This window comes from Marmota flaviventris, chromosome 1, assembly GCF_047511675.1.
Source record: "Marmota flaviventris isolate mMarFla1 chromosome 1, mMarFla1.hap1, whole genome shotgun sequence".
Taxonomy (NCBI): Eukaryota; Metazoa; Chordata; class Mammalia; order Rodentia; family Sciuridae; genus Marmota; species Marmota flaviventris.
Genome location: NC_092498.1, coordinates 32118360 through 32190448, shown reverse-complemented (window position 1 = coordinate 32190448; position 72089 = coordinate 32118360). Strand labels below are relative to the sequence as shown.

The 72089-nt window shown below is 37.3% G+C and overlaps 1 protein-coding gene across 1 annotated transcript; it reads right to left on the bottom strand.

Moving 5' to 3' along the window:
* Window positions 1-25458: 25458 nt before the first annotated feature.
* Window positions 25459-61079, bottom strand: Col1a2 (collagen type I alpha 2 chain). Its single transcript, XM_027955440.2, has 52 exons — window positions 60790-61079; window positions 58209-58219; window positions 57616-57630; window positions 56945-56980; window positions 55713-55805; window positions 54391-54444; window positions 51338-51382; window positions 51191-51244; window positions 51053-51106; window positions 50705-50758; window positions 50249-50302; window positions 49892-49945; window positions 48298-48342; window positions 47964-48017; window positions 47817-47861; window positions 47381-47434; window positions 46768-46866; window positions 46589-46633; window positions 46376-46474; window positions 45892-45945; window positions 45662-45769; window positions 45232-45285; window positions 45029-45127; window positions 44059-44112; window positions 43494-43592; window positions 43026-43079; window positions 42484-42537; window positions 42276-42329; window positions 41945-41998; window positions 40935-40979; window positions 39722-39820; window positions 38422-38529; window positions 37695-37748; window positions 36776-36829; window positions 36017-36070; window positions 35859-35912; window positions 35655-35762; window positions 35228-35281; window positions 34243-34296; window positions 33087-33248; window positions 31975-32082; window positions 31212-31319; window positions 30788-30841; window positions 30598-30705; window positions 30408-30461; window positions 29880-29987; window positions 29339-29392; window positions 29108-29215; window positions 28535-28793; window positions 27922-28106; window positions 27038-27280; window positions 25459-26249 (listed from the first exon to the last, which is right to left on the bottom strand). The coding sequence occupies exons 1-52, from the start codon at window positions 60857-60859 to the stop codon at window positions 26103-26105; spliced, it is 4101 nt and encodes a 1366-aa protein (XP_027811241.2). The 5' UTR covers window positions 60860-61079; the 3' UTR covers window positions 25459-26102.
* Between the last annotated feature and the right edge of the window lie 11010 nt (window positions 61080-72089).

Genomic DNA, 72089 nt, shown 5'->3' with positions numbered 1-72089 from the left:
TCTCTCCGCAAAAGATAAGAACTAGGCTTGTTTTGTCCTTTTGTCCTTTTCTTTCCTACTTACCTGAACTCCTACCACCTCACTGATGAAATTTTTATATCATCTGGGATTAGTGTTCAAGTTTGTCCTTAAAGACAGGTTTTTAAAAAATGATCAGTACTTACATGGATGTAGCAGTAATGGTTCACTTACTAAGTCTGTTGCTTCTTGCATACCATTAATTTCTATTAGTCTATTTGGTATTTTGTTATTAGCAATATTTCAAAGAGAGTTGAAGAATGTAAATTTTCTGAGTTCAATGTATGAAAGTATGTTGATTTCAGTTTTTGGACATATTTGGCTACATATAGATTTTTATTTTCAAAGTTATATACCTTAAATATATAAAGAACCACATTATTCCCTTTATCCCAATTCCACAATGTTCATGCTGTGTCTTCTCTATGTCTTCAAATATCCATTACTATTATTTTTTCTAAATAGTTTAATAGCCTATTGCAAACATGATACTTTATTACACCTAAATATTTGAATAAATATTTCCCTAAAACAAAGACACTCTATTTCATAATGAAAGTACAGGAATTCAAGGTAGAAATGGGCATTAGGCAACATAGTCCAATTTGCAGATCTAGTTTGTCAAATATTCCAATAGTGTGTGTGGTCTTTTTTTCTTTTACTGGATCAGATGTGTGTAGTTGTCATTTAAAGTGACTTTGGTCTCTCTCAATTTGGAGTAGTTCCTCAGTCTTCCCATCTTTTGTTATCTTTACCCTTTCTTCCTGTATAACTGTTTAAATATTTTGGAAGATGATATTAGATTATACTGACATACTGTTGCTCATCAAACTTCTACACAGAAGACTTAGCAGCAGTTGATGACTCCAGTCTGAATCAATTACCACTCGGATGGTTGCCATATGGTAATTTTCTATTTCTATCTTACTTTCTGCTTTTATCAACAGAATTTTACTAAGAAAGAGCTTTCCTTTATACATGTGCCTATATATCTATCACAACTCAGAAAATTTTATTTCATTCATTGGGTTGTAATCAATTCCTATCATTATTTTAACACTTTGATTTGACCAACATGACTCTCTTCAAGGCTGGCTCCTGGGTCCTTTTGACACACCCAATTATTCCTTAAGCACCTTCTTACTTTCTGGTACTTTGAGATATTCCAATCTTATTCTGTACTTTTCTCATTCCCAACTTGGAGTTAGCTAATTCCCCCCAAATCTTGAATTCCTTTTAGTGGACAAAGAAATTTTGAAACTAAAACCTGAGCACTCACTTGTGTTCGTTGTTAGCTACTAGAATGTCTCTGTTTCTAGATCTTCTCAGTGGATGGTCCTAGAAAATCTGTATGTGTGTATAAACACATATGCATATTATCTGGGCACATAATCCTTATGCCTACTTATGGCTACACCCATATGAATGTATAAAAACAAACATGAGTTCACATTGGCATCTCCAATGTTCATTTAACAACTCGGCACTCTTTCTAGGCTTTCCCTTTTTCATATTTGTAGCTCATTTTTTCAACCTTGAGAAATCTGGCTCCCACTTTCATTACTATATTTACCTCTTTACTCAATCTCCTGTGGGTACCTCATCTGTTTCACCATTAGCTCCACCCTCACCTCTTCGAGGCCTCTTTTTCAGACCCCAGGGCTACTTTGCACCATCTCTGTGGTCATGTCCTTGAATGCACTGGTAGTCCCTTAGTCCCACAATCTCTTCATTCCCAATCCCACTGCTCCCTCCAGTGCCTCTGGCCGTGATGCCACCTCCAAGAGAAAGACGGGGAAGGAAGAAAATCAATTTGCAGAGGAGAAAGAGAGGAATATAAAACTTTTTTTCTTTTTTATGTTTGGAAATTTTACTCCAATTGTTTAGATTTTTTTTTTTTTTTGTGTACTAAATGTAGCTTCTAGAAGCACTTGGTAAAACATTATGACAAAGGAATTCCAACTCTTTCTGTTCTCAAAAGTTCTTTGCTTCTGTTTCTGCCACATAGCTATTTCTCTTTGCCCCTTTCCCCTCTTATGGAAATTCTTTAAGTCGAATATTCAAACTCTTGAATCTACTTGCTATGTCTCTTAAAAATTTCTCCACAATTTACATCTCATTACCTCTGCTTTATGTTCTGGAAGAATTCATCAGCAATATATATCACCAATTTACTCTGCAGTAGATTTAATATGTTATTCAGTCTATTTATTAAGTTGTATATTTTTAATGAGTATATTTTAAATTTTTAAAACTTTTTGCTGGTTACTTCTATTACCACTTATTTCATAAACATTTGTTCTTATTTTTTTAATTTGACTAAATTCTCTGTTTTATTTCTTCTACAGTATTCAATATTCTTTGAAATTCTTTCTATTAATTTGTTTCCTCAGGTGTAAGTTCTTTCTGGTGCAGTGAGGGGCTGAGTTTATTGACAATGTTTCATGGTGTTGCCAGGGGTTTGTAAATCTTATTTGGACTTTTATCTCCATGACAGAATTCTCCTGCATATAGGCTGGGCTGTGGCAGTCTCCTGCATGGAATCAAATTTGACTCCCTGTGGGAATGATGTAATTCTTATACAATAAGACACGGCTATAGTAAGGGTAGTATTTTCTTTCAGGATGTCTGTCTTGACTCCTTAGCCTAGTAGCTGTGACATACTCCAGATGTAAAGGGCCCAAAGATTTCCTGCCCCAAAGGTCACAAAGATTTCCTGCCCCAAAGGCCCAAATTGTAATGACTTCCAATTACAATGCCTTCCCACACAGTGGATGCCTCCTAAGTTTATGGCTGTAATTTTGACTCATTGCAATGGCTGCCAGTCTTTCTTTTAAGAATCTTATGAAGTTTCCTGTCCTGTTAACAATCTTCTCTCTTTTCTCCCTCCCTTCCTCCCTTCTTTCTTTCTTTTATTCTCTGGTTTGGTATGGGAAGAGACATATGTTAGAATCAGAAATAAAATTTAGTACCTGTATGTCAATAAATTTATGAAAGCAATGGCATTTTACGTCTATAACTTCATAAGGATTGGTTTTAACTCTTCTTCATATTTTGGGTCTAAATGCTCCACTGAATCATTCTCATATACAGATAATCATATATAGCACCATACAGAAAATATACTTCCTAGAATACTAAGTTTTTTAACATGTCTGGGATCAATACTTTGATACCACAACATGGGAGAGCACTGGGAATTTTGTCTGCGTTTCCTATTTGATGAAACTCATCCTTTCTTTTTATTTTTAATTGAATTAAGGATTTCTGGAAGTTGAATAGCTTCTCTTGAAAGTCTGCCAAAGATTTTTTTTGACAGATATCTATTTGGGGGCCTAACTGTGTTCTTTCTAAGCATGTATCATTTTCACAAATCTCTTCTAGCTTTGAAAATGTGATGATCTGTTTAAAAGATTTGGCAATTTCTGTTGCCTCTAATTGCATTGCCTGACTTCTGCCAGGTAATCTTTAGTTCCTGTTATCACAATAGCCTTTCAATTCAGTGCTGCATCACAATTCGGTCCTTTTCAAAGCATATTTAGTGAAAATTTGGAATCTGAATTTAAGTCAATGTGCAGCTAAATAGTGTGTAATGGCAATGCATGTACTAGGGTCACGGGCCAAAGACAAAGAGTCCTTTTTAACTCAGATATATGCAGGGGATGCCAGTTAGGTCACGAATTACTACTGAAAAATTTGGAGGGCAGAATGAAGTGAGAAAAAATATGTTTTAGAGCCAAGGAAGTATGGCATCTTTGTTAAATATTTAATATGCCGAGTGAAGGAATAGTTCAGGGTAAGCAGAGGCAATCAAATTGGTTTCTATATCTGATAGGGCTCCTTTGGCTACATGGGAAAGGAAACCTAATTACAAATAGCTTAAGAAAAGAATATATTAGCTAACATGACAGAAAATTCTAAAGGTTTAATACAGGACTCAGTATCACTGGGGACCTCATCTTTCCACAACTCTCTAGTCTGCTGTTCCTTTGTTGGCTTCAGTCTCAGGCTCGCTCTTGGCCTGACTTCCCCAGGTTCAATTCCAACAGACAAGGGAGAAAATATCTCCTCAGCAGTTTCCACACTGATCCTGGGCACCAACTTGGGTCATGTGGCCTCTGGCCCAGTCTCTGGGTGACTTTTTGCTTCTACTGGACAGGGACAAGAATGGTGTGCCTCACAAAACACATAGATCGAGAGTTGCAGGGTTAAGAAATAATTCTCCAAGTAAATTTGTGTAATTTGACTTATAAAAGCAACAGAGGGGTATTAGGAACTAAGAATAACAAAATGTCTTATAGATATTATTGGGAATGGAAGACACAGAAACAATAGGATTTTTGTTGTTTAGTTCCTGTTGAAGCCTTCAAAGGTGGCTATGGGTTTCTGTTTTATTACAGAAGCAATTGAATTATGAAGTTGTTTAAAAGTCTCTAATTAGTTTTCTGTCATCAATCTTACCTAATTCTTCTGTTAACTTCTAAATAGACTAAATAGTACTTATTTAGGATAAAGTGGTGGGAGGAGGAAGAAAAGAAACATATAGTATAAAATAGAAAAAGTAATTGCTTCCTTAGTTGATTCAAACGTACTTGAGACTCTGATTTTGTTTATTTTGATTACCTGGAAAACTTTGGTTACATTGCTCCATTGGCCTCTGGTAAGTAGGTAAATAATAGTAAAAAAAAATAAAACTTCTAGCAAACTAGGAATAAACCAAACTATATTGTTTATTTTTCCTGTAAGTCTGATTAGAGTGTACTGCTTTTAATCAGATCTCAATTATTCTTGTTTACTGACCCACCCGGTGGCAAATATGTAAAACATGATTGTAATATAATATTCTAGCTTGAAAATTAATCTATAACATTTTTCCTCTGAGGTCTTAACATAGGTACAAATAGAAAGTTTGAAAAACTATAAGAATATAAGCAATTCACGGCTTCCTTAAGTAAAAGAACTCTGCTTTTCTCTAATCACTCTTCTGCCCACACCCAGGCCCCCCAGGACAAATAAACCCACAGGCCCTGTTGCTCTCTCTTTGGAGTGCAAGATCTTAACTCTGCTGTTACCTGGCTCTCAGCTTCTCTGAGACTTTTGCAATAATAAATGTTAAGATATGGTCTGTCCTAAGGGTATTTGCATTGTAAAAGAAAATTCCTGAGTTCTAAGCCCTGGGGGTCATAAATAGGATTCTGTGTGAGGAGCTTTTTCGGGGAGGGCATCCTAGCCAATTTTTTTTTTTTTTTATGGAGCAGCAAACTTGACCCAGGAATCTGTTGCTGTGTTTATACTTGTAGAGGTAACCTAGCTGCCTCAAAGTCATCCACTTCTGGGCAAGAGTGTGCGAGTGACCTAAAGAGACTAGTGTCCTCTCCTCTTCCAGTTGGTGAGAGTAGGAATAAATAGAGACTTGGCAGCCATCTCACGGAGACCGCTGACACCTGCTCTGGACGAATCCCAGGGCAGTGTGCTTTCTATCTTCATTGCATGTTCTGCACGAAGGACTAAACTTTGTTTATCCTCCATCCAGCTAAAGGGATTATATTTCATGGCCAGCTGGTTCCCTTTGCAGCTTTTGGCTCCTTAAATATAGTCCTTGTCTAGAGAAATGTTTAAGTCATTTAACAAAGGACATAAAATCACAGTTTCTTTGGTAGTTTTCTTCACTTTCCATTAGCCTCGTAGTAATTATTTGCAAGTTTGTTGGCGAGTTTTTTGTTTTGTTCACCTGGCCCTAAGAACAGTGTCAAAAGGATCCCATATTTTATTTCTGGAGAAGAGATTCCTTTTACTTTGTCATTTTTCTTGACTCTTCCTTCTTGACATTATGAGCATTATCATAATAAGTCTAAGGTTATTGGTTTTCAATTGATATGAATATTCTTAACTAATTGGGGAGAAAGCCCCCTTCTTTTTTGGTGTATTTCCTCCTGCTGCTATATAGAATTTTCCATACTCCTCTTTCTCATGATTACCTTGTATGCTTCCAATAAAAATCCCCAAAGAGAATATCTACTTCTACAGAGCCCCAAACATCTCCTCAAGCCCTGTGGTAAATACTCACTCATAGCATCTAGTGCAATATGCTTGTACACAATATGCAATCTGTCTTGCTTGTTATTTGAACGAAAAATATGTAAATAGTTTTGAATTATGTGTGTTATTATCCTCAAATAAAAAGTGAATGGTAATAACAACTCTTTTTCATAAAACTGCTATCATGGGCCTTTTTGACACTTAGGCTGCTCATTTTCACGGAGCCCTAATCTGCCACTCTGGGTGGATCCTCATAAATGCAATGGACTTAGATGTGACAGAGCTTCAGACTATTTCATTACGATCAGTTTGCCTGGTTTCACATAAAAAGGGAGCTGGGAAGTGCCAGTCCCTGCAGATCAGAAAGCAGCCACCATGAACCAGGCTAAATGAGACACCTCTGATTTTTCGGGCATGACTGAGACGGATGGTGCCACAGCTGTGCAGGGAGAATGCAGAGTAGAGTGTTTCTGAGAATCTCTGGAGTCAGGCTGTCTAGGTTCAGGACACAGATATTTCCAGTTACTTGCTGTGTACTTTTGGACAAGTTATTTAATATCTCTAAGCCTCAGTTTCCTTGCTTGTAAACGGAAGATAATAATAGCATCTAACTCACAGGGTTGATGTGAGGATTAAATGAGCTCATGCTACTGGAACAAGGTCTGGCACCAAAGAAGCACTCCGTGAATGTTAGCTGTTAAGTCCTCTTGTCTGCTGCAGCTACTCCTCGACTCTGAACTAGTAAAGCTCTTGGCATCTTGACTTGCTCGGTTTGGCACTTGATCATGCATTATTTCATTCATCACCATCTACTGAGGCCATTTTAATCCCTCTTAGATTGCTGAATATGGTTGAAATATCAAGATAGCGGACTGCCTATTTTAGTGCTGTTCACAATTATACTGACCTCTAATAAATATGCACTCAAAACTATAGGTCAATTCTAAAAAAGCTGAAGGAATACTTTATCCTACTAATGAAGAAAAAGTATCCAACTTACAGAAATGCTGTTTTATTCCTCATTGCTAGAGGCACTGGATTTGATCCTCAGCACCACATGAAGACAAATAAATAAAATAAAGGTCTTGTGTCCAAGTACAACTGTTTTATTCCTCATTGGTTTAATAATGGGAATCTACACCTTAAAGACATATTGATACAAGAGGCAAGGAGAGGAAGGTAATTGTAATTATTTTAAAAAATATTTTAATTGTATATAGACACAGTACCTTTATTTGATTTATTTGATTTTATGTGGTGCTGAGGATCAAATCCAGTGCCTCTACGTGCTAGGCAAGTGCTATACCACTGAGCCACAAACTCAGCCTGAGTAGGGTAATTCTGATGAGATAGTCTAGAAACCCAATTACTTTATGCAAACATTTATTTATTTATTTATTTATTTTTAATCACAAGATGGTGATTTCTTGGGATTAATAAACTTAAGCAAGCAAACAAGCATGTTGTGAATTTTCAGCAAGAAACAATTTATTCAGATGTTAGAGCAGGAAGAACTGGATGGTGACGGGGGAATCAGATTTTCTCTTTCTTTGATGTTAGGTGCTGTTGGAGAGATCTGAAGTTTTTAGATTTCGGCTTATGATTGAATTTTAAAATCTCTGTGACTGGGATGAGGGTAGCTCCCACCCCATTCCAGTAGTCCTTCCTTTTGCAGGTACAACAGCTCTATTTCTAGGTTGGTTCTATCACTATTACCATTTTTCTTTGCTTAAGTAGTTCTCCCCAGAGGCTCCTTAATCTTGATTCCACTGAGCTTCCTGAAGGAGTGCCTACCATTTTGCCAGAGAGTCTAAGCACTGCTGATTCTGAGTCAAACACACTTTCTGCTCTGCTCTCCCAGACCCAATAAGCTCTAGATCAATAGAACAGAAATAACCGAAATTAACAAACTGTAGATAGCCAAGGGACTGGGACTCATGGTCAGTAAGAGACTACTGGCTAGGCCAGAGTGGATGCAAAGTCCTGAGCTGTCTGGAAGCATGCTCTTGGTTTGAAGATGAACTCTCTAACTTTATTGCTGATGTATCATATTTTTTTTAAATATTTATTTATTTAATAGTTATAGTTGGACACAATATCTTTATTTTATTTTTATGTGGTGCTGAGGATTGAACCCAGGGCCTTGCACATGCTAGGCCAGCGCTCCACCGCTGAGTCACAATCCCAGCCCTTGATGTATCATATTTTTAAGACCTTCCGTTCTTCAAGGATTTTCTCTCTTGAGTAATTTTTTTCCATTTAGTTTCTTTTACATTAATAGTACATGAAAGAGTATGCTTTAATCTACAATTTTTTTTTTAAATTTGTGTTTGTACTATATTTGGTTTGGGGACAGATATCTAAATCAAAACTATCTGGGGCTGGAGTTGCGGCTCAGCGGTAGAGTGCTTGCCTAGCATGTAGAGGCACTGGATTTGATCCTCAGCACAACATGAAGACAAATAAATAAAGTAAAGATCTTGTGTCCAACTACAACTAAGAATATATATTTATTTAAAAAAAAAAAAAAAAACTATCTGGGAAAATATCCCAAGCTGCTGTCTTTCAAAATCTGATTGGGGCTACTTAACTGTGCACTTAAAAAAATTAATTTTACATTCATTTTCATTTCTAAAATCAGAGATAAGTATTATTTTAGAGACTCCACTCCTCTAAAGTTGGTTTAGCTCTGTGTTTTGATAGCAATTCAAATTTGCTGTTTTCTCATGATTGTATTCACCACAATTTTTTTAATGCAACAGTTAAAATTCACACAACTATGGAAAATTTGATGTAAATTTCAATCTCAATTCTAGCTGGAAATATACAAAAAACTATTTTTGTTTTTTTATGAACACATGAGAAATAGTATTTGAACACAGCTTTTATTTTCACCAAGCCAGCATTAAACCAAGGTAATTTTGTTTCCTGTTGGGTAATGTGTTCACTTGTGATTATTCCTGCAGGTTTTTCTTTTTTTTTTTTCCTTTTAATCACAACAACTAAAGAGTAACAACAGCTGCTGGAGTTATGGTTGTCAGACATTTTAGGTGGTTTTCCTTTTTGCAAAAAGCTGTTTTGTAGAAAATGTCAAGCTGTGTATATGTTGAGATTGCCACCCGCTGGTGAAAACAGAGAATTTCCATTTTAATGAGTAATTAAAAAACAAAAAACAAACAACAAGAAAACTGTTTTCTATTTTCAGAGTATGAATTTGTAAGTTGAGACTTAAAAAAAAAACTTTCAAAACCCACTCAAATAATAAAGAATTTCATTATTAGTAGCCAATTTAAGACCCTGCTGGAAGAATAAAATGGTCATCATTATGAAACCATTAAAGAACCTTTGTTTACATCTCTTGCAGTGTCTACAAGGAGAAAACTGAAAAAAAAAAAAAAAAGATCACAGAATTAAATATGTCAAAGTGTTCTCAGTAGTTGCTGTTGAATATCATGATGAAAAGGGATTAAGCTGATTTTTGTTGCTTTTTTACAATTTATTATTGTTTCATGTTTTTTGTGTATGTGCACTACAGAAAGTTTGTATTGCTTTAAAAGAAAATGTAAATCTGAAGAGGAAAAGCATCTATTTATGTGCATGTAAGCTGAAATGTAAGTCTTTAATAACCATGCCTTACGGAATGGATGGAACAAAGCATGACTTTAAATTGATGCCACATTTAGCTAAGCAGGTACAGAAGGAACTGTAGCCCAGAGATTGAACTGCAACTTTCATCACTCCACTAGCACAAATTTAAATTCAAATGCATGTGTAAGAATTTATAGCGTGATGAAGATGACTTTTCAAACCCATGCGCGAGGATACTTGGTTACGTCACATTATATACCAAACAAATTCCAAATGTGAAAAATTAAAAATTAAACACCTAAAAACATACAATTGCAAATTTTGGTTAAGCAAAAATGTCAACAATTATAAAGAAGATTATAAGGAAAAACTCTGGTCCACCAAAATCAACATGAAACAAATGAAAAAATTGGAAAAATTCTTGTAACATACAGAACTCACAAGATAAATGATATGTCTTTTAAAAGGCTTATGACCATTTGAAAACCTTATTTAACCTCATGACTGATCAAAGAAGTGCACATTCTTAAAAAAATGAAAAATTTAGCTATAAAACTAAGAGTTTAAATATTTTATTATACCCAGAATTATAAAAACACTCTATATTATAGGGTGATTATACCATTTAAAATTATTCCTTAAAATATATGATAACATAGAAAATGCTCATACCAAATTTAGACTTAAGGTAATGTTAAAGTAGTATGTAGTTCTGTCTATAGCTATCTGTTCAAAAGAACATTATTCCAAAGTTTAAGTAGTGATTACCTGTGTAACTAGGTTTTGCTTTCTCGTCACTTATGTAATTTTTAACTTTTGTGTATAAAAAATTACAAACATACAAACTGCTTATTAAAATTTCTTTAAAATTAGGGTATACAATAGTACATGTAATTTGATTATTATTTTAATAAAAAATATACACACATATACACCTATGATTGTGTGTCAATTTATAGTGCTGTTCAATAAAATATAAAAATACCTTTTATCTATCCTGTCTAAAAATAATACTAATAGTTAAAAATGCAGAGCATTTACTTTTTACTAGCTCACTGTTCCTTTTATCCCATTTTTTGTATACTCAAGACATTTAAAAATATTTCTTTGTTGGCATTTTAGCACAATAATGAATAAACATGTTAGTTTATATGAATTTGGATCAGCACATTCTCTGCAAGTGTGGCATAGAATGTCTACTTATCAAAAAATATATACAAGTCCCTAAAAAGAAATTAATACCATGTGGAAGAGCCAATTACTTTATGCAAACATTCATTTACTTATTTTTTTAATCACAAGATGGTGATTTCTTGGGATTAATAAACTTAAGCAAGCAAACAAGCATGTTGTGAATTTTCAGCAAGAAACAATTTATTCAGATGTTAGAGTCTCTCATTAATACACCCTGTGCATTAGCAGTAATTTTATTGATTATGTGAACTGTTAAATAGTCCATCTGCAATGCAAATGTAACTGTAAAATTAAAAACATCAATTTATTTTCCTCAAACAACTTCAGAACTAAATTAAATAAAAGCTTTCATTTGAGGCAGCCAGCCTTTTCTGATAAAGCTTTCAAATATCCGGCATGGTTAAAGTGTGCTGCTAGATACATGAAAGATGACACTAGACAAAGAATGACACTGTCTCAATCATTTTTTAATAAAGGAAAATATACGGCTCTCTTGTGCAGCTGCACACTGCTTGACTGGTGGGAAATACTAATACGTGTTCAGAGATACGATGATATAGCCTCTTGTCTTGCTGAGCTGTGGCGGAGACCTCTCGCACAGATGCTCCTGTGTGACAGCTGGTGGCATGGTCTGTTCTGCTGCTTCTGCAAGGCTCACAGCCTAAAAGCCAAGCAGCTAATTTTTCAATACTAAAAAACAGACCTCAAGAACGAATAAAAATATTCATCCCTGAAGCATGTCATGAGTTGATTATAATAAGAATTGTTTAATTATTTATTAGTAGTTGCTTTATAAATTACTCACTGTGGTTTTGCTGGAGGGCATAAGCTATGAGAAGGGAGAGGGGAGCTTGAGAGGTGAACAGGCAGGGGACAACTGTGGTTACGGGGCTTTCCATACCACACAGATGCCTTTTGGCTTTATCCTGTGAGTGTTGTGGAAACAGAAATCTTTTAACAGGGGATTGAATGGTCAGATTTGTGTTTTCTCTGTGTAATGAATGACTAATTAGAAGAGGACTAGAAAAGAGGCAGGTTGTAGTCCAGACTGGGTAAGGCTGGACCTGAGAAGTTGCACGACAGTTGAAAAAGAAGGGAGGAAGCCCCCAAATATCCACAGAGTAAAACAAGTAGGAAAAACAGTTAGAATTTGAAAACTGATGGGATATGAGGACCAGAGATAAAGGAAAGAACTGAGTTTTCTGCTTTGTAAATCTGGGCAGATAATGAAATCACAGGTGCTGATGCAGATTAGAGGGGGAACCTAAGTGGCTGATTGACCTACTTTCCTAATGGATACATGCAGTCACCCAGAAATTTTACAAGAGCAAATTGTATGGACAAACATACAATAAACAATGACAGTGAAATTACAGACAAAGCCCTTCAACTAAACCACAAAAGGCCAGGAAAACCTAAGAACCTTTTTATGAAGCTGATGTGAGGGACATGGACAAAGACAGAACAATTATATTGTATTAATTGTGTTTGTTATGTGGCGATGGGAATGATTTTCACTTGCTACACTAATGAGCTCTGCTATAATGGCCATTCTCCTTGTAGCTCACCTATTCATTCATTAGAATGAGGTTTTAGTTTTTTTTTTTGCAAAGTAAATATGCAATAAGATCAAATAAATTTTGATGATTGCCAACAGATGGTGAGGGGCTCAACTTTAGGACCATCTGATCTTTAGCTTTTCAGTCCTTTCCGGCTGTTCTTTCTACTTAATTACCTTCCCCTCACTTCCTAATCCCCTCCATGTAATTCTACACCAAGATTGGGTCTAGCACTCTATTAATTTTCCACAGCCTACACTGCTTTCTGATAAGATATTCTTTCTTTGTAGCTGTGTTGCTAATGGATCTAAACAGTCTGGATTTAGCAGAACTTTTCAATCCTACTTGAACTGTGTCTTTGCTCAATTTATTAATTCAGTTTAATGCTGAGAATTTAAAACTTACTCTTACAATTTGATCTTGTTTCACATTTGACATAATAGCTCAACCACTAGTCATTTTACATCATCAAAGAACTATTTTAACTGACCTGTCTTTTAAATCCTTCTCATATGAGACATTTAATTTTTTTCCATCATTAAAACAGACTTACTAGAGTGATATATATGTGTTTCAGTAAGAAATTTTCTTGATGACATAAATGCATTTATGCATCTTTTATGAATGAAGGAGAGGAAGTATTGCTGAAATACATATTGGAACGGTATTTCAGGGAAGCACCTAAAGGGTAGGGATTTATGGAGGCTTAGAAAGCACCACCTAAGGCAACTTCCAGTAGACTTTGCATGTGTCTTTATATAATCCATATCTAGCTAGAATCTCTTTTCCTTGACAAGTGCATTTTAATGTCCAGTTCAATATAAGGAGGCTGTTTCCATGTCCTGTTCAATAGTCCCTGATAGCCTCGCCTCACCAAGGTAGTTTAATAGAATCCTTTTGATTTAAACATCACACAGCACAGACATGCCCTCATGCTTTTGCTGTTGTTTAGCTGTGATTTGTTTAACTAAGTGCTTTTCCTTTTGATATAAAAATTGCACACCTGAAATTATACATTGGTAAGGATTTGTAATAAAATAAGGCTTAATTTTTTTGGATATCTATGTTTTATGAGTGCTCTTTTAAAACAAGCAGTTTTTTTCCAATAATGAAAGCAATACTTGTTCATTTACATTTTTAAAAAGATTACAAAAAGATCAAAGCAAAAACCCTAGCAATACTCATAGCGTAGGGGTGATGACTATAAATATTTTTGCATACATTCTTTCTGAATGTTTGTGCATATCTGCATAAAAGAAAATGCTTTCAGCAAACTTGGACTTATATATATTGATTTATACAGATAATAACCATACACTTTTAACTTTGTTTTTCTGCTGTGTGTGTGAGACTATAATTTAAATAGATTTTTAAAATTCCTCCTTCATTTTCTGATGAGCATATGCTCTAGAATAAGCACGAGATGGGGATAAGGTTTTCTCAATCAGTTCCAGCTTCTCAAGTATGTGCATCTTGCTACAGTGACTGTGGTGCTTCTGATGATAAAATATCCATGTTTTTCTTACAACACGATCCTCAACTCAAACCATGAATTTTGATGCTTATTCACAGAAACAGCCATCTATTCTAAAACAAAAAGGAAAATTGTGTGAAGTTATAGTATTTGGTCCCCAATCTGGAGATTTTCAAGGATAATGTGGACTATACAAAATATTGATTTATTTATCATGCACTGATTTTAAAGCTTAACTTTTGTATGAGGTGCAACTCCATTGTATTCTACTTGTTTATTTTAGCAGTCATTAATTTTTTTGCATCTCATTAGGTATATTTTGAGAACATTTAAAATAGCTGTGTTGCAATCCATCTTATGGATGTCCTGAATATACTTTTACCAATCTACTATTATTAGACAGTTGGTTAATTTCCAATGTTTTGTTATTAATAAGGCCATGACAACTGTTGTGCCTGAGACCCGATATGAGGTTCAGTCATTATTTTTGCGCACTTACTTGGTGCTGTTTTAATATCTTTTTTTGAAGCACTTTTACCACTCTCATGCTGATAAGATATAGGAATAAGGGGCATGTGTCTTCACAATAACCAATTAGGGAGTGCCTTCAAAGGAAGCAGAGGCAATAAAACATGAATTGTTTAATACTACCTTTTGGTGTTATTTTGCAGATTTCTGGCCATGTCACCTGTCCAGAGGGTCAGATTGGCACTTAGTCATGTGAGCTTGTTCAAAGAGTATATTTGCTGGGACATTTTGAGAGCTTCAGTGTTCTAGTTCTTTCTGTTAGATCTGTGCTACAAATAGCCATGGCATTTCCCAAACTTAGAAGACTTCTGTGATCTATGTGCTTGTTCTTCAGACCTGCACAGCTCTCCTTCCAAGTTTAGGTTCCTTGGACAGCTGCTCTGGAGGACAGCTCTGTGCTGTTCTGATGTGAGCAGTGGAGGGAAAATTAGTCTCAGACCTTTATGATCAACTGTGTATACAGACTCTCCTTGTTCAAAAGTCTTTTGAAAAATCAAGGATTCATTTCCAAAGAGACATTCCTAAGTGTTGAATAAATAATCGGTCAAAAGTATAAATATTTTAAGGCTTTGCATAGGTATTGATATATTCTTCTCTGGAAATTTTATACCAAGTCATTCACATAATAACTGGATATGACAGCAATCTTTTGGCAAAACCCTTGTCAACACTAGTTTAAAAAGAAGCATTAACCAAAAATGCAGTGAGTTTTTACTCTATTTCTTTATTTGCCAAAGGAGTTAAACAATTTTATTTTATTTTTTATTTTTTGCATCTGAACAGCCTTTAGTCCTTCATTTTCTTTGTTCCCCCACATCCCAGAATTTTCCTTTCAATGGTTGTCTGAGAACTCTTTGTATTTTAAACTTTATCTAAAGATACTGCTCAAACCATGTGAATTCAGATCCCTATTTTTGAGGAGAAAGATACAACAGGAAGAGGGTGACAAAGGAACAGGGGCAGCTGACATTCAAATACAAAGTATTTGTGTTAAGTGAAGTTTCCATTTTCTCCAGAACATTGTGGCTTTTGTGACGCAGCTCATAAGAGGGATGTTACTTATGGCCTTTCCTACTCTTACCTCCTTTAAAAATGGCCCCACCCATGGTGGTTCATGCTGAGGTGGCCACGTTTTCATACCAAGTGACTCTCAGGATGGGATGTCTACTCAAAGGTCACAGTTCATCGGCTACCTAGGGATTTACAAACTGTGCCAGAAAGCTTTTGCACAGGAATTAGGAGGAAAGAAGAAAAAAAAAGAGATTACCAATTAATAGCAGGTCTGAAAGAAGAAACATGCCGAAATTGAAGGAAGCAGATTAGTGGTGGAACTTGGAGAGGGAAGCACCTCAAATTCCTGCTGCAGAGATTGCTGAAGCCACCTGAAATAGAGAGCTGGCCAGGTTACAGCTCTAGTTTCAGCAGGCCATTTATCTTTCCTGTTCTTTATTTCTCTACGTACGTCCCTGTCACTTGAGCTTCCTTAAATGGATCTCTGTTATTTCTGGTTAAATGAACCTAAAGAAACAGGACGATTCTAAGGCAAAGTACTTAGGATACGGATTTAAAACTATCCTAGTCACTATAACTCTATACACACCCCAGCAGAGTCATTTTATAGTTAGCTCTTTCCTTTAACAATGGTTGGACATAGAATCTTTGGGTATAGTTATTGCGTGAGGTGGTAGAGGTACACAGGTGAATCAGACAATCTCCAGGAGCATACAGCGCAATCACACATTTCTACATAGCGTGGCCGTTCATTACTGCAGATTGTCAGATTAATGGTGACCAGCTAGTTGCTAGGCAACTCGAAGGACAGGAATACAGAACGGATGCAGCTCCATTCTGATATGAATTCTTCTTTGAAAGGTTTGTCAAGAACTGTGAAGGATCTGAAATTTTCTCTACTTTAAAGCCTGCCACAGATTAATAGATGCTGGCCCAGGACATGTGAATTCTGGGTCACAGAGACAAAGGACTTTATTACAACAAGGCAAGGAACATAAGCTTTATGTTTGTTTTAGGCTCCCTTGCCCCCAAGTCCCATGGGGGTAATGCAAAGCAACCCAAGTGGATGTGTCACAGTTGAGTAACACTGAGCAGAGGGAAACCAAATCTTTTCCAATGTGCTGCAAGCGAACCTGCCTGACATTTGCCCTGCAGAAAGACATTATCTTTATTATACTGGACAGTAACTTGCCCTCTGCTCTGGAGGGAAACACTATCTCTGTCTTCCAAGGTTGCTCACTATCATTATACAAACATCCTCGAACGGAGAGTCCAGAACAAATGTTGTCAGTTCCTCTGCTTGCAAGAAATGAAGAAAATGCCAAACACCCATGGAGAATGACTTCCCAACCATGTTCTTTCTCTGGGTGCATTTTGAAATTATTTGAAAATTTAGTTCTTATTTCTGATTACTTGAGGCAACTGCTGATCTAAGACTGTTTTGTATTCCTCCATTTTTTTCCATATCCTGTTTAAAAAAGATACATTTTTTAAAAATATATTTTGTTTTTATTTCTTTATTTAAGAAATAAAAAGCAGGAAAGATACATGGCCTGCTGAAAATGGAGTTGTAACCTGGCCAGCTCTCTATTTAAAAAAATAAAAAGATTTTTGCTTTATTTAACAGAAATTAACTTTCTCTAACTTAAAGGAAAGTTAGTCAAAGGATGATGATGATGATGATGATGATGATGATTTCATCATTCAAAGAACATCTAAGAACCCAGAGCTGTTTGGGATCTCACCTGCAGAAATTCATGACAGTGCAGTCATTTACATGCCTTAACACAGTGGATCTATCATTCCCTGCTATTCTCCACTCCAAGTTTTAGATTCTCTGAAGAGAGGAGCTGAGTGGGCCAGCTCTTCCTCTAGCTCTTCAATTATGCCCAGGAGGGAAGGGTCACGAATGTCCGGAGGATCTAGTGCATCTTGGCTGTTCCCCTGGAGGAGAGAGATGGTTTCTTGGGAGCTTGGAGGCCTTCCCAATTGCTTTCTATTATATCTAGATTCATTTTGATTTATTTTGCATTGCTCATAAGAGAAACACAGTTATTATTTTGAACATTACTTTATTTCTTTTCTTAAATCAATTAGGCACAGATTCATTTTGTATGTCATTTTCTTGGCCATCTTCTGCCATTTTCCATTTTTTTTTTGGAGTCATTTTGTGAACTGATCTTAGCCAATTTAGTGATTCAAGAGTTTTTGGTAACTGTAAGTAGCCTCTGGGGGTGGAAAAAAGATAGGATTATATGTTTTGTTTTTGTTAATCTTGCTACTGGGTGTCATGCTACAAGTAGAGAAAGACTTATCCCAAATTGTGTTACTGTTATATATCAGCTAGCCAAGTATCTTCAAGACAATCATTTCAACAATGAAAAATTATTTTAAACATTTTAATGCTTAATTAGTATACCTTCTGCTGTAGACTTCAGTGATGGTACCTGAAATGCCAGAGCAGCCACCTCTGAAGCTGTAGGTTTTCCTAATTGTGGCATTTCCAAGGTTACTTAATCAGCCCTGGAGTTTGGACTAATGTTACCTTATTGCCCACATGTACATACCTAAGACCTCCTGAGGAAGCATTTTTAAAGTAAATGACTAGACAGATAATATAATAGGCCAGAAGTTAGGCATTTAGTCATGCACTCATGCTAATTTCCATACTCCTTTGTAATTAACATTCCTCCTGACTGGATTAATTGGGTTTGCAATAAGTAATCACATTTGTAATACTGCAACTGTTCCCAAATTAATTGCTCACGTGTTCAATGAGCCATTACATGTTCTCTTTTAAAGCTGCTTAGAGAGCCCACAATTTGAGAGCTATGGTCCTAAACATTTTGGGGAGAGTGACACGGAATAGCCCAAGAATGTGATGACAATGATAAACTGGTGGTTCCCAAACTTTGAGAGTATGTGAGAATCATCTTGGATGTCTGATTGAAAATGCAGATATGTTGGCTGTACACTCAGCAAGTGTGGTTTGGTGGATATCAGGTAGGGTCTGGAAAATCTTCTAGATATGCTTTACCCTGGCTTCCTAGAAAATGGTATATATGTCCATATTTCCAACTTTGTCAGTGATTTGAAAGGAGGGCTTCAGAACTGTGTGGCTTCTGTCTAGCATGGGTAAAGTTTTTCTTAAGACATATGGCAAATTACAAATGCCGAAGGAGTATTAAAAAATATCTCAGACCAATCAAATCATAATATGAGTGGTATAGTGGTGGTATGGGGTGACTAAGCCATCTGCATTTTTTTTTCTTTCCAACCTGGAATGAAGACTACAGAAATCCCCCCCCCCAATATATGCATTTATTCTACTGAATTAGACTCATGTGGCAGATACCTCACATAAGTGAGAATAAAAAGATATCAAGTAACCCTATAAATCTTGCAAATACACAGTTTAATTTGTGTATTGGTGAGAAAGCATGTCATTTTTGGCATTGATTTGTCTTTCTTCTTCAAAGGTTCAAAGGATTTAGTGGACTTTTACTGTGTTTGATAGATAGCCTTTCCCAGTTTGAGAGAAGAAAAGCAAGGCTCTTTTTATAATTTACAGTGGCCAGTTGACTGTTTATTGTGATAGTTTAGTTGAAGAAAGTCTAAAAAATTGTGGAGCTTAAAATTGACTGTAAGTTCACTATATTTTAACAGCATGCTGAGTAGTAATTTAAAGAAAATATTCTTTATGAATAATTTGTTATATGGGCAATTTTCTAGATGGTATCTGAGGATTTTTTTTATTCCTTTGATTAGGAACAAATCTTATGATGAGCAAAGTAGTAGATGAAATTTTAATTTAGTTACATTGACAAAGTTTTCAAAATTATTTCAGACTTCTGTGTTATAAGGGAAAGTAGATCTATAATCAGCAATAGAAAAACCATGTTGGAAATACTATAATCAAAACTTCTTCTATGTGTCTTTGAAGTGGATCCATTATAATATTACTCATATAGACGCTCAAAGAACTGGCAATAATAGGTGATTTAGTGATGTTTAAAGCCCTTGAGTAAATTCATATAGGCCAAGAAATTTCTCCAAGGACATGAATTTAATAATTATGATTATTTCTTGTGCTTATAACTCTTGAGTTAGAATTTTCACTGCCAGAGACAAAGTTTCAGAAAATCAAATTGTACAAATGAAGTGTCAGAAGTTTGGCAGATTCAAAATGTATGAGTTATAGTCCATTTGTGTAGAAGAACCAGTTCCAAGTAAGCAAAGGGGACATTTCTAACCTCAGGAACTCTTTTTTTTTTCTCCAAAATTGTATATATTTAATAGCCTATGACAGTGACCAATTAAATGCAATCCATTATTTTTGCCAGCAACTTTATTTATCTTTTTTACTGTGAAGATAGGATTGTCAGTTTATTTTTGTAAAACATTGAAATGATTTTCACACTTTTAATAAAAGGTGAGGCCTTCTTCATTAGGTTGTGGAATAAGTCACTATTGCTGGAGAAGATAGTATCTGTGAAGTTCAAGGCTTTTAGGGAGAAACCAGCCTTGTGAGGACAACTATAGTAATAGTGCTCATGGTGCCTGCTACTGTTCCTATCTCTCATCTTTACAGTCCCAGCTTTAGTGATGATACCACTATTCCCATTTTACAGATGAAGAAATTGTTAGATTTCTTCAAGATTAAAATTAAGATAGCTCTGTGTCGTGAACCCTTATTCTTTTGTCACATCCTTTTGCCTTTGTTCTAAACAGTCTCTGAAACGTGCCCACCCACTCTTTGCTGAAATCCTCAAGGGTAGCTGGCTCCCTGAATCTTGAGACATTTGTAGAGTTAGCCCCACTCACGCCAAAAGCCACTCTCTGTGGGACTTAGGTCTGCCTCTTGGTGACTTCCACTTGCCAGTTCCAAGGAAGAGATATTGAAACAGATCAACGAAGGCAATTAAAGAGAGGGCACTGAGTGCCTGAGACAGACCACCACGGAAGCTGGAGAGAAGGCTGTGTGTCTGCGACAGGAAATAGGCGCAGAAAGCAGCTCTGTTTTCTCTGGAATTTTCATTCTCCAGTGATGTTTGCTTACGGCAGTGAAAGGACCAGGGTGTTCTATTATCCAACCAGCAGGGGGAGCAGTGCACTTGAAGTGACATCTGCAGGGGAGAAGCCATCCATCCACTGGGCGGAGTAGGTATGAGCAGGTGCTTTTATCCTTCCTGGCATAATATATTCTATCGCCATAGAATTATTTCTGTTCTTTTTTCTCCCGTTCAGTTTATGGTTAATTAAGCCATGGGTACCAAGAGCAATACTACACTAGAAAGAAATGTTCACTTTGATGGTAAAATGCATTTTGTGTTTATGAATTTTTGTATACATGGTGAAATTGAAGTTTTAAGTTTATCTTTTAGATTCCAGTAGGATTCCTAATTCTGGCCCAAATTATTCTTATACCTTGGACTCAGAATAATATGTTTTCTTAGGAGCAGCCAGATGAGGAGACTTGGTTCTATGAAGAGATTTGGAGGTCCCTGGAAAACACATTTTATGGTGCCAAGAAGTACACTTATTTCTAGGCTAAACTCTATCACTAATTTTTTTAAAATTAAATTAAATAACTTAGGCAAACTTATATTTTTGCCTAAAAGAAATAGCTCATTAGTTGACCTCCATTATTTAATTTGTTTGATTTTGAAGTGCTTTTATGGGCTGGGCCTGTAATCCCAGAGACTTACAAATTCAAAGCCAGCCTCTGTGACTTAGTGAGGCCCTAGTCAACTTAATGAGACCCTGTCTCAAAATTAGAAAATAAAAATTACTGGGGATGTTGCTCAGTGGTTAAGCACCCCTATGTTTAGTCTCTGGTACAAACAAACAAACAAATAAACAAAACCCAAACCAAACCAAACCAAACCAAAAAACCCAAAAAACAAGAGCTCCTATGGGCAGGTGCATTTTGTTGTTGCTAAGTGTAAATCTGAGCCTTATGGTACCTATTGAACCTGGTAAGACACAGGATATAAAGCTTACAACAAGGAAGTAGAGGAATTAAAGGAAACATTTTATTTTAATTTGAGCTGGTTAGTTCTCTTGTGTCTTAAGAGAAGCCACATATTTTATCTAAGATGCCCAAGACGAGATATGAAGACCATAGTTCAAAAAGTCCAAATTTTAATAAAGTGAAAAATATTTTTTGAGTCATAGATCCCATGGGAATATTTGGAGAAAGTTGTGGATATTATTCTAAGAAAAATGCACGTACATATAAAATTTTACATGCTATTTGAAGAGTTCATTGATTGACCCTTCTGAAGCCCGTCATAAATCCTTGTTCAGAGCAATAGTCTAAAATGGCAGATGGGGGGTGGTGGGAGTGCAAAATTATCCACAGAGATATGGACTTTACTATTCATATTTATTTTCTGTAGAAGTTTTATGTTGCACATAATATATTAGGACCATAGTACATGTATAACATTTATATGTAGATAGATAAACAAAATTAGTTGTAAGAGCTCAAATTTTTATTGATAGGGAGGCACAACTCAAAATGGACAGACTATCAATTTAGAGAGTAGTGCTAATCAAATTTAAATTCTAGATTTCCTTCTCTCTAAATTGGTGGGCTGGTGATAATAAATCAAGAGGTTACTGCTGGTGACTGAGCATTTGGGACCTAATGATAACAAGTAACATTGCCTGTATTTTACTCCATGCTTTTGCACAGGCCACATTTGTCCCCTCCCTAGCTGTTCTGCAAGATAGGCAGAGTCCCTATGCTAATTGAGATCTCTGAGGGCAGGGATGTTAATCCGATCCTCAAATAAGAGACTTTCCCAAGGGCCCTTGATTTGTCAACGGTGGAGCCAGTGCTGCTGCCTATGGCCCGCTTGCTGCAGTTATTGGTGCTCCCTGAGGATACAGAGTTGTTGAATCCCTTGCTGATCCAGGCCCAGGGCTAGGAAACATATTTTAGCTATATGATCAGAGGACCAGGAAGCTGAGCTAACAATTCAGCATTAGCTCTCTCCTGTTGGTACTGTAATACCAACATATTTCAAAATAGATAGAGGGCTCTGGAAGGGTTTAGATACATCTATGTACAAAGAAGATTTACAAGGGGTTATTAAATGGGAGTTCTGAGGCTGGCTTCACGAGAAGTGCCAACCACTCTTTCTCCCGAATTTCCCTTGGTGCCACTGTCAAAGGCAAAGTGCTCATCTAGATGGATTGTTGTTCTGACCCAGAATGACATTTCCAACTTTTCTTATCTATAATCCAATTTCTGAACTTCCTTTTCAGTGATATTAAGTGGAATAGCATAAAAAAGTCTCTTGGCATTAAAGATAATAAATGTGTTCAGCATTGTTCAGGTGTCTTTGCTCTTTGCCAGTGCATTAGGTGTATTGATTTTAGAATTTTAAATGACCCTTTTTACCAGACTTGATTAATATCCCCTCCCCACAACTTGGCTACCCGATTCTTCCCTCTATCGTGTGAAATCTTCTTCCTTTCACACTCACACAAGTGAGAGGTGGCTGACCTTCTCTCAGTCAAAGATCAGGAAAAGTCATGAGAAGTATCCCTTAGGCCTGGTGATTAGCTTCAGAGGGGAGACTGATTATGGAAGAGTCAAGTCTTCAGGACATTTCTCTATTTCCACTGTTTTGAACCCACACCCTGGGAACACTCAAGGTAGACCACTTGACTTGGAAAGTACCACACTGTTTTAACATGTGGCTTCCACAGAAGAAGCAGTTAGCCACACAGAGGGCTTGAAGGTGAAATGAGATCTCTAGCAAGAGGGGCCAGTTCAATCTAAATATTACTGTATTACATGAGACTAAGGTTAATTTCCTGAGAGTCCCTCTAATGAATTAATAGTGGCCTCTGTCATCCTCAGAGGACACGTTGTTTAAAATTCTATTCACACATTAGTTTATTCTGATTTGCAACCGAACTGAGAACTCTAAGGATGCTGCTGCCTGCTATGGCTTTGTGCAGCTACCGGTGTCTTCCAGGGTGTTTGGTGCTTGGCTGATGACACTCAGGTGGGGCTTTTCCTTCCCTTTCAGGAACTAGGCGTATGGGAAGTTGGCCACCCTTTTTCCCTGGAGATAATCATTCTTCCACGGACATTGTTTTTATTTGTTGACTACTAATTTCATTTCATACCATTTTGAGTTAATTTGTTGTAAATGATACAAGTAATAAAATCACATTATAGCAAATTTAGAAAACTTAGGCCTAGAAATCATTCCTAACGTTCCTCCACTAGAGCACCAACTCACAGCATTTTTTAAAATGCAGGTTTTAATATATTTCTATGACAGTGACACTGAACTTGGAAATTACATTTTAAAGACTGGCCATTTCAAAAAGCAGTTTTTCTTCTGTTCAATCATCTTCCTAAATGTCATTAGGATACCCCAAATTTATTTATCCTAATGTTATCTATTAGATAACCATAAAGTACATTTCAGCATGTTATCCATTAAAAATACCCTTATTTATTTGACATTTTCTGTTCACACTGATGAATGATTTAAATATTAAGAGACTGTTGGCTTGGAAATTTGCTGATTCAGATTCATTTTATCAAAGGTTGTTATTATTATTTCAGTAGCGTTTGACCTGTAGTTGGTACTTAATACATGGTGTTTTCTTTTTTTCCCTTGCACTATAAGCCTGAGGACATAGCTTATATTTCATTCAGAGATTTCTGTTTTATCATATAAATTTGCCCTGCCTATTCCAATTGCTCATTTGTAGGGGCTAATAACATTCTGATTCCAGGGTCTAGTTTTCTCTGTGTTGCTGATGTAGAACATTAGAGCCAAGCAGGACTATGGAGATAACCTAATCTGGTGTTCCCTCAATTGGTGCACTTTGGAATTTCCCATGGTGCTTATGAATACCGATTCCTTATGAAATCTGATTTTGGTGGATGAAAATTGTGCATCTGCATTTTAACAACACCTCAGTGTTCTGATCTGGTGGTAGAAGGACCATAGTTTTAGGTTAGCATTTGGTTAGCAGACCTTGATAACTTCTTAGAGCTAATGTTAGATTTTCCTCATGTTCAGTCTTTTGCTTTAAAAACTAATTGAATCTTGAGATGACTTATAACAGGAGGCAAATATTACAATCACAATTATGTTCTGCAACAGGAAATAAGTTCTAAATGAATCTTAACATTTTACTTGACACATTACTATGTTTAAGTGTATTAAAGATGTCATTGAAAGGTGCAGGGGAGGAAAATGAACTTGATTTGGCAGGTAGGTGTTCATGGTACTATTATCCACAACTGTCTATGCTGATTGACAGCACACACATTACCTCTTAACAGGCATTGTACTCAGTTGCATCAGATTTAAGTGTATGGCATTTTTACTGAATATTTGAAACTGTTTTAGTTAATAATATTAATTGTGCATAGACCAGCTTTCAGCCATTTTCAGTTGCAAAGTGCTTAATGGATAATAAACCAAAAGTTTTTATTGACCTTTGCTTATAGTAAACTTAGGTTGACGATGCTGTGCTGCTTAAGCTTTACATATTCTGAGCAGGGCTAATGTTTAATAAAGCAGAGAAGGACTCCCCTCCATATTATAGATAAGAAACTGAAACACAGGGCTCAGAAGCTCCAATCACTCAGCCACAAGGAGCAGAGTCAGAATTAAAGCTCAGATCTCCCGGTCCTTGTGTTCTGCTCTTAACACCCGATTACACTGCCCTTTTTTGCACAATTTCTATCTAATGAGAGGCACTTAGTCTAATGGCTGGTAGAGATGCATATTTACATTGCAAAGGGCATCGAAGCAAGGAATTTTACTCAATATATTCTTTTGGAAAACCAAACATGCTTTATTTCATTTTTAACAATTTATTTAAACATCTCACATATACAAAATAGGTACAATTTAATTTTTTCTGCTTGTCTAAGAAACAAGGCTTCTTTGGAACAATGGAAGAGAATGAAAATGAGACTGGCAAAGAACAAATGCTGAATCTAAGAAGAGGGCGATTTTGGGCAAATGATGTGCATACCTTTAGTTGGGGACGAGATGAAACATACGGATGCTAAGTCAAATTAAAAAAAAAAAACCCACACAATACAACTCAATACAGAGGAGTATTTCTTCTCAGATTCTTCTAGCACCATCAACATTCTTCAAGTATCTGAAATACTATTAGTTAGCACCTTTGTATTATGAACAAAAACAAGTACCTCAGTTCATGTCTGTCTAGGTCAGCACCCGATGAGGTGGATCGCACTCACAGGAAAGCATTTTGAGGTAGTTTAAACCTTTGGAAGTTCGGGTTTTAAACTTCCCTCTGTGGAAGATATTCAGAAGCCACAAGTGGTGCGAATGTTCACGATTTTTATTTTTCAATTTTTATTTTAGTTTTCTTACAAAGGTTGACATTTTCCACAATAGGTGTAAGAGTGTTGGGAAAAAAAACAAAAACAAAAACAAAACTCCAGATCTTTTGGGGAGGGGGAGAGGGAGTGGGAGTTAATTAAATCTTATTGCACAATGCTCTGATCAATCCTTCTTCTCTTTTGCCCACAATTTAAGAAAGGAGTTGTGCAGAAGAAATGGAAGGATTCAGCTTTCAGTTAAAAAAGAAGAAAAAGAAGAAATGGTAAAGAAAAAGTGTTTTTTTCCCCCCAAATTTCTTTTTTGATTTTTAATTTAGGTTGAGTTCATTTATTTGAAACAGACTGGGCCAACGTCCACACCAATTTCTTGGTCAGCGCCACCGATGTCCAAAGGTGCAATATCAAGGAAGGGCAAGCGAGACGGCTTGTTTGTTTTGTATTCAATGATCGTCTTTCCCCATTCATTTGTCTTTTTCTGTTAAAAAAAAAAAGAAGGAAAGAGATATGTAAAGTAGGATTATTCTTGCATTGGATAACATCCTCACTTTAGGTTTTAAAAGAAGCACGTTTTGACTTGTTTATAGCATTCTGATGATTTTGTTCCAGATCAACAAACTCGTCTCTGAGAGTGTAGTGTCAAGCATTTCTTTACGGAGAGGTTCTGCCCAGCCTAAATTTTGATGCATTTAAATCTAGTCCAAGAGGCTTATTTCTACAATATAATTTTCAAAATTGGGATGTGTGTGTGTGTGTGTGTGTATTTGGGAAGAGGGAGTTGGGTAGGTATGTAGTACTGCCATGAATGAAGTCTAAATTTTATCCTAATTGTAACATATTGTAGGGAATATGTTACACATTTTCTTTTTTATAAAGAAAAATTATCTAACGAAAAAAAATTAAATATAGGCCATACTAAGAAGTAAAATAAAAATACAACATGACTGCAAATTTTAAAATTATAGGCTCTGTAAATCTCAAAAAATTTAAATTCTTGGCATACATTGTAATATAAGAATTAAGCTAAAGGAAAAACAACTAATGCATATACACAGTAGTTATTTCAGTACTTCAGAGTACTTCTGAAGGCAGTTATCTGATAAGAATTCTCTGGATTTATCCATCTGAATTTAAGTAAATATCTTTATGAAAAAGAGTGAATAAGTTAGGTTTGTCATTCATCTGTTTATCTAATGATCTAAGCTAGAACTTCCCCAACCCCACTTCGCCAAACAAATACTATTCCCACATTTTACTATTACTTACAGAGCAGCCATCTACAAGAACTGTGTAAGTGAACCTGCTGTTGCCATCGGCAACAAATTCAACATCATTGGAGCCTTGCAGAAGGATAGCCTTATCCAGGCTGCCAGTCTCCCCATCCATGTATGCAATGCTGTTCTTGCAGTGGTAGGTGATGTTCTGAGAGGCATGGTTGGCCAGCAGGCGCATGAAGGCAAGTTGAGTAGCCATTTCCTTGGAGGTCACTCCTTCTACATTGTATTCGAACTGCAGAGGATAAAATGGGAATCCCAGTTAAGTGGAGAACTCAGATTCTAAAAGTAAAATTAAAACAACAACAACAACGAACCAAACCAGTCTGGTAAAAGGAGGAGTAATGGACTTATATCCAAGTCTTATGAAGAAAGTACTTTTTAAGGAAACTCAGTTCACTTGTCTTTGAAGCATATGGTGGACATAAGATCTACTAGGCTAAGGTGAGAATATTTAATAATGGCACCTGTTTTAGGTAAGCATTAATGTGCACATAGCAATGAGATAGAGATTCAGATGTAAACTTTTTCCTATAATATATCTCTAATATGTGGAAATCTAAAAGGGATTCAACAAAGTTGGTGAAAAATTTGATTAAAAATTCAGGAAAACTGCTTTTGTTCTGAAAGCACATATGCATAGCTATTTGCTGGCCAGCACACCTTCACATTAAATGACATTGGCCTGCTTCTCCAATGATTATCAACTAAGTCAAATTTGGACAAAAACTTGGAATTACGTGTTTGATCCATTCAACCCATCTTTCACAGTTAAGGACAGAATTGGTAAGATATAGAAACACAGACAAGTAAAACACAAACAATCTTAAGAAAATAACATTTTATAGAGTGAGGAGTGTTTGTAGGACACCTCACCTGGCTACCACCATTGATAATTTCTGCTAACCAGACGTGCTTCTTGGCCTTGGTGCTCCTGTACCAGTTCTTGGCTGGGATATGTTCAGGTTGGGCCTTGATGCAGGTTTCACCAGTAGAGAAATCACAGTATACTTTGATAGCATCCATAGTGCATCCTTGGTTCGGGTCAATCCAGTAGTAACCTTTTCAGAAAACAAGACCCAGACAATTAACCTTCTTACTGAGTAGAACATAGATTCTAATAATAATTAGTCAAAAATACTGATTTTCATAAGTAACATTTTTTTTATGGTACTGTGATATTATCTGTTCCACATTTATCAGGAAGAAAGAGGTGGCTATGTTTCGGACTAGATAGTTCCTTCTCATATCTCCTCCATGCAAAATCAGAGCAGGATATTTACCCATGGGAAGGTAAAAAATCTATGTTAAGGGAAGTCTGAGGATGCTCACTAATTGGGAGAAGAAAATGATGCTTCATAAATTGGCTAAAATTTCACATACTGTGAGTTCTATACCAAAACATTTTCATTTGAGATATCAGTGGGAATTGAGTTTGATGAGCTCAACCTGTTAGAACAGTCAGTGTGGCTGGGACATTTTGACCTACCGCTGCTCCACTCTGGGTGGCTGAGTCTTAAGTCTCGGCATGTGCGAGCTGGGTTCTTCCTAGAGCCTTCAGGAGTAAGAAGAGTCTCAATCTGGTTGTTGAGGGACTTTAGGGTGGCATCCACTTCATAATCCTTGGGTCTGAGAGAAGGCGATGAGCGAGGCTGGTCAGCCCTGTAGAAGTCTCCTTCATAACCAAAGTCATAACCACCACCGCTTACACCAGGAGGCCCAGGAGGCCCAGGGGGACCGGGAGGGCCCTGTGAGGGTAGAAGTGAGAAAGGAAAAGCTTTGAATGCAGCTGCAGTGAGAGAGACATCCATGCCTGCAGATTTTCAATGGAGCTTCATACAAAAGCAACAAGGAATCAAGTTAAAGTAAATAACTTGTTCCGGGGCACACTTATAGGCATGGGCTTACAAACCTCATTGCATATAGACCATATTCAGATACCTTAGAAAATATATTGAAGTGGGGCTACTTCAATGTGTTGTCAAAACTGCCTTGGTTTACTCTGAAGAAAATTTTCCTCTAGTCAGTGATGTTCTTTCTCATTTCACCAAATCATACTTACAGCAGGTCCTTGGCTACCCTGAGATCCTCGAACACCAGCAGGTCCAACACTACCAGGATGTCCAGAGCGACCATCTTTGCCAACAGGGCCAGAAGGACCAGCAGGACCCTAAAGAAGAAGGAAAACAAGTGCATGTGAATGAGCAAATCCACACCAGGCAGATGTGGCCTGGACCTTACTGCCCTTGTTGGCCTCAATTTCAGAGATGACCTATCTCTTGGATGCACCTACCCTGGGGCCAGCAGGACCGACGGGGCCAGGAGAACCTTGATCACCATGTTGACCCTTGAAAGAGAGAACAACAACAGAAAAATCACACTTTCAGAACACATGTCAATAGATAGATTTTCTCCCCCCCTAAATTGAATAGAAAACTTTAGTTTTAATGGACTCTGGACTGAGAAAATTGAAAATGTAAAGTGGGGCTCTTTTCTCCCATTATGTCTATTACATTCAATTATTTTTTTTTTCCACGAGCTATTTCAACAGTGCAATATTAGTCATTCCTCTAATTATATTTATTTTAAGTGGGGTTGAAGGACATTGTTGCCAGGAGATTTTAATATATGTATTTTTCTATCTCCCTTAACCCTCACCTTTTCGTCTGGGGATGAAACAGCATCATCACTGACAGACATGGAATTAGCCAGAGTGGGAAATGGGCACGAGGCAGGATGTTTTAGAACAATAGCAGTGAAAATGTGGAGGAGGTCCTTCTGAGCTCAAGGCCTTTGAGGTCAGTGTACATGTGGAATGGCCACGTTTTACTTACAGCGAGACCTGGAAGACCCTGTAATCCATTGTGTCCCTTTATGCCAGGAAGACCTCTGGGCCCTTTATCACCAGGCTCTCCCTTGTCACCTCGAACGCCTTGTGGGCCCTGTAAGAAAAGAGAACAACAGAGAGGACTTTTAGCTTTTTAAAAATGATGCTCACTTTTCTATAAATTCTGTTTACCCTGTTTGTGAAGGTAACTTGAGACATGCAAAGGTCTAGATAGGTTCTCAATTCTTCTGATAATCTCTGCTTTAGTTGAGCTGTGGGTAAAAGGGCTAGATGCCTATGATTATGTAATACAAATAAGCAGAAAAGCCTTCAAATGGACCAAGCTATCTGAATCAAATCTTTTTTTATAGAGTAAAATATTTTTTTAAAATTTGAAGTCTAGCCTATATATATTATCTAACTTCTGAATAGATAATGTATAGTTATAGATAATATATAACAGATATAGATAATAGATAATTTGGATGGATTCTCCCTAAGGGTTAATTTGTATAAAATCTCACTGTGTACATACACTAGGACCTCTTGGACCAACAGCACCAACAGGACCAACAGAACCAGCAGGACCCTGTAAATTGGAAAAAAGAAACAAGTCATCAGCTAAGCCCAAGATCCTTCTCTCATGCTCCTGCTCTCTCCCACTGTGGAGAAGACGAGAGGAGTCCTGAGGATGATAGCATTAAGGGAATGGTATTTAGACTTACAGGTTCACCGCGGTTTCCATGTTTGCCAGTGGGACCCACAGTGCCATGAGGACCAGGTGCACCTGCAGCACCAGCAGGACCAATGTTGCCAGGGTAACCGCGCTCTCCCTACCAAAGGCAAAATGAAACTTACCATCAATCTGTATTTTCATCACTTTTAAGTTAGAGAAAAATGAAAACATGTACTGACCTTGTGTCCAGGTTGACCATCGCGACCTGGAGGACCATCATTTCCAGGATTGCCCTGTGAAGACACCATGCAAATTAATGCTCTTGATGAGGCTCTGTGGCCTACTAGCCCCTTCATCTCCCAACCCCTTCAAGGGAACTTATTTCAGACTGTTAAAAGGATAGGGTCTTCCAAGCTAGGTTTTCTTGGAGATATTTTTAATATTTAAGCCCCAAATGTAAAGTGTGATAGTTAAAGACCCATTCTGCAGCCCAAGAAACGGTTCATATCTTTCAGTCCTGAGAGGTCATTACATGTAGATGTTATGGAGAAACAGATCATCTAGTTCAGAAACTTGGAACAAGAGAACTTCAGCTCAGCACATGAAGTTCCACACAATGAAATCCTTCTCAGTATTATTTTACAAACCAAGTGTTGTACTCACATCACGACCAGCTTCACCAGGAGCACCATTGACTCCAGGACTGCCCACTGCACCAGGGGGACCACGGGCCCCAGGAGGGCCTGCAATGCCCAGAGGACCAGGTTCACCCTAAAGAAGATAAAGCAACATTTCTCTCATTAGATGAAATGCTAACCTCACTCTCCAAAAACAACCTTCAGGAGATTCTAGTTTGAAAAGAAAAGGCAAACTGGACTGAAAAACATCAGGAGGTGTCATTAGTGTTGTGCTTGCCTGCCTTCTATACACTCAGAAGGTCAGTATTGAGTAGTTATAGAATTTTTCTCTGTATAAAGCGAACCTAGTTGCATCCAATATCCCAAATGAAATAAATTCAGATAGTTGATAAGAGTTTATGGAGATGAGATGATTTCTGGTTGCTGTCACATATAAGGTTAAATGGGATGATTCAGAATTTCCAGAATTTCATTCTTCCTGCACGATAAATGATGCCAGCATTTCATATTGCAGAGGAGTAAATGCAATTAGAGCTTATATAGTTCTTAAGCGTGTAGAAAGAACAAAAATCATTCTGCATAATGTTAAGCTGTGTCTTTATAGTGTGTGTCTAAGTAAGGTGGTATTAAAGCTTCTTAGATAAGTGACATGTGATCTGTATAAAGAAAATGCCATGAATAAAAATCTTAAGTGGAGTTATTCAGTGATCAATCTGTCACATTTGAAGTGGCAGCTTTTAAAATCTTTTATTATGTTAATGAGAATCAGAGTGGTGTCAAACACTCACCAAAGCACCAGCAATACCTGGCAGACCACGTTCGCCCCTAGAGCCAGGGAGACCCAGAATACCAGGAGCACCAAGAAGACCCTGAGGACCTGGGGTGCCAGGAGGTCCCTAAGCAAGAGAAAAAATACTGAGTATTACTGGTAAGACCCTGGTTGATAATACAGTTTAGTTTGAGGATTATGAAAATGAGTTTACAAAAAGGTTTATGTCCTAATAGTGGGATGTATCCTTGATATCTTTTCTCTAGTGATGACAGTGAGCTTATATCTTGGCATGCATATATTTTTTTGTACCCAATTCCTCCTTAAGATCAATGGTACAACATTTAACAATATGTAGTTGAAATTAATGAGGCCATTTGCAAGGGGGATAGAGTTTTCACACACTCCATGCAGGGAAGCAAATCTTAACTTTGGTCTCTAAGGTCTAATAAAGGCACTTTTCCACTTTTATTTTTTTTAAAGAAAACTTTATTGAAAAAAAAAATTTTGGGGGGAGTGGTACTGGGGATGGAAGTGAGGGGCACTCAACCATTGAACCAATCCCTAGCCCTATTTTGTATTTTATTTAGAGACAGGGTCTCACTGAGTTTCTTAGTGCCTTGCTTTTGCTGAGGCTGGCTTTGAACTCTCTATCCTCCTGCCTCAGCCTCCCCAGCATCTGGGATTACATGTGTGTGCCACTGTGCCTGGCAACTTTACTGAAATTTAAAACACATATATGATAAAGCACTTTCAAAGCAGCAATCATACTGGATGATGCATGTTTGAGAAATCAGTAGCTTACTGTATTGATGAATGTCCAGTAGGATGGCCACAGCAATGGAATTCTCTTACTTCTATCAACTTAGGTGCTCTCGACAAACAGCTTTAAGGGCTGTCGTGATAAAGAGTGAGTTCCCTCCTTTGCTGCGATTCCTGTTATGTGCTTTCTGAGTATCTGCTGAAGCCTCGGCACCTTAATGTGTGCTGGACAATTTCCTGGCTCAACCGAGCTCTACGCGAGAGCTTGCAATGCTCATCAACAAACATATGCCAAATTGAGGATTCGCATAGGGGCTTTATTTTAGTTCAACAACAGGCAATAAGAAAAAGGAGTTTGAAATTACTTACAGCAGTACCAGGCTCTCCAGAGGGACCCTTTTCACCAGTGAAGCCAGGTGGGCCAGATGCACCTGTTTCTCCAGTTCGGCCAACGGGACCTTGGTCACCACGAGGACCTCGAAGCCCTTCTTTACCAGCAGCACCAGGGGGACCAGGAGGGCCAGTGATACCCTGTAGGCAAATTTACAAGGTTATTTACTTTCTGTTGAGTATAATGGACCTGGAAGAGAGCCACCGATGTTTCACATACCAAGACACAAGTAGTGAGAGGAAGCAAAACTACCCTGGCTAGTTTGGATTTAGAGTTTTTAACAACCTCATAGAAAGAAGCAACTTATGTTATACATTTCCTGAGGCTATGACATAGCAAATAATCGAGGCAGAGTTAGTGTCAAACTTCTGTGAGGAAACATAACGTCATGCCACCAGGACCCTGGCATATTAGAATCAGAACCACGCGAAGTTATGAAAGTTAATTTCAAGTGAATGGGACTTTGGGTTTTGGAAGATTCTGCCCATTTCTTTTTGAAGAAAGCCAATACTGGCATTTTGTTCATAACTTAGGAACCACATATGCTCTCAACTAGGTTTAATTAAATGCCTACAGGGAATGAAGATTTTTCTGTTATGAACCTGTAAAAGGATTCCAAGAAATCAACATCTTTGCTATTTCCACCCCCCCGCCCCGAAACCTCAACCAGAAGACTTAATCCTTGGTAATTAATTAAATTCTCTTGAGTCCTGACAGGAGAGTCTGAATCAGAATTAAATTAGAGGCCAAACCACCTTTAAATTTAGGAACAATTATACCTTAACAACGGAGGCAGAATGTTAGCCATAAAGGGTAATTAGATATAGAAATATATGATATGTGACTAAAACCATACTGTTTCTTTATTTTTAACAGAGATCATGCCCTCAAAATGAGATTGGTGTTTGCATGAGTAAAAGCCTCTTAAATTGATATTATAAAATATAATTTGTGATGGTTTTGCCTTAATGGTTGAGAAAAACTGATTTTTACATCAGAAAAGTAATAGCAAATATTAGCGATATGTTTTTATAGAGAGTTGCTCACTACTTTTAAGTTGCTCGCTAGTTTCTTATCAGAGGCCGGATTTTTTGGCTAGTGTAAATGAAGACATATTTGGAGTGATTTACTTACAGAGGGTCCAGGGGGACCAGTTCGTCCAGCAGCACCAGGGAAACCAGTCATACCCTAAGAATGAAGCACATTAAAATTCCAGTCAAACTAACTCTAAAAATTTGGATGAGAGGAATTTCTCCTGTGGAAAATCCTGATGGGACTAGGGATGGACCAAAGAGTAAGTAGTAGGCTGTTTCCTATAGGTATTATTCAACCAGGACTCTGAAGACCCTCCTCCCCACCTATTCCTTATCAACATGCCACCAGTTACTGTGCCCATGTTTTGCATTAAGGTTTTGACTGTTCTTTTTGAAATACTCACACTTAACTCATGGTTGTAAGAGCAAGAATATAAGACACTATGTCACTGTTACACATTAATGTTGTATACATTAGTGACTATCTTAACTATCTGACTAAGAGAATGGGAACAAAATAACTAAAGGAGAAATGTTATTTATAGAGGGTGTGTGTAGAAAGAATAAATGACGTAGGGCACTATACACAGCCACCCACTCCCACTACTCAGTCAGTAGAATCCATTTCTGGGGAGCTCTGTGTCTCTAGAAAGTCAAACTGGCAACACTAGATACAAAGGGTAAGGACTAGGACAGGGAGGAAAAGGGAGAAATCAAAAACTACTCTGTGGGTTGTGTTGAAAATAATAAATTAAAGACATATCATTTCATTAAAAAAAAAAAAAAAAGGATAAAGAACACCAGATAACTATTTTATCCACTTCACAGTTAAACCACTAGGGGTCGACCTTGGGTATTACCTCAAGTGAGGTGGCAGAAACATCCTGCATTGAGCCTCAGCTGGGATTAACATCCAGAGTGGCTGACCTTACCTTCAATATCAGAATTGCTCTGATTAGAATGAACTTGAATCTCAAGAATCTTCTAGTGAGAGTTTAAATTAACTAAAGACTTCAAAACTTTCAAGTTATTCCTAATAGAATCTGAAGAAAGAAGAGTGATCAGAGTCCATTGTAGATACTTACAGGGGGTCCTCCATCACCACGACCTCCAGCAGGACCAGGGGGACCATTTGGACCCTAAATGCAAACAGAAAGATGAAGTCAAACTACAAAAGACATGATTCTTATACATGTTACTCTTTTTCCACAAGGATCATTCCCATATCCATCAGAAGAAAATCCATAAATGAAAAATTATTATCTGTGTCATATAAAATAAATATTCTTACTTAAATATTACCACCCTGTGGATTATTGAAGAATATAAATAAGATGATACTAGCAAAACTTTAATGTTAATCGGTGTGCAAAGGTTAACTTTAAAAAAAAAAATCATCTTCTTTCTGGTATATTCCCTAGTATACAGTAGGTACTTGGTTGACGTGTGTTGAATTATAAATCTCATGGGTAACTATACAGGCTGTGTTGACCACCAGTGAATTCAACTTACAGATGGGCCAGCAGCTCCAACGGGGCCGGTGGGACCAACAACACCATTTTCACCCTTAGGTCCTTTGGTTCCTCTCTCTCCTTTAGCACCAGGTTGACCAGCGGCACCCTGTTGGAAAGGATCTGTTATAGCTCTGGTATTCTAATTCACTCTGCTTCCCAACCTGGTATGGTGTTAGATCAATCTTCATTATGTGATACTCACAGCAGGACCAGCAAATCCATTGGGACCAGCAGGACCAACTTCACCACGTTCACCCTAGATGGAAGAAGGGATTTTAAAATGCCTTAGCAATCCTAAATTCATGAATGTTTAAAAGTTGTGAGGTATGAGAGTCCAAATTATCCAGATTTTTTACTTACAGGGCTACCCCGAGGACCAGCTGGGCCAGCAGGACCAGCAGCACCAGCTTCACCCTGTAATGGAACAAATGATGAATCTGCTAATGTGCCTAATGCAGGTGCTCCAAGAGGCGGGAAGGACGAAGAACAGCAGTAGACAAGGCTGTTTTCAGAGTTTGCAGATTTCTTGGAAGAGATAACTAATGTACATATCACAGAGGAAAATGAAGTGGATTCTTACTTTACTTAATGCTGTATTCATTTTAAGGGTTGAAGTGGTATTGGTTGTTCTCTTGCAAAAACACTATAAATCAGAACCCACAATACCAGGAGGAGGACATTTTAATTTTTAGATGGACACAGAGCTGATCTATTTGCTGCACTCTTTGCAATACAATAAATAAGGTCTATTTTAAGTGGACTGCTTGATGTGAAATGGGCACACTATGTATTTTATTGATTTTTTACAATTGAAAGCTTTGAGAAGGCTTAGTGCATTAGGATATTGTTAATGGGCAACAGGGAAAGTCTGTAAAACAAATGATAGGGATTAAAGTATAGATCAGATAGCTGGCACATCTATAGGATGGGAAAGAGAACTTTAAACACAGAGCATTTGTTTCCTGCTGCCCTATCACAACAGCTAGGTTTTTAAATAAGTAGGCTTTATACCAAGCCATAAAAATGAATTGCTGGGGCTCTTTGGGACTGGGGCAGGCAGGAAATTTTAGATAGTGCTATCAGCTCATAGAGTTACACTTAGTGAAAATGCAAGCTCACCCGGTCACCTGTAGCTCCAGCAGGACCAGGGGCACCTACAGCACCAGGAGCACCCTAGTAACAAAAGGAAACATGTCTTATTAATTAATAACACTCCACACCTTCAAAAGTGAACCTTGTCATTCCTGCTGCTAGGCCTATGCAGAGACTGAGCACTGTTACTGCACATTCTGGTTGGACATCAAGAAATCTTGGATCCATTTCAGTTCTAATTATTAAGACTATGAGAAGCCACTTTCAGGACAACAGAACTCCAGTAATAAAAGCTATGAAAATGTGTAAATCGAGGACAGGCTAAGAATTTGGGAGATCTGAATTCTGCTCTTATAAAATTCCTTGGAGATCAGTAAATTGACTAGCCTTGTTTGGAAATGTCAGAACTCTATGGTTCAAAGGAAAGAATGGGCTACAGAAAGTCATCTCTGAGGGAGAGGTGAAAGAAAGAACCAAGGCCGACTGTGGCCTGCAAGTGTCATGATGCTGATACCCTAGGTAGGGTAATTATGCTTTTATGTATTTTCTTTGGCATCTCTATGGCATTAACAGCTGATCTTTATGGCTGCTCTTAGACAAAGTCTCAGGGCAGACATATGAGTAACTGCAGGACCTTGTTAAGAGTTCTGGCTTTTTAAATGTAAAGGCATTTACATTTGTTATTTTTTAAAGCCTGATTATCACTTCAAATACTTGTTTAATGTTCTATTAAACCCAGAGCTTTTTGTCTGTAGGTGGTATATTTAATATTAGGGAAGTTAGAAAATTCCAGATGTGATTTCCAAAGGAGTATGTCCTGTTGAATTTTTCTTTTGGAACATGAAAAATGACATTATTAGTGGTGGATCCAGGAAGGAATGCAATACTATCTTACTAAACTTGCTATTTTTGGAAACTTTCTCAATTCAAATAAAATTCAACTTACACGAGCACCATCTCTGCCAGGGTTACCAATTTCACCTCTGAGGCCAGGTTCACCCTGAAAGTATAAAGCAAGAGCAACTTTTTATTTTCTGAACACATTTTTGAATCAAAATTAATCTGAAGTGATTTTATAGAAGACTCTATAATACCGTTCATCATTTAAGATATTTAGTACATTTCTCAATTCCCTACCCTTCCATAGGATGTTGAACAAGGAAAGAAATTTTAAAAATAATAATAATTCAAGATCCATTCCAGATTATTGTCAAACATTTCCCCCCTAATTTCCATATACCCTTCTGACGCATAATCAAGCAAGGTACAAATTCATGTGGACAGAATTGTAAGACAACATCACAATGGGCTGCAGGGCCTGATCACTCTTACGGCATAACTAATGCAGCAGCACGGTTGACAGCTGTTCAATAGAGCTTCTTCCCATTAATTAGGGCAGGATGAGGCATTATTGTTAGTGGCATTAAAATGAGCCTCATGTATTACTCAACACCATCTGTTTGCGTGAAATTCCATGGTAGTGAGGAATTTTGCCAGATTAGTGAGTTTAGAAATGCGTAGGTGCTAGGTGGCAGAGGGAAATGTACATAGATAGATATCAAAATGCTACCAGACCACCTGCCAAGAACTGTAAAAAAACTGGGCATCCTTGTGAGGTCCCTTTGCCAGGGTTCATCAATAGTATGTCTTAAGGGCCAACACTGAGAAGATACCTTTTCTCCCTTGCCTCCAGGTATTCCAGCAGCACCCCTCTCTCCTGGGAGTCCACCAGGACCAGATGCACCAGCAGTGCCTGGAGCACCAACCACACCGGGTTCACCCTTGAATCAAACACATGCGAAATCAATTATTTCAATGGCAAAAGGAAAAAAAAATGAAGAAATAAACTCTTGAAGAATTCCAATTTAAACATTTAATAGGTAGCATTCTTGCTTGCTTAGAGACACAAAGGAGGGCCATTGAAAGAGGGAGAATATAACAGGGAGATGCTATCAATGACACAATGACTAAAGAAAAGAGAGTAGTGGGAGTGGGTGGCTGTGATTCTTCTATAACCTGCTTCCAATCCTCTTAAGGAAGACTGGCCTGGAGAAGGAGATGATGGGGACAATGGGAAGCAGAGAGTGAAAAACGTTTGTCCATAAACCTTTTTCAAGGATAAGTCTCTTAACCCAGGGGGGAAACATGGAAAGAGACCTTATCAACTGGGGAGATATTTGTGTTTTAGTTTTCTTAAAAGAGGAGACTATAGATTCCATTTTGAATGAACCTTCACAATTTCATGTACTTAAAACTATTGACTAGCTTCTGAGATGAATAAGTCCCTATGAAAGGATCATCTAACACAACTCTATTTCCTTTCTTATTTCTTCTCTCCCTCTTACCTTATTTTCATTTATTCTCTATAATATCCTTCCACATACTAAAATAACCTTCTGCAACGACTCTACACATTTTCTGCCTTGAAGGTAAGAATCAGAAGTTAATACGAGTTGCCTTCTTCTTACTGTGGTTCAAGTAATCTGTTTTCCAAACGTGTATAACTCCATCCACTTTAAAATCTGAACTACAGATTCTACTTTAAAACACAAGCTTTCAAATTTATTTTTTTTGGGGGGGTGAGGGTGAATATAGTATCCAGTTAATGTTCATTATTATAAACTCTCATTGTTAAAATTTAACTTTTAAAAATTTTAATTCAAGGGTGGGATGTTGAAAGGATAAAGTTTGTTTTCTGAAAATAATGTCCCCATATATAGGATGGTTCTTGTTTCAAACAAAGCATAAACAATGTAATGAGAAAAAGGTAAAACCACACTAATTCATTACTGTTTGAGGCCTCCCTGCCTCAGTTTTCTTTTGGAATAATTTAGGTCCCCTGGACTGCTTACTAAGGTGGAAATCATCACAGAATTGGAAATAAATAAAAATATGACAATTTTTCCTTTTCTTATAAAGAGTGTATTTATTATTGGGTATAATGCCAAAAAAGTATAAAACCCAAAGTTTTACCTTGTTTCCATCAGGCCCTGGGGGTCCAGAAGGACCTCGGCTTCCAATGGGACCAGCAGGACCAACAGCCCCACTCTCACCTGGGGGACCACGTTCCCCCTGTAAAGCAGAAATTAGGAGATGTCACTTTCAGAGATACCATGTTAAACCCACAGTCCGCACTTGTTCTGCCATCTTTCAGCAAATTAAAAATTCTTTTGTTTCTAATTTCTTCATTTGTAAAATGATGAGATGGGATGAGATGATCTATAAAGTCTCAATTGGTTCTAATGTTCTGGGATTATGATTCTAAAATGTGTTACTTCTAAAGTATAATACCCAACCTTTGGAATTTATTTCCTTTTTTTGCATCTGTGATAAATCCATAGATAAAAATAGATGTTGATTACACATAGCAGTCAAAGGAAAATATTGTGGCATTAGAGGGGAATAGCAATGTCAGATATAGATAAAGATTATATCTCTGCCCCCTTTTTTCAACCTCTTGCAATAATGATGTAACAGTTATAATATTCAACTCCTCAGTTGTGTGTATATTTGTATCTATCAATTTACTATATATGTAGTATCTCTCAACTCACATCTAAATATCATTATAATGTGGCATTCTGTGATGCAGAATATTTATCACCTAGGTTAACACTGCAACAGTACCAAAAGACTTTGTTATAACTTGCTTTTATTATACTATGGACTTTTAAAATACTAACTCTGGGCTTCCTAGGTCTATGATCACCAGCAACATAAGGGGATACTTCAGTGGCAAATGAATCATTCCAGTTATGTTAATATCCACAAACTATATCTTTATTTTATTTTTCTGTATAAATTAGACGTATACAATCAGCTTTAGATTGTGAATATCAACAAACATTGCAAAAACTGAATTTAGATCTTAGTAAGTAATTAATTTCCCTTGGGTTAAGTTGAGCCACTGTCATGAATGTCTCACACTTGTCTGTATAAATCACTGACTACAATACTTGCATTAGTTCATTTATGTTTCTTACAACCATATAGTTATTGAATAGGAAATTTGAGTAACTAAACAGAAAAGTCAACTATCAACTTAGAAATCTACTGATCTCTATGGATAACATTTGATAATAAAAGAGGTGTGCAAGAAAGGTCATCAGTGGCTTTAGGAGAAAGTGTGCCTTCTTTTAAAAACACATTGCCAGAAATTGTTGAAAGTTAATTAAATAACACTTACTCTTGGACCAGCAGGACCAGGGAGACCAAATTCACCAGGGATACCCTAGGCAAAATCCAAGAATAAGTCAAACATGAAGTGTATAGGTGATTTCTAAATTCACTTATGATTATGATATTTGAAAGGTTCTGAAAAAGTGAAATAAAGCTGAGCGGGCTCTACCTATAAAAAGCCTAAGTATAGAGGGTAATGCAATACATACAACAGAACTCTCAGTGGTCTATGAATATCTACAAAAAGAGAAGTCCGTTGATATCTAGGACAGGACCTGGTATCAGAAAATTTAAATTTACATTATTTAGTCCATTGTCTTTAAAAAAGTGACAAAGCAGACTATCTCTTTTGATAATATGATAAATAATAATGAACACTATCAGACATTGCCTATTTTTAGCTATATAACAGACTGCCTTCTTAATAGAAATTATCATATTCTGTACATTACCTAGTTAATTGTATACCCAAGTGTATCTCTTTTATTACTGACCAGCTGTCTCCTTAATGTGCCCCACTGTTGACAAAGGAGACCAGGCCACAGAATGTAACTAAATTGAGGCACATTCATCACAATTACAGAGAAAATGACTCAGAACTCATGCTCTGATTGTGGATAGCACTGTCATGTCTGAATGCCAAGAAAAACATTAAAAGCAATTTTTCAGGGTCCAGTTTGATGAAAAATCAGTGCATTTATGTTCTCACTCTAGAAAAGGAAATAATTTGTATTTTAACATTACCAAGAACAAAACAAAAAGTAAGGCTATTACATAAAATATTCATTGATAGATTTTACTTTCATAATGTGATGTTTCATTGAATCCATAAAACAAAGTAATTTGAACTAATATCAGTAACTCATTTCACTCTCTCCCTCAGCACCAACATAGACAGAACACTATCATTAACAGACGAAATATGAAACTTCCTTTTACATATTGTAATTGTGTTGCAATAGGGCATTAAACAGAAGGAAATTCTCAAGTGAATTTACTATCACTTGTTTTACTCACCCTTTCTCCTGGTTTGCCAACTTCACCGGTGGTACCTGAGGGGCCAGGCAGACCCTAAATGCAAAGAAACACAAATCTCAATCTTATGATAATATACAGGGGATTTTCTAATACTCTGGGTTTGGTAGGAGGGGAAACAACCTATTAAGTGTTATAAAACCACTATTAAGTGTTATAAAAGCACTCCACCAAAGTTTGTTTTGAAAAAAAAATGCACTCTCTGCTTTAGTTCTGAAGCCATAATGTATGTGATGGGGAAAAGGAGACAGTGAATCATAGGTGAACCATCTGGCCAAGGCAGTGTTTCGTATTTTTTTTTTTTTTTACTCACCTGGAAGCCTGGAGGACCAGCTGGACCCTGTTCACCTTTGCCACCTTGGACACCCTGAAAGTGACAGCAGAGATAGTATCAATAGAGACATTAGCCACATTGCTGTCTAGCTATATTATTTATGGACTGGAAAATGGAGAAGGTTGTTTTGAGGGATTAGGTACATTCTACTACTGCAGAAGAGCACAGGAGAGGGAGAAATACTCACCTGGGGTCCAGGGGGCCCCTGAGCACCATTGTTTCCATCAGGACCAGGAGCACCCTAGAAGTGTTCAACAGAAAGACCAATGGTTACATGTAAGCCAGGCAGTTCAAAATGCTTCAGAGCATCATTGAAGTGAGTTCCTCAAAACAAATTTGTCATTTTAGCATGAATTATACTCACTTCGCCAAAGCCTGAATACTGTCTAGTAAATTTCCATATGGTTCGAGGGAAGTCCACGGATGGAAGGCAATTTATAAAGGCCAGAGAATACTACTAAATATTTATATTCTTTTAATCCCAAGATGAATAAAATAAAGACTAAATGCTTTTGTAAGTATCTTTGACTTAACATATATTCTGATTTGTTATAGCTCATTGCTTTATATGTGTGGTTAAAGAAAAAAAGACATTTTATGATGGTAAAAGGACCCTTGGGGATACCCTCTGGGAAAGAAAGTGACAGAAAGATATCAGATGGCCTCAAAGGATGTGTGTTTCTTGGGTGAATTCTACATGAATAGATATGTACAACAGTTAGCACCTACCCGAGCACCAGCAAGTCCAGGGTGACCTTTATCACCACTTTTGCCAGGATCACCCTACGATAAAAATGAAAACAAAACAAAATAAAAAATGATCATATTACACATTTAATGTCGAATGAGCCATACCAATTTTGAAATGCTAATTTCTTGCTTGTGTGTGTGTGTGTGTGTGTGTGTGTTTTAGATTCCTAGTCCTGGATTTCTATTATCTAAGGCATGATCCATCATCAGGCAGCTCTGGGTACAGTAAGGGGCACCTGTGTCTGAGGAGGCAGTGACTCAGGAGATGGATTTTCAGCAGGTATGTAAAGGATAAATCCCTTTACTGTAGTGAGTGCCCTTCAGTTTTCCTGTGCTGAAAGGACATGCCTTGAGGTAGTTTGGACTGATAAATGGGAGAAAATACTAGATCTTTGGTGAACTGTAGCAAAAAATTGATGAGGGAGAGAAAGTTGTGATGATTCTTACAGTGGGTCCTTTGGGTCCGGGGAATCCGATGTTGCCAGCCTCGCCTCTTGCTCCAGCTGGGCCAATTGGGCCAGGCCTGCCGTCAATACCAGGGAGACCCTGAAACCAGAGTTTCATATTTAAAATTTACTCTGCATCAGCATGGCCTCCCTACCTCAAACTCATGATGCTTCCTGGGATAAAACAGAATAGCTTTCTGGATGCACAGAGCTTCTTGTATACAGCGCCAATAAATTATGAATCCATTTTCCTTTTCTAAATAGATGTCGGTACACACACGGCCAATTCAATCTCATATGTACATAATTTTCCTCTCTCCCCCACCTCTCTGTACCCTTGTCACCTGCTTCAATTTTCCCTGCCACGTTTTTCTCTTCCCTTTTCTGCTTTCAGTCCTGCGTTCATTTGGACTCCATAATTACAATCTATTACTTTGCATTCCCAGATGATGTAGGTGGCTGATATTTATTTTCAATGTATTCATGTATAAATAAGCCACAAAATAGACTTGATAAGGGTGCAATAAGTGTCCTTGAAAACATAATGGAAAATGAGCAATACTTACCACAGGACCTTCTTTACCAGCTGGGCCAACATTTCCAGGGGATCCAGGAAGACCCTATAAAACAAATGAGGAAGCTTTCATGTTGGCACTTTAACTCACATACTTGAGGCTCAGATTAATTGAAATCTCACAAAAGCACTTTCCCCTCCAATTTTTGTTTGTTGCCGAGGGTAAATCTTTAGGGATATTAGCCACTAGTCTGGAGGTATGAAAAGAGCCCTGAAATTTTTCTTCTATTTTTTGTGCCTTTCCCTTTATTGAATTTTAGTGAAACTGATCCATTTATAGATATCACAAGAAACTGTTAAGCAACATGCTATATGGGCAAATGTATCATGCTATTTACCTCATAATAGAAAAAATAATACTTTTAGTAAGCAATTTCCAAAGTGGATTTTTATTGCTATATTTGGTATCCCTATTACATGTTTATGGTACAATTATAGTTGATATTCACCCATAAGAGATAATGGAGCAAAAAATTACTCTATTGCTATGGATTAGAGTGTCTACAGATCTAAAGGTCATTTCTCCATAGCTAGTGTGATGCTGAATACATTACAGCACTTTGTGATTGCTTGAAAAATGATTTCACTTATGAATCTAATAAACTAATAATGTATAGCCCTAATACATTTCATGAACACCTTATATAAAACTTACAAATTAAGATAAAAGATTCATGCTGATAGGAGAACCAACCTAATTTGGATATATTAAAGTAGATCTATGCTTCCAAAGAATAGATCAAGCCATTGTATCAAGTATAATAAATAGGAAATTGATGAACTAACTAAATACATTAAAAAATCTACAGAGCTTTGATAAAGTTAAATTAAAAATTAAATTAAAAAGACATCTGTCGGCAAGTCTAGCAACAAATTTGCTTTAGATGTTTTTGTTATCTTCAATTTTAGCCAACAATACACACTGCCAGATGCGACTTGCTCAGAATATATCTGAAACTTACTCTGGGTCCCATGAGACCAGGCTCCCCAGGGCGACCAGAGTCTCCATTGGGACCTCGAACTCCAGCAGGGCCAGTTGCACCACGATTACCAGGAGGTCCCTATTGAAAAGAAAGGGGCAGAGAAAGAAAATGATAAAGCTAGTGACACAGTCACCAGAAGAGTGTCAAGTTCCTTCCAGGGAAATGAGGGGTAGACTACTAACCATGACACCAGCTCTGCCATCAGCTCCAGGAAGACCACGAGAACCAGGATTACCCTGCAAGAAAGTACATGAAACAGAAGGGAATTAGAGAAAACCCTGGAATCTGATCAGGCACAGTTTATGAAAACATGGCATGTTTTGTGTCTGTATCTCTCTAAGGCTGAGATACAGACACAAACCAAGCCAAATCACTTCACCCAAACCCCAAAGGAATGCGTGGATGAGCATCCTGCAAAAGTAGGTCAACATTGTTTTCAGACCAATTTAAAAACATACCAAATTGGGAGTCACTGATTTAATAAAACAGATGGAAAGCAGATGCTTCTTTCGTCTAGAAAAAGCACTCCCAGTAATTTTGACAATTTCCAATGAAGGGTTATCCTCATCTGCCTCTGGAGTATCTAGGTGTTAAGGAGTATATGGAACCTACTCTCAGTCCAGGAGGTCCTGCGGGACCAGCGGATCCAGGTTCACCATTGGGGCCTCTCTTTCCTTCTTCACCACTGGGACCAGGAGGACCTTGGGGGCCAGCAGAACCCTGTTGAGTGAAAAGAATAGGAGAAGGGAATAGAAAAGAATTTTTAAAATATTATATCCAGCTAAAGAAACTGGATTTAAAGGATAACAACTCCACAGAATTGTGATTATAGAACTACTTACTGGCTCTCCCTTGTTACCACTCTCTCCTTTGGAGCCAGCTGGACCAGGCTCACCCTAGGAACCAATACAAAACAGTGGTCAAAAACCAAACATATGTCAAAACTCTCTTACAGACAAATTTTCTGGAATATTTATAAGTTAAGGTAAGGAGAAGCTTAGGTTCTCTAAGGGGTTTCAGTATGACCCAGTTCATGCTCAAATGGCCTACAGGGGAACAGCATTGGTGGAAAGATCAGACTGAGGTTGTAGAACTTGGTCTCATCTATTTTTACATTAAGGTTACATTAAGGTTCTGATGTTTGCAGGAGGAATGCATCTGTGTGCGTGTGAGGAAGCGGGAATGTACATACATATGCATACAGTTTACAAACTAAAAATGCCAACGAAGGAAAAATAAAACTGTTAAGAAAAAGTCTAGATAGTGATAAAATGATGGTAGCCCTAGTATTTCAGGATGATGAAAGCCACAGTTATGACCACTTACAACAAGTCCTCTGGCACCAGTAGCACCAGCAGCACCAACAGGACCAGGAATACCACGGGGGCCAGGGAGGCCAGGAGCTCCAGCAACACCAGGAAGACCCTGTTGAAGAAAAGCAAAACCTGGTCCATCATGTGATGATGAGCTGTAGAGGCAGCACTTATTAAATTTCTTTAAAACCATAATAGCACATTTTAGCTACCCAAGTATACTCACAGCGGCACCCTTAGCACCAGTAAGGCCATTGGCTCCAGGATTACCCTATGAGAAAGAGGAAGAAGGATATCAATTCACTGGAATATATCTGATCTTCTTCAATTCCACCTTCATTTCTCTTTTTTATTTTTTTCATTGCCTTCTTCTACTTTATAAGATAAACAACAACAGCTACTTACAGGAGGTCCAACTGGGCCAGAAAGACCAGGAAGACCCACTTCACCACGAGGACCAGCAGGACCAGAAGGACCAGGGTTACCCACAGGTCCAATTTCACCCTAAAAGAGAAAATGACAATGAACAATCAATCGGCCAGCAAATAATGAAACAGCACATCCCTGTTATTAGGACACCAAATTTTGGTAAAACTTCTTCAGAATTGCAATAATTTTCCTTATCTCATTTGTAACCCCAAGATTTGGGGTTCTTTTCCTACTTTTTTTTAGCCTACTTCTGCCACTTGGCAGAATTCAGATTACTACCTGTTGCTATCATTGCTACCTTGACTCCACCTCTGACTCTCTGTGGCCGACTGGTTCTCAGTCCTGACTAGTCTGGGCCCCCATAGAATCAATTTCCAAATTGCCAGTGATCTTTATGCTCATAGTGTACAAGTGCAGAGAGATGATTGATTTTGAACTTGAAGTGGAAAATCCATCATCCTCTATCCATTTTGAAGGGGACACAATTAAGGTAACTATTCTGTAATTATCTCTGCCAACACAGTTCTGATCTTTCACATCAGAGTAAAAAGTTTATCAAGGCAATGATTATAGGCACTAGTGTTTTTACCTTGGGACCAGGGGCACCTGGGAAGCCTGGGGGGCCAGCAGATCCAATGGGACCCTGGAATCAAAGCAGAAAAAGAAATTTCCTCTAAGTAAACTGAAAAGGCAACAGCAACAGAAGAGAGAAGCCGTTTAGAGTGTCTTGATCTTATCTGATATTGGCAAAGAAAGAATTGGCTGCTAGCCTGTAGACATGACGGTCATATTCAGGGAAGGCAAAACAGGCGTCCAAAGTAGGGTGGATTTTACTTTATAGATCCACCAATAGCCTCAGGTATTTGGAAGTAGGCTATGCTACTTACAAATGGAAACTTCAAAAGACCTCCCAGAACATTTGGTAAAGTGTCTGGAGTGATGTTATTTCATAGGAAATGAGTGAGGAAAGTGGCTACCACCACCACACTTTCAACCCTCCCAAATTCCCTAGTGTTAACACTTACAGCAGGACCCACGGGACCAACACTGCCATCACTGCCACGGGCACCCTATGAAGAAAATAAGAAAAAGAGTCAATAGAAAAGTTAAAGGGCAGCCATTAGAAGATTATTTTTAAAAAGGGTAAAAACAAACAAAAATGGGATACTTACAGCTGGGCCAGGGGCACCGACACGTCCTCTCTCACCAGGAAGCCCACGGGCTCCCTAGAAGCAAAAATCTTTTTAGTAAAATGCTAATCTTTAAAAAGTCATAGGCATCATTTGCCTTGTTCATTTTCTAACACACACAAAAATCCACTAAAAATTAATAGGTCTTATTCTAATACCAACTAAAAGGGAGTATAGTTTGATTAAGTATGCAGATTAGAAACATATCAAAGAATACAGTGCTGAGGGAAAGGGTAACTAGCAAAAACTTCAAGGAAGTTCTAGTTCACAAAGAGCACAATACCTTTAGATTTACAATAAAGTAATAAATACTTACTGCTTGACCTGGAGTTCCATTTTCACCTGGGGCACCGGGTTCACCCTGCATTGAGAAGAAAGATTGAGTTTCTGATTATATATATATATATATATATATATATATATATATATATATATATATATATCTTGATTGTGCAATTTTACCCTATTATTTCAATTTGAACCATTCACATAATTTTTAATGTTTTTTACACATAAAGATTGTTTCTCAATTATCTCCCACATGTGTGTTTTTAAAATTTGCTAAAATACAAGTTTTTATTTAAACATACCAAATGTCACGGTACTAAGGAAATGTGGTTATTTCCTTAGTGTCCCATTTTTCTCTTCATATACTGAACATCATTTAGACTAGGCTTATTTATTTGGCATGATAATATAAAAAAGAGATGGCAGTATAATCATATTTATCCTCTTTAAAATTATTTTGAACACTCAACCTTACCATTTTCATAAAATATGCAAAACAATTTGAAGCTTCATAATATTTTTTAGAGCTGCGATACTTATTTCCGATCTATATTTTTATCCCTGGTAATGACCATGGTGGCAGTGGAAGTGGTAGGTGATTTAATCCTATGGCATATGTAAAGAACTTTCCTTCAATATAATCTGATTTAGATATGGAAAAAACATGCTATATGAGACCATTAAGGACCTTCATTTGTAGGATTCTACCTGAAGCAAGTTAGTTATGAATAAGCCCTGAAGTGAGCACCAGGAGTTTTAGCATGTGCCCTTCCAGCCACTAGATGTGTGACTTTGGGAGAGTCACTAGCTCTTGTCAAGCCTCAGTTTCCCTCTTCTGCAAAAAATGAGGGAGTCTACAAAGCTCCTTGCAGCCCTAACACTTTATGATACTGTGATTAGTAGTCTGAGCTGTTATATTGGGCCCCTGGGAGAATGAGTTTGACCTTATCCATTTGTGTGGCAGCTGGAAAGTTAGAACAGATTCTCCATATTCATGTTCATTTCTAGTCCCGCTAGTATTCGTTACTCATTAATTTGTAATTACGTTGGTATTCACTTTAATATCACATTATCTCCTTAATAGGAAAGAGAACATTTTATAGTTGAAAACGCTGTCAGAGAAGAGCCTAGCCAAGAGATAACACACTTCTGAGACTTTAATTACCTAATTAAAAATTTTTTGAGTGTGCACAGATAAATCACAGGAAAGAGGTTGAAAAGTGTATTGTGACATGAATGTACCTATCTAATTAGTGCATGGCAAAGGAGAATTTACAGTTTAAAATAACACGTAATGTTCTAATATCTGATTATATGTTTATTTACTTTTATTTTGGTTGCAGAGATCGATTGAGATTATAGGAAGAGGAAAGGAAATGGAGGAAGAAACTATTGACATTATTTTTATCTCAACTGTTTAATAGATATTAAACTAAATAAACATTAATAATTGGCCTTTTGTCATAGAATCTCATAGTCCACACCATTGAGGGGGTTGAAACACAGAAGAGGAGACAAGATACCATTTACAATTTGGGTAGTCCTCAGCATAAATATACTTTTTGTTGATAGGACAGGGAATTTTAATAAGTTGTTTACAAACTTTCTAATTCAATATTTACCTTCACACCTTGAGCACCAGGCTGTCCCTTCAATCCATCCAGACCATTGTGTCCCTGAAAGGCAATCCTTATTATTAAATGCTATCCCATTTATAGTGCTTTCTCAAATCAAAATCTTCTATCTTTGCAATAAATATCTCCCTGGCGAATCCTGTGATTGCTTTCTTAGGATGGACTCCAGTGCTCCAGCTCCAGGTGAGCTGGATCCAGGGCACCAGGTAAGTCATCTAAACAAACTCCCAGAATGTGGAAGCAAGAATGTGTCATCCAGGAGTTTAAATACAATTGAACCCCCCACCCCCACCCCAACCCAAATAATCAGCATTTTTTTCTCATCTGGGCAAAGAATGTGCTCACCCTAATGCCCTTGAAGCCAGGAAGTCCAGGAGTTCCAGGGAAACCACGAGCACCCTTAGAAAGAAACACAGAAGAATATGAATAATATTTTTGGCACAAATGAAAGGACAATGACTTCCTCCTTCCCAAGAAATTCTCACTTAAGTTCAAGCTTGGAATCAAAGGCTATAATGTTTTAAAGCACAGAGCCACAACTAGCTCTAACATGAATAGCTAAGACTATGTTATTTGTGGAAAACAGTTTTCTTGCTTATGCAGGCTTGTTACCATTATATTACATTATTTGCATTAATAGAAATGTATGCATTCTTTCCCAGGTTCTGTCAGATGCCTTTAAGTAGTGTGACAAGCATAAGTAATGTCTACAGTACTATTTAGATGGATGTTTGCCTGAGCAACTATCTTATCTGTGAGACCTCTGACATTTGGATTATACACTGTTGTAAAAAGTCTCACCTGTGGTCCAACAACTCCTCTCTCACCAGGTCGTCCAGGTTTTCCAGGGTGACCCTAAAACATGAAAGCATCATAGGGTCAACCTCAACTTGGTAAACCATCAGACAAAAGTAGGGGCATCTTGGTTTTTCACAATAGAAGAGAAAGGTATCACATAAAAATGTGAATTCAAGTACTTCTTTAATTAACAATTATATTTCCCTAAATACAAGCAAGTTAATTAATATTTCATTAACAATAATATTTCCCATATGAGGAGAGTTATGTCAAGCATATTTTGGAAGAATATTAAATTTAGATCTGGGGTAGTTAAATGGTGTTTTGGAAGTCCTTCAGGTAAGCACTTACATCCTCACCAGCCTTGCCAGGAGCACCAGGTGGACCACGAGCACCTGCAGGACCCTAAGGAAAGAGGAGACTCATTATTTAGTTAAGGGAATATGTCCAAATTTCCTGAAAAAAAATTTATCACAAAAATGTACTCACAGTCTGACCAGGTTCACCAGGCTCACCAGCAGGTCCTTGGAAACCTTGAGGGCCCTAAAAGAACAAAAATAAAAGTAACATTCCAAACTTTATTTTTTTAATTCTCTCTTTTTTGTAGAAGAAAGATTATGAGCTTTCAATACTTACAGGGGCTCCAGCTGCACCTGGAGGGCCTCTAGGTCCCATTAAACCCTATAAAGATGACAGATATGGTTAGCACTGATAAGTTGTCATGGCCTTGGATGAATTAGCTAAGACACTACTGTGCCACAGATATTTTGTGATAGACAAAAGAACAGAACTGTCCTGTTTTTATTTCATAGTTTTTGTTCTTTCCAAAGAACCCATGTTTTCCCCACTTTCTCTCCCTTTGATTCTCCTTTTCTCTCAACCTGAATTAGAGAAACTCAATGAGCTCTGGATAGGATGGTCATAGTTTCCTTAAAATTGTGCACAATTGTGAATATTGAGGTTGTTCTGATTCAACGAAGTGAATTGGTCTTTGCACAAGTACAGAATGTATGATTGCCTTCTATCAGCTGACAAAGAATTTCATTTAGATTCCCTTGATCATATGTCATCTTCCAATGTCATACTTAGCTAAGAAATTGATATTTTTATTGCCACAAGGGGCATAAATTGAAAAGGATCAAAAGTCCTTCTTAATGATTACAGGGAGGTGCGTTATAACCTTATAGCTCCTTTAAGGGCTGTTGGTGACTGATGAAAATGTCAAAGGAAAGTGGATGTAATGAGGGGTGAAGGAACAATGAAATATTATTGAAACAGCCTACTAGAAGAGTCCAGCCTATGATATTAGTATTGAAAATATGGCCCAAATGACAGCAGATTGTTTCCCCGTTGTTCTTTATTCTGTAATACCAAAAGAAGGTAAAACAGAATGTTACTGGTTTGCAAGCTGAATACATACTCTTGACCCCCCTTTGCAGTAATCAATGCCTGGATGAGCTCATCTGTGAGACCCATCCCTCATAATGCTGAAAATATTTCTCGTGCATGTCTTGAGCAATTTGTTTATGACAGATCAACTGAGGGGACTCTTCAGTCAAATGGCCCCACTATATTAATGCCTATAGTGAAACTCTATAAATGTTATTTAAAATGCACATTATTTTAATTATAGGAATTATTTGTTTGGTTTTGGAAATTGGCTTCAACATTAAAAGAAGCTGTCTCTCTTCAATAAAAATAATTTTTAGATATACATTCAAATAATTTCCTTTGCCATCATAAATTTTTAATATTGTATTTATTCATTTTCCCATGTATTTGCAACAATTTCATTTACATAAAAGGTAGTTTATTTTGTAGGGACTGTGAGACACACTATGATTACTCATTAATTCAGAAAAGAACCCTGTGGGGTTTTAGAGTTATTGATTTTCCAACATGGAAAATTATTTTAATGCTTTATTGCTGCCTATCTTCCCTTTTTGTGAAACACATATCTGTTGATTACATATGTCTGAGCATGTGTGTGGATGTGCAAGTTCAATTATATTTCACTGATATTTAAAAGTAAAATACTCTGCTTTATGCCCCCCAGAGAGATTTTCCAAAGACAGGGGAATCTGAAATCCATATTAATTTTCCCAGTTGATATGTGCTTTTGGTTTTAAAATGACATCCACAGTCACTTTATTTTATTTCCCCCTTTGCTTCTTCTTGAGAAATAGGTACTGCTTCACAACTAACTAATGTCCAGCATTAGCAGAAACAGCTAATTTCATACATCTAATACAAACAAAGCCAAAAGAACCCCTCCATACATATTCATTTAAGATATGAGCATTCTAAATTACCAGGAAAAATCATGAAATTGGAAAACATCAATTAAAGGTACATTATTTCTCAAGTCAGATTTTAATTTACAGAAAATATTATCTTGCCCTTATAGTATATTAGCTTATTGCGGACCATTAGTTCCAGTAGAATATCTTTTGAATATAGAGCACTGAATGCGTGGTCCAGGTAAGATTTATATTTTAAAGACCATACTTACTTTGCGTAGATAAATATCTTTGGAAACAAATAATTAGAATCACCAAATTGTGTGTGTATCTATGTGTATTAAATTCTGCAATGCTTAATCAAACTAATATTTTTTTACTGCTGGTAATTTCCCCCTCATTTGCATATATATATATATATATATATATATATATATATATATATATAGTATACATTTTGCATGATCATATCAGTTTTTTGCCTAACACATCTCACTAATATTTGGTAGAGGCTTCATTCGTTTAAAAGGTCACCGTCACCAACATAAGCTCCTATGGAATTTTTATAAACGTTTACTCAAATGATAGGATATGTTCCCATATTTTGTGCTGAGTGATAGAAGGGCTAAATTTTACTCATATTGTCTTCTACATCAATTTGTCATTGATATTCTAACAATAGGGTTTTTTTTTAATCAAAATGGAGAAAAAAGAAAAAATTCTAACATTGTCAACTCCTTGAGGGAGAGTCAGAATCTGTCATTCATTCATGGCTATCTCTCCAAATGCATACTACCATTAAGAGCCCATTGAATGCCTCTGATAAAACTCTTGTGATTAAATGAACATTATATGTGAGAACTAGGAACATGAGCCACGCTATTGTTGGCTACCTTACATCTTGCCTGGTGGTTAATTCTAGTTCTGCATGACCTTGGGAAAAGGGATTGAAGTCTCTAGTCACAAAATAAATGAACCAGATTAGAACTTGTTGATCCTTTCCACCAAGTTCAGGGAACTTAAGAAATAAATTGCTCTATATTTCTAAGTGTTGCTTAATATTCTAAACAATGTTAAGAAATGTAAAAAAAAGTGAATTGAAATTTTAATATTTTGAATGAAATTGATTTGCCTAAGTTATGGTTATGACATCCAAAGATTATTTCTTGGACATATATATCTCACTTATTTTATTATATTTGAACTATGTTATTTTAAAAAAATTTATTGGTTAATCTATTTTAATGAGGCTTGTTTGTAGAGAAAATTGACATATTTAACCTAGGCTTGGGTTTTGACATATTTAAATATAGAAAGAATCATTGTTTTTATTTGATCTAAGGTTTGAATGTTTACCTAAGTAGCTAAATGTATGGCACTGCAAAATTTACCATAAAATAAATTCTAAATAGTATATATTTTTGCCAAGACAAAAAGAGATAAGCATACCATTGGTCCAGGGCCCATTCCAACTCCTTTTCCATCATACTGAGCAGCAAAGTGCTAGAAGGGTGGAAAAAAAAAGTACATGTGTAAATATATATTTACTGGTCATGCAGCTCATTTTTTCTATTCTACTTGTAAAGTTTTTTTGTTGTTGTTGCTATAATTAGTTTACAATTCCAAACTGAAAATAGATTTCTAAAAACTCAGGAGAAATATAAGTTTAAAATAGAGTCCACACCTAGTCTGAAGTTCAGAGCCTTCCTGTCTTATTTTTCATACTTCTCTTCTGCTCTGTTAACTCAGTTTATTTGCCCCTAACCCTTACCTACATCTGCAGTGAGAAAGGGAAGCTTCTTAAACTTTTAAAGTGTCCTAGAGCCATGAATAAATTAAGCAGAGATCAAGAGGACACCTTTGCATTTTCACCTGTTGCCCTTTCCTACAAAACTCACAAAAAATAACTGAAAGACCTTTTTCTTGCTGGAGTTTCAGAAAGGATATAAAAAGTTTTCAAATTTAGAGGAAAATTAAATTAAAATGCCCCTTGGAAGATTAAACTTTTAAAAAATAGTTCACAGTAATAACTTTACTGTTAAAGATCTCTTTTAGAGTGGTAGCTCTATTAAAGAAGGTGCTTTTTAATGTACTCAGTAGATAAGCAATCATAATAAGATCTTTGGGGAGAAAGGTCTTATTTTACTGGCCTACAGTTGGGTATTAGAATCAGGCTTCTGATTCATAGTGCTAACCAATTAAGCAAATATGTTTTCCTTCCTGCAGTGAGGCCATTTGGCACTCATACCATTGTTAAAGACATAAAGCTAAAAGAAGATATTAATGAAAAAGGGAAATGTACTTTTCTCAAATTAGTTTCAAGCAAATTAAACCTAAAACCACTTTGAATGTTGGTTCAGCAGACTTCAAGCCAAGAAGAATAAAAAAGGGTAGGATGTTTGTGAAATTGCTTAAGATCAGGGATTTCACTTATGTAATTCAATCTAATCAAACTCTTTAATAATGCAACACCTCTTATTTGTGCCTTACTGAAAAAAGATATTAAATCCCAAAATTAAATAATGGCGCTGATGGCCGCAGCTACCTTCAGTGAACACAAAGACCAGTCCTATAATTGACAAGAGTTCACAAAGAGAACAGGCAAAGCAGAAACTTGAATGAAGAAACCCAAGAAATGAAATAAAATATACTAATTTCCAAAGAGCAGACTTTCCCTTAATTGCTAAAAATAAATTCTATAATAAGCCTTCTTCCAACAGAAGTATAAGAAACTAAGTTATAAAAAGTAAAAAGTACTTAAGACACCTTACCCCGCCAAGACCAGGGGGGCCAGGAGGGCCAGGTGGACCAGGAGGGCCATTGGTACCATCTTCACCATCTTTGCCTGGGGGGCCTGGTGGACCCTGTTGTGTATAGAGTAAATTAAAGTAGGATTAGACAGATTCCATGGAAACCTATGCAGTAAATGAAAAGGAGACCTAAGAATACATAAGGTAAAAGTAGTTGTTCAGACTTTTCAATGTACATGAAGGGTGGAAATTTAATACACTGTATTTATCATTCACTGAAATGTACTTAGGTATGGGTCTGTCTTAGAACAAACTTTAGAATAAACTTTAGTAACAGCAGGTAGTTTTCCTAAAGGAATATCTTAGTCATGGAATATTAATTTGAAGCGGAGGTCCAGTATTCAAACGAAGATAGAAATTATAGCTAAAGTGTATGCCCTTCATTTTTCATAATGCACAAAAATATACTATGTTTGTTGATGGCTGATTTCTGATTTTGATGAAGGCATTCAAGCAATTTGGTATGTTAAATGTGAATAGTAGATTAATTGATAGTCATTTTGTCAGAATATAGAAAATCTTGAAGATTTCCTGTTATGAATACAATTTAAGTTGTTAAGGTAATTAACTGGAATAATTTATCTCTAATAAATTGTTTGAGTGGAATACATGTAAATCTGCACTTCAGGACAGATACGAGATATCAGCATTTATGTCTTAACGAAAGTATCCTATAACGCAAAATCTTGTAGTTATTATAAATGTCAAGTAAGCATTTCAGGGAGATCTAAGAAAGCCACAAATAAAATGTAAGGCTGACTTGTACATGTATGAATTTAGATAGAGAAACATGTTACTGACTATCACTTTATTATTATTCCCAAGCCATAGAAGAGATCTTACTTCAAAAGCAAACAGAACATATTAAAAAGAGGACTGTGTGGTGGTGTGTAGATACATTGTCATTATGTATGTGTCGGGCAGATCTATTAAAAACAAAGAAAGAAAGACCATACAAAGAATATGGCTGTCTGTAATAGTTTTTCTTTTTAAAGGATAATGTTGACCTAAAAAGAATATTGATTATATATAATAATGCTCATTCACCCTTTCGGCAGGGCATTTCCTATTTAAAAGGTGGCACAATTATCTGGATACATAATATTCTAATGAATTGTCAGTCTCCTTTAGTTTCTAATATGTGGTTTTTCCAATATGGGCTAAAGCCATTTAGTAGTTCAAAAATTACGTACCCTTTCTCCACGTGGTCCTCTATCTCCAGTTGGGCCCTACAAGGAAGATGCAAACGGCACAATAATAGGTATCTAAATAATTTCCAGCAAAGAAACAAGCCATTATGGATAATAATTAGTTGGTAAGTCTGACCTAAGCCCAACATTATTAGATAGTAGCTAAAAATTGTCACAATACAATAGATAAGAGTATATTGCTTTTATTATAATTATATGTAATTTTTTAAAAAACTGAAGAACTGGAGGCTGCTATAGTCTCTAGTAATTAGGCCAATATTAAGCATAGTATTTTTAATAAGATGATTACTATAGATAAGATGACCATTTTGTTACAGTTTAACAGCATATTTGTGTAGTCAAAGTTCTTTAAAATAACTTTTGTTTACTACCTTTAATTAACATAATACCATTCAATCTTCAGGAAAAAGTCTTTTTTTTCTGTAGTATGTAAATAACCAGTTTGTATAACATAAATATAATTAGAGATGATTTTGAAAGGTAATAAAACTTTATTACCTTAAACATCAAAGCTACTTTATGTTTCAACTAATGCATATTCATGTGGGGAAAATCTTGACAAAGTATTTTCCTTTTATAGTTTACTTTAAATTTAGTTAAACTAAGGTATCTTGATAATCTCAGATATTTATGGAGAAATATTGGACTCTTACCTTTTTTGCAGTTCCCTAGAAAAGAAAAGAATAAGTAAAAGATTATTATGAGAACTATATATACATATATATTTTAAAAACAATTATATCTACAGATTGCATTATATATCCATTTACTATTAATCTACTCTCAAAATACAATGTAAAATTTTACCAATACGTTAAATAAAATGTATTATGTACAGAAACAAATTCGTATACTTATCTATAATACTGCTGCAAGTTCAATTCACAAAGAATTTGCTCATAATTATTTTGCAAAGAAATGAAAAATTCTGTAGCTCAGTGAAGTCTTATGCTTTGTAGTAGCTAATGCTAAAACCCAAACTTAAACTGGATTATTTACTCTTTCTATTTCTCATGGGTATTTTATGAAACTACCCTTATGCAGAAGCACCACCCATTTTGGAAAATGGGGTGGGCACTTACTCTGGAAGCCAAAAAGGGATTGACTCCCATAATACCTCATGGTTTTCTTTGGAAGCTGGGTTAGTCAATACCAGGGTAGCTTCACCTTCCCTTCCCAGAGAAGCAATCACTATGACCAAGGAAATCAAAGTAGATAATTTTTTTATAAATATAATTTTACTAACCTCTTGTAAAGCTGTAGATAAAAGAGAAAAGTAGAAAATTATTAGTAGTATAATTTCATTGATTATTAACAGTAATTGCCAAATAGATACACAAGTTTACAAAATTCAGTTACCTAATTAAAGGGCCAATTATATTTTTTATTAAGAATATTATAATGACTTGGAAATTATGCAGGTCAAAAGATATGGCAGGGATCAGCAGGGTGATTTGTTTGCTATATTAATATGTAAATATATTTTGAATGAAATTGTTAATTATTTACTATTTTATAAATGCTGTGAAATATTCATGTGTCTGAAGGATATTTCTAATGCTTAGCAATTAGGCTGGAAATTGCACAGATGAATCACTGACTGTAAGACAAGACCAGTGGATGGAGGAGGAAATAATTTATGGTTTAGATCATTTTTAATATATAAATGTCTAAAACAGAAAATTTAGGAAAGTTTGTTAGCTAAAGCAGACTTTGTCTTTTATAAAACATTAACGTCACTTAGTAGTTCAATAAGTTTTTACCATTTTTAATGTCTTTTTTTTTAAAGGTCTAATTTGTACATTAGTAACTATGAAAATGGATTAATTCAGACATCTGAGTTTTGGCTTTAAATTAGTTCACTTAAATTCGGCAATGCCATTTTCCTAACATGCATCACTTTTGTCTCTGAGAAAAGGGTTACTTTGTGGAAAAATTGTGGATTAAAGAGCTTGAAATATAATGGGAAAAACAAAGTAAAGTAATATTCCTCCCTTTGTCATTACTACTTTTCAGTCTTTAAAGACTGACTTTCATTTCTACAGTATAAAAATTATGGGTTAATACGGGATACAAGTGTGGCTAAGCTTCCAATAGAATGAATCACCCCTAAAAATTGCTTTAGTTAGGTGGCCAAGAAGTGTGTCATTTGAAGTGAGAACATCTCTTGTAACAGTCACAATTCAGGAGGGTGGGCGATATCCAGCACTGGCATTTAATGGCAATTTATGAGAATTACTGTTAAATTAGAAAAGTGATATGTTTACTTCATTGTGTCCATCAATAGGAAGAATAATTAGGCTCCATTTGATTAATAAGACCCCTTAAAATTTTGGAAATTTGCCCTTTTAATTACTCAGACGTGAGCCATTTTGAAGAATGTGTGTTTGGTAACCTTTATTACAGATGCTGGATGGCTGTTGATTAGGTGAGTTGCCATGCGTGCCTTCAAACTTCCCTAGTCTGCTTTCCAATTTTTCCTATAGGACTCATTTCTTCCCTTCCACTCTCAGGTTCCATAAAAAAAAAAAAAAAAAAAAAAAAAAAAAAAACTAACTTGGTAATGTGAATCTGTTCAATGAATTTACTCCTTGGTATCCACAATGTGTATACACACATACACACACACACACACACACACACACACAGAGAAATGCATCAGTAAGAATGCAGTGGAAGACACCGTGGCATGTGGGCGGAGCAAGTTTTTGAAGTGTTGGGTGTGGCCTGATCCCCCCCCATCCCGTCTCAAGTGAACGTCTTTGTCTAGTAGTAGTAATTAGGCAGCCATTTTTAAGATGAAAACGGACTGATTTTCTTCATTCTATCCTGACGTGGAAGACTGGTCATAAAATCCAAACCAAGAAGTGACCTTGGAGACCATTTAACTCCACTCCACATTTTGGAACAGGCCCAGTTTGAGTAGCCCAAGGTCATGGGAAGAAGAATCCTGTCCCTTGAGTCTCAAGACAAGGTTGGTTTTTCCCAACCTGCTGTGCTCAACGTTTGGTGATCACTAGGAACAGGTTTAGGGTCAACTCCAAGACTCAAAAGGTAAAGTAAATTTTAGTTAAATATAATTTCACCTTTCCCATTACCATATAAAGTGTTGAGAAGCTAATTTTACTTCCTAGAAGGTGTCCACTCCAAGTAGAATCCTTCGCAGGACATGCTGACTAGCCACTGGGAATGTCTCCAACCAGAAATTAAATAATTTTGTACAAACCTGTGGAGTCTTAAATTGGGATTCCATTAGCTTAAGTCCCGGTCCCCTGTACTTTCATATTCCCCCCTCCAGAGGGCGCCGTATCACCATCACCACCACCACCATCATCATCACCATCATCCAGACCAACCTCAAGACGACCAGAAGATAAGTTCAATGGTTGAGCTTTGTATGATTGAATTAAAGGGCTTTCTAAAGCAGGCCTCAAGTCTTAAAATGTGTGTATGAGGATAGTTATGGGACATAACGGGTGTAGGCCTGTATTTTTTTTTCCGCCAAGTCAGTTGTTAATAGCTAGCTCATCCTTAGGGAAAAGACTTCTGCTCCCTGTGCGCTTCTCTAACTGAGGATCCAGATTAAGTTAACTGTGTTACTGAGTTAAAAGTTCCTAACTTTTAGGGAGAGTTGTTGAGTCCTTCATGTTTTCATTTTTAAAGTACTTTCCATGTTCCTTATCAATTCCAGCGTTTCTCCACATGCCAGAGAGCCTTCCCTCCAAGCTGTGCAAGGAATTGAGGTTTAGGTTTCCCCTTTTCAGACCAGGGCGTCCACCCATCTAACTTCTCTCCCCCACCTCCCCGAACAAGCTGAAGGCACTTACATTGGCATGTTGCTAGGCACGAAGTTACTGCAAGCAGCAACAAAGTCCGCGTATCCACAAAGCTGAGCATGTCTACCACTTAGACATGCAGACTCCTTGTGTCGCAGAGCCCCTGGGTCACCGACGGAGGTATCACCTGGCAGAAGCAGGCATGCAGTCGCGGCCAGTACCTCCAACTTAGCCGAAACCTCCTGCCGCCGTGGTGCTAAAATAATAAAGCCGGGATCTGCCCTATTTATATGGCAAAAGTTTCCCTGGCCCGAGGGTGCCTCCAAAAGCGCCTCAGCCAATGAGAGGGCTGGGGCTGGGGGCCGGGGCAGCCACACTGGGAGGAGACTGCGGGGGCGCAGAGGAGGGAGCGAAGTGGGGGAGGGACGTGGCCACGGGGCTGGCTTCTTAAATTGGTTCCATTCTTTTTGAGGACGTGGACACTTTTGAGGCTTTCGAGGGGAAACTCTGACTCGCTGTCTGCATACCTCCTCCCTCCCCATCCCCCCCGCCTCCCCCCGCCCTTTCCAAGTTTGGAAACACTTTTGGACACGTCGGAGCGCTTTGCAGACTCCGACGTGGGCAAAAGTTTGAGGATCTCTGGGCAGCAGGGCAGCTGGGCAGCTGTAGAGGGACCTGAAGCCCGGAGATCAAAGCAGGAGCTGTCCAGTCCTGCCTCACCTTGTGCCCTATGGGCCACCTGCAGGGTGGAGGGGGCTGGGCGGGCGCGGAGGGGGCAGGGCAGGAGGGAGGGAAGATCCGACTGCGTGGCGCAGCCGGAGGCCGCCCTCCCCGAGCCTCCTCCACCCTGCCCCCCGCTCGAGTCCAGCTTTTCTCCAGCTTTAGGGCAAGTGTGCCCACTTTTTTTTTTTTATCAGTCTCTCCTTTCTCCCTCTCCCTCTGTCTCTCCTCATCTCTCTCTCTCAGCCCTCAGTGCAAAGGGACTGGGGTGGGGGGGCGAGAGCAACTGCTTGGGTGGGGAGCAGGGAAGACACAGCGTGGCACCCAGCACGAGAAAGGGTAGGCGTCGTGCACACTAGCCTAGATCAAGCCATCAGGAAAGCACTTCAACTCCTGGTTTGCTTCTGCTAAGGCTAATTCTAAATTGCATCTTTGGGGACTATCTGGACCTGTAAAATGTCTGCAACTGACCTGGTGACTTCTCTTCCTCAGTTTCTCCTCTGTAAGGTGGCCATGGGGAACCTACTTCCCTTCATATTTCTCCTCTTCTTTACAGTCCAGGTTTACCAGCTGTACCCTGAGCCTGGACCCAGATAACCCTCCTCTGAGTCCCCAGTTCTCTTAGCCTTGCTGTCCATTCACTGACACCTCTCTTAAAGCTGATACCTTCACTCTCTAGCCTCTCTTCTCTCTCACACAGGAGAAAACATCTAGGGCATCTAGAGGACCTTCTGAGGTTGAGTTGTGCACAGTCTTTTGTCAACACTCCAAGATTGTCCCCTGCAACGTGGATGTTAACTCTTTCCCTGACACCCAACCTCCTTCTTCCCTTGCCTTCATTCAGTTCTCAACTCTCCACCAGGGAGAGGATGACCTGGAACCTCAACCCTGAGACTTGAGAGGCTGAAGGCCAGGTCTCCCCAAAATTGTATTCTTAATACTGTCTCCAAAATCCTCTTGGGATGTCATTCTTGGACCAGGGTTTGGAAGACTATGGATCTCAGCCTTCTCAGTCTGCCAAACATCCCTAATGAAATAGTGATGGACTATTCAGACTGTCATTCTATCCCAGAAGTTATCACAAAAGGAACATCTTTAGGTCAATTCTGTGTCCACTAGAAACAGAAACAGATGGATTCCTTGGGAATCTTCCCTTTTCTTTATCCACTCCTCTCCCTTTCTTGCTTTGCTGTGAGGAAGAATGTCTGCATAAATTAACTCCATCAGCAGCAGCTATAAACCAAAGGGCTCGAATATTCTTAAATGAACTGCTTTATCGAAACTTCAAAGAATAAAAAAAGTTAGCAGAAGTAAAATAATAACTATAGTAAACTGCAATAAACGTTTTGTTCTTATAGGCACTGACTTGAGAGACAACTTTGGAAGATACTTTGAAATAACTTGGAGTAAAAGAATTTGAAAGGGTGTCTGGTCAGTCCTAGGAGGATGTTTACAAGAAGAAATCCACTTTCTAGTTTGTTCCTAACTAGGTGACAGTGTTTGAAGTCTCATAGGTTCTGGTAACAACCACAAAAGAGCTGAGGTTGAATTGCATAGTCCAAGACCATTTTTACCCTTTCCCTAAATTATTGCTGTTATAGAACTAACCAAAAACTTTAAAAGTAGAAATCACTTTTATAGAAAAGAAAAACTTCAGTGCTACTTAGCCATTTTTTTTGTATTCATCAGAAGAGTGAGTTATGATTTTTGCCACGATGTTGAATTGCTTTTGCAGAACATTATTTGTACATTTGTCCTATGATGCTGAAAGTCAGAGATTGATCCTGAACAAAATGACTTAAGATTGTAAGAAAATAGATTTATGAAAGAAATACTTCAGTGCCCTTCAGGGAAAGTTATCTCATGCTTCTGGGGTCAAGTTGGCCAAATCATTGGACTGCAGTAGCTACCCAAGACCTTAAAGGTTTAATTGTGTTTTTTTGTTGTTGTTGTTGTTGTCGTCAAAATAGTTTAAAATGTAGAACATTTTTTGAAAGTGATTATAATTTCTCTTTTAGCAAACAAACCAACCAACAAAAAGTCCACTAGTTTTGGGGAATTAGAGAAATAGAAGTTCAAGCACACACATATACACTGAGAAGAAAAACATCTCTGCTAACAGCGGAGTGAACTGATAGCTTGAAAAGCATTCCTGGAAACTGATGCAAATACCAAATGCTTCTGGGCTCCCTCCCTGCTGATGTGGCAGGGCATGCAGCAGGCAGTCGTCAGCATTTGGTGGGAGGCCCTGGTTCTAGACAGGAACAATGAAAACAGAGAAAAACGGAAGGGGAATTTTTCTTTTTGTAAGTGGGAGACAGATTCCAATTTCAGCTATTTTCATGTGTAATTTTGAGACTCTCCTACCGATCAGTTATTGGGGAAGATAGTTCATTAGATGTTTGTTTTAAAGGAGGAATTCTTTAATGCTTACATCTAGCTGTCTATTAAATATATTGCACCTCCCAGTAACAAGGCGTTTTTTTGTGTGGATGGGGGTGGGACTGAGAGAGTTGGGAGAGCTGACCCAAAGCTTGAACTGAGGGTCCTGGATATGGCCTGGATGGTATGTGGAATGGGGAAGGCAGAGAGCAAAACTAAGCGGACAAAAAAAGGAGAAAGAGAGTGGGTGGGGCCTGGATTGAGTGTGGAGGGATAGAAGAAGGGAAGCAGAAGCTATCCAATACTTCAGCGACTTGGCTACTGCAGTTAATGCTACTAGACAGTCAATCTCCACATCATTCTCTAGTAAGAGAAAAGATGATGTTTTCAGCTTTCAACAACCCACAGACTACAGCTGGAGCATACCTCTAAGTATGGCAAAACTGGTTAGAGTCAGTGGTTAGAGAGATGCAGGACAGTAGGGGAAGACCATGTTATCCTATGTTTACATTCTTCTCTTTGGTAAAGATTACACATCTGCCTGTCATATCCTTTCAAATCTTTACTGAGGATGTACTCTTGAGGATCCACACTTGGTGAAAAGCACCAACACTATGCTACCTTGCTGAGTTCCAGTTCTAGAAGGCTTTTGCTAATAGTCAAGGTGGTAGCTGAGAAGGCTTAAGTGTTTGGAGGTTGTGGAGATACTACTCTATATTATATCAAGTTTGATATTCAGTTCCTTTTATTTAAATGGAACTAGATGTATATTCACTCAAGTGATATTTAGCATTATGTCAGAGAGTTGCTGGATATATAAGTTGCTGTGAAACAAAATGACATGGTTATTGATTGCCCTAAGGGGGCTTATAGTCTATTGGAGGATAGACAAGAATGGGGTGACTACATATGTCTATATTTAAGGAGTTGCATCAGGGAGGGCTTTGTGGAAGCTGCGACCTTCTTGTTCTAGCCTTAAATATGAATAGGATGTTTAAAAGAGGAGGGGGAGTGATCTATGTACCCAGGCACTAGGAAATTTGGCAGTCTGAGAAATGGGAAGCTTCAATTGTGGAGGGAAAATGGGGAAGAAAAAGAAAGGAGCTAGAGATGAGATTGGCAGATTTAGTGGGGATTAGATTAAAAAGGACCTTTTAAACTGTATTCTGGTATTTGTAGTCTTAAATGTCTTGTGGGAGTGTTTGGGTGACTTGAAGTGGAGAAAGTAAGCATTTAGAGAGTGCTTTTACAAAGCTGGCTTTGAGCAGGTATGTTGGTGCACACATGTAATCCCAGTGTCTTAGGAGGCCAAGACAGGATTACAGGTGTGCACCAACATACCTGGTGACAAGTTCAAAGCCAGCCTCAGCAATTTAGAGAGGCCCTAAGCAACTTATCGAGATGCTGTCTCAAAAAAATAAAAAGGGCTGGGGATGTGGCTCAGTGGTTCAGTGCCCTGGGTTCAATTCCTGGTACCCACCTCTAAACAAACAAACAAACAACAACAACAACAAAGACGGCTTTGGAGACATGGTTAGAAGGAGAACACAGAAGAGATGGGGAAAGCAGTTAGGAGGCTGAAGCAGTATTTCTGAGGAAAAATGACAGTGGCCTGAACTAGGACAGCGGTGGAAGAGTTTGAGAGAGGTTGGTGAGCTTTAGAAATATTTTACAGGTAGAAGAAACACTCTGATGTTTGATTGTAGAAATTGAGGAGAGGGAGGAATCCAGGAGCATCATCAAGTTTTTGTCTTTGGTAAATGACTGATTGGAGGTACCATCCATTGAGTTGGGGAACATTTGAGGAAAGAATGACTTGGGGATGAGGCAAGGGAGGATTAAGAGATCAATTCATATGCAGTTTGGGGTGTTTACAGATCATCCAGGTGCATAGGTCTCAGATAATATTTAGGCCTGAAGTACAAAATTTGGGTTATAGTTTAAAAATAATGTTAGGATGAATGTGCAAGAGAACTATCCATGTGTAGAATAAAATCTACCAAAAAGTTGTTAAATTTTAACACTAGATTGCATTTTAAAACCTCCCATTGAAAATGTTCTTCTTCAGGTTCCCTATGTTATAACTCTCCTCATTTGCTTTTTAGTATTGAAACAAAGAACATTTAAGTGGGTATAGATTTTTTTCCAATTTGGTAGTGAATGAAGTCCCTTTAAAATGTAAGTGCATAATGCATTCTGTTGTCATGTATAACTAATTAAAACAAATAATTTTTTTAAATGTATAGACAGAGTCAATTTGTCTCATATTTTATGAATCCCAGTCCAATCTTCAGTGCCCCATTTTTCAAGTCCAGAAATATGAAATAGACAAACTACTTCTTTACTTCTGCAGAGCATTTTTGTGTACAGATGATTTGGAAATAGTTGTTTTGTGGTATCTTGTTATTGGCTATTCCAAGCCCCATAACTCAGAGGGATGTACTGGGGAACACAAATTTCAGCTTTCAATTAAGCTTACCTATTTATTTGAGAGATTCCTGATTGTATTTATGCAGGCAGTTCCCAATCCATCCTTAAATTGAAGAGCTCCAGAGTGCTGATGTATTCCAAAATTCCATTCTGGCTTATTAGAACTTCGACTGGCTTGGATTCCAAACTTGTATTTTTTAATTCTTCTCAAGTGACGAAAGAAAGAAAGAAAGAAAGAAAGGAAGGAAGGAAGGAAGGAAGGAAGGAAGGAAGGAAGGAAGGGGAAAGAAGAAAGAAAGAAAGAAAGAAAGAAAGAAAGAAAGAAAGAAAGAAAGAAAGAAAGAAAGAAAGAAAGAAAGACTTTTACTTAAGTTGCAAGAAAGGGTTTGGGTGTTGGATAATACTCTTAGATGATTCATACATTACATATAAAAATAATTATAAAGATAATTTTGTGATAGCACTTTTAGAATTAATACAATTCTTATTTTTTGTGCCAGGGTTTGAACTCAGGGGCACTTGACCACTGAGCCACATCCCCAGCCCTATTTTGTATTTTATTTACCGACAGAGTCTCACTGAGTTGCTTAGTGCCTTGCTTTTGCTGAGGCTGGCTTTGAACTCATGATCCTCCTGCCTCAGCCTCCCAAGCTGCTAGAATTGCAAGTGGGCGCTACTGCACTTGGCTATATAATTCTTTTTTTTTTTTTAATAACTAGAAAAATAAGTTAATGATATATCAATGAACTTTTGAAGCTTAAAATTTGATTTTGACCTTTGAAATTCCTACTTGTAGGAATAATTCTCCAGTTAGTTAATGTGACATTACAACTACCTATTATATAGTGATATAAGGACTGTGGAAAGAACTTTTCATGAATTATCTCAAATCATCACAATTGCTATCTAAATCTTGGTGTGGTATATTTTATCATTTTCAATTTTATGTGGAAGGAAACTGAAGTTTAGAGAGGTGAGAGACTTGTCAAGGGCATCCTAAGTGTCCTAGAATAGGCCAAATTCCATTGTTGCGCATTTAAAAATCCCTTGTACTTCTAATATCTAGACTAGTCTAGTTGATTAATTAATAAAAGGGCTAACTGTTGATTCGCTGGCTTCACTTGAATGTGAGGTCTTTCATAGCAGGGAAATTGCCTATTTTATTCACCCTAATAGATCATGCTGAGTTACAGATGCTCAAAAAACTTTTACTTAGTAAGCAAAGACTGGTTGGGTATGATGTAGCTGGTAAATGGGAAATTTAAATGTAAAAACTAGTTGTTTTCTTTGATAGTGGTTTGCTATTTAACCCATACATTTTTGAAAAGTTATTGATAGAATGTCAATTATTACATGAAATTTGCTTAAATTAATGAGTTTATGTTGGTCAGTTCACCCAAAATAGCACCTAATTATTTCCTCATATCTCACAAACGTCTTGTTGTATTAAGTCAAATTCAAGAAGAACAATTGCTTGAAGAATAAGAAAAACCTAATTTTATTAATTAGAAAACCATGAAATTTTAGGATTGGAAGATAATTCAAATATCATCCAAATCGCAATCGTAAATATGAATGTATGGAATCGAGATTTGTTTTTCTACTGTATTTCTATCTGATATGTGTCTGATCCACAACAGATATTCAATAAATGTTAGTTGTATGAATGATACATTTTATAAATGAGAAAACGTAGAGAGGACATGTGACTAGCAAGCTTATTGTAGATGTATAGCAGAAGGCTGATCTCTTGATCCCCATCTCTTGATCTTTCCTTTAAATTAAAATAACATCTAACATTTGTCTATAATACTTTGAAATATTTAACTCCTACACAATCTGGAGAGCAGCTATTATTTTATAAAGAGGAAGCTGAAGCTCAACAAAGATAAAAGTTTTCTCCAGATCTGTGGTTCTTAGTGTGATCATTGGACCAGCAATATTAGCATCACCTTAGAACTTGTTAGAAACACGAATTCTCATGCCCCATTGCAGAATCACTGAATTATAAAATGAGGGGGAAGAGAATCAGAAATCTGTGTTTTAACAAGTCCTGCAGATGATTCTAATCATACTCTGGGCTGAGAACTACCAGTATTGTAGAGTGTGACTGTTACGATTTAACTTGCATTTAGGTAAGTCACTGTATAGCATCAGGGAGACTAGAATTGAACAGGACTCCTTCATTCTAAAAAGCCCCCTGCAGAAGATCAGTAGAATAGAGGAAAGGTAAAATAATGGGGAGGGATATTGGCCATATTAATATTGTTATATTGTGTACATGTATAAATATGTAATAACAAATATCACCATTATGTACAAATATATGGCACCAATTTTAAAAAATGGGGAAAAATACCAAACCAAACCAAACAAAACAAAACCACCAAAAGCCTCCTTCATGTCCATTGTTTTTCTCTTCACTATATCTATTGTCTTGGGGCTTCTTTTTATTAAAAGTTTCATTTTATTTTTTAATTAACAAATAATAATCATATAGGGCTATGGATGTTGCACAGTGGTAGAGTGTGCTTAGCATGCATGAGATCCTGGGTTCACTCTCCAGCGTATGTGTGTATGCACATGTGCACAAATAAATTTATAGGGTACAATATTGTGTTTTGATACATTTATTAATTATGAATGATCAAGTGAGACTACTTAACATATGCATCAACTTGAGTATCATTTCTTCATAGTAAGAACATTAAAAACCTTCTCTTTTGGTAATTTTGAAATGCACATTATTAACTACAACTACCACATTGTGCAATATAACCCTGGAGCCCATTCCTCCTGTCTAACAAAACTTTCTATCCTTTGACCAACATTTCCCCTTTCCCTTTCTGCTTCCACCTCTTACTTATTTTCTTGATTCTCTGTTATTCTACAGATGGGTAATTGAACACTCTGGAAGGCGATTAATTGTTCTTCCCCTGCAGGATTTGCAATATGAAAGGAAGACCATTTTGATTCTTTATTTGTTGATCCCAATTTTATTTAAAATTATTTGAGTGACAATACTTCTAATGGAAAGGTGTGTACTGAACGATATGCATCAACTCTTCAAGAAAGCAGAGTGTGACTGCTCTGATGGCTAGAATGTGGTGCCGGTGAAGCCTGGGCATAGCGTCTGTTCCTCTATGAATCCATAAAAGTCTCTGTGCATTCTGTGGACCTTGGGTGTAATTTCCTTGACAATTAAACAGACTTGGTGAGGCAAGAAAGATTCATGGCTTACTGCAAATCCACCACTCATTCTAGAAAATGTTCTCAAAGGCCCAGATGATGGTATGAAACGTTTTATTTATATATTGACATCACAGACATATGCTTTTATTCCCTGTAGTTTCCATGTCACGTTCTGGTACTTGAATAAAAATGACACTTCTGAACCTTAAGAAATGGACTTTCCTTCTGAAACACCCACGAGAATAAGAGATCTTCCCATTCAGAACTTCAGAATGTGCAAGATACTGAACTAAAATAGTCACAAAAGTCATTGTTTGTGCTTGTGAGTCCCTACTGTCTTTCTGACAGGACCTCATTTTACAACTGGGGCCATGAGGCACACCTGCAGACACAGTCCTGCCTGGACTCAAGAGACAGGCCCTGTCCTTGTGGAAGATGAATTTAAGAAGCTCAAGTTTTAGCATTTTCAAATTGCTGTTCTTTGAATTTGTCACTAAGGCCCTGTTCTGTTGTCTGAGATTCATATTTTTGAAACCCATACTAAATTATGCACCCATCCTTGTAAGATATTTTTCTTTCATTTACCTGCATTTGTTTTTTCGCTTTTTGTAATTTGCCTTGATCCACTGTTCTGTGGATCTAGGCTGTAATTTCACCATTTGTGAATCTGGGGTGTAAAACCCATCACTCCATTCATTCACTTGCTTGTTCATTCTGTCAACAAACTGTAGCATGTGCTGTAGTTTGTTAAGGCAGTATTGGAAATTGCACCTGAGACATGCCCTTGCAAACCTCCCTTTTCTGCCCTTTCCTTACACTCTGGGAACTGGAATACCCTCAACTTCATTGCCATGCCTTTATGTTCATGTCCATCGCTGTTGCAGACCCACCTGCCTGGATCACCAATAGGGCTTCCCCAGGGCACTGTATTCTAGCATATGCCACAACACCTGCACCCCTCCTTGCAGGCCTCTCTGATGGCATCCTGGCTTATGGTCTACATGCTTTTTTCTGCTTCTAACTTGCAGCTGTTGTCTGCAGCTGAGTTCATTTCTGCTATGCCTGCTCCCAATCTCCACTTTTCTTTCAGACTGTCCATCTGAGAAAACAGAATGAGTTTTGCGTTTCTTTTGCCACCTCCTGTTTGAATTGTATGTTCAACAAGCAATGATGGCATTCTTATGTGCCAGGTGTAGATGTAGGATTAAAGAGGAAAAAATAAGGTAGAGATTCCAATCCCAGGAGATGGTTACACCTATAGTAGCTTCTCCCCAATTGTGAGGATAAGGAATTTGCAGTTTTTAAGTTTTAAGGAGAAATAAAGTTATAAAGGGATTAAATGCAAACCCACAGAAATCCCTTTTGTATCATCTCTAAAATAGAACCATCAAGACAGCATGCTAAAGAAAGCATATTGGTGACATTTTTCACGTCCTAAATTACTAATAATGATTGTGGTACAATTGCTTTCCATTTAACATTGCTTGCTCAGTAGAAATTTCTCAGGGTCTTTCTTTCTGGCCATTTCAATAAAATCCCATAAATTTGCTTTGTTTTGCTGAAGATAATATGCATATGAAAAGATCTTTCCCCTGTATCTGTTTCTCTATCCAAATGCACAATGCCTTTCTGATTTCATGATTTGGAATTGTTGACTCCTGCATCCTCAGTCCCAGAGATAACTCCCCAAAGCACATGCCATCAGGCTCCTCTTACACAAATATCACTTCCCTCCTTCCTTGCAGCTGCGGGAGTGCCATTTTAAGGTCCTAGTTTACGTCTCCTCAGATTCCCTTATTTCCTAAAGCCTCAAGGCAAAAACCTCTGTTACTGCCATGCCATCTGCTTTACTTTACTTTTTTTATTCCCAACACCCAATTTCCTCTTTTTCTAATTATCCCCAACAGGAGTGCTCATAACTCTTATATACTGAAACTGAAATCCTCTCGTTGGGGAAAAAGTATAGAAAACTAAATTTGTATGTGCTGAAATCCCTTTGTTTACTAAATTTGAAGTAAGGGCAATTCACTAATGGGGAGGGATTACTTTACCTAACTGGAGAAAATAATGCATTAGCTCTTTAAAGCAAAGAGATTTGGTATTTATGCAGTGAACATTATTAATGAGGTCTAAAGGAGTTTGTAAGGAGAATGAAAGAGCAAAAGTTAAGTAGTTCTGCTTGGGGAAGTTGAGGAGGCTTCCAGGAGAAGAGAATATTAGAGCTTAATCTTGAAACTCACCAGGCATAAAAGAAAAGGAAACTTTCTAGAAGATGGTATGGTATGGTGTTTAGAGATTTATAACATTTATCATAATTTTTACTTAAACAATTAATGTTATGCTAATCTCCCTTTAAAACAGCTGTTCCCAGCTTAAGGTGAATTTATACCCTGGGGGGACATTTGACCATATCTGGAGATCCTTGTGACTGTCATGACTGGGAGCAGGGGTGTGTGCTACTGTCATTTAGTGGACAGAGGTCAGTGATGCTGTTAAACATCCTGCAACACTCAGAACAGACTCTATAATAAAGAATGATCAACTTCAAATGTCAGTAACGCCATTACTCTATAAGGTAAGTCTCCTGAGGGCGGGGACCTTTCCTGTCTGTCACTATTGTGCCTTAG

Coding starts and splice junctions, on each gene's coding strand:
- Col1a2 (XM_027955440.2), bottom strand. CDS start 60,859: ATGCTCAGCTTTGTGGATACGCGGACTTTGTTGCTGCTTGCAGTAACT. Junction 42,330..42,483: donor AGGGGCCCCCTGGACCCCAG/GTGAGTATTTCT, acceptor TGTCACTTTCAG/GGTGTCCAAGGTGGCAAAGG. Junction 36,830..37,694: donor CTGGCAGAGATGGTGCTCGT/GTAAGTTGAATT, acceptor TTTTGTTACTAG/GGTGCTCCTGGTGCTGTAGG.